Here is a 71580-nt window from a genome sequence, read left to right as displayed (position 1 = left end):
TACACTTTGATTGGCAGGGCGTTTCGCAAATACCAGCAGCTCCTCGTCTTTCGGTCATGTATACTGCTAGCGTTCCACTGTACGCTCTAGCTGGTACACTCCGCCCAGTTTGGCACTCCTGCCCATCCAATCAGAAAGCTTCATTTTGATTGGCAGTGCGTTTCGCAAATGCCAGCAGCCCCCTGTCTCATCTTTCCCGCATTCCACTGTAGTTTGTCCACTAGCTAAAGCCACGCGAATTTCCCCCAAAAAAAAAACTAGTTAAAAAAAGAGTAATTTATTAAACTTTGTACTAGTGAGAAAAGACAGCATGAGGAGGAAGGTGCTCACTTGTGATTGCGATTGGATTTGATGACGCTGTTGCAGTGTCTGCCTGTGTTATGTGCCTGTAGGGGGTCATGGATCTCAGGCTAGCCTACTGCGTGTCTCTTGGTGCCTGTGCAGCCACTGGAGTTGGAAGGACGCATTGCAAAGTAGCGGTTTGCTGTACTTTCTGTGGTCACAAGTGTAGCGACACACTACTATCCAATATGACTAATGATATTACTGTTACTAATGAATAAATAAATAAAACGTTATTTGCGTTCCCATGTTAAGACTATTATTGATTGTTGAACTGGTGGATCTGGAAGGCAAGTCTGCTGCATAACACTACTACAGTATTGTAGCGATTTCGGGGGGGGGGGGGGCAATCCGGGACCGCCACAGCCGGGACGCGAACTCATCTCTCCCACACCGCAAGCGACAACGTTATCCGGTTGACTAAAGGGTCCAACCGGTTAGTCAAGGACCAACGTGTCTACTTATCCATGCACGTTACAGTATTTTACAATATATTCCACTATGGGTTGTTTTCGCCAGTCTCTGAAAATGTTCCGAGCGCATGCAGAAATTCCAGCTGCTCTATGCACAGCTTATGTTATATGATTATGCTGCTGCTGTTATCTACTCATATATTTTTGAATGTGTGTGTGTGTGTGTGTGTGTGTGTGTGTTAGTTAGTGTAGATAGCGGGACCGAAAACTAAAGCATTTATGATCCTAATTCTTTTTGGAGGTGGTAGGTATTGTCTCAGAGAGTAAGGGAAAAATCCCAGAAAATTAAAATGATGCATAATTGTGCAAAATATGCGTTTTTCTAAAAAAGGCTAAAAACCACTTTTCTCGGCATTTCAGATGATTCTGAGCATCTTTGATTTTTTTCACCTATATAAAAAAAAATTCTGGGACTTAGAAATGTTTTGGCATTATGCAAAATAAATGCATTTTTACAAAAATGCACTTATGATCCAAATTTTTTTTTTGGAGATGGTAGGTATTGTTCCAGAGAGGACCAGAAAAATAGCAGAAAATTAAAATAATTATAATAATTATGCATAATTATGCAAAATATGCATTTTCTAAAAATGGCTTAAAAACCGCTTTTCTCGGCATTTCAGATGATTCCGAGCATTTGGGGGGAGGGAGTTGGAGTGGGGGGGGTTTAGGGGCAGGGGGAAGGCGGTTAGCTGGCAGGATGAAGAGGAGGGAGATTTAGACGGGTGGATCAGCAAACCGCTACATTGTAGCGGGGTTCTTCTAGTATTGCTATACACATACGGGCTGTGCCCACCTGACTTCTGTCTGCGCCCACCCACACTCAAGATTTCTGGTTACGCGCCTGCCCGACAGTGACTCATCACACGTTCTACTGTTTCTTCCTGCCCACAGTAGTCGCATCTGCCTGTGTTCTGTTTGCCTATTTTGAATAGTGTACCGTTTAAGTCCAGTGTGCTCAAATCTAAATCTGTTGTCTCCTCTCTGCTGTTCCTTCCTGCACTCCTCACTTCTCCCACTTTCCTCCGAACAATTCTTTCAGCTTCGCCATGACCTCCTTCACATGTGCCTGATTCAGCTTCTTCCAGCAACAGCGGCGATGCTGCTGGTAAGGAGGCGTCACCGTCCAAGCACCGATGCGCGAGCGTGTTTACTATGGTCACATGTCGCGACCTCTTCCGGTGCCGCAAGGCACACATGGCCGTAACGCGCCGAAGTTTTACGTCATCCACATGGATGTAGCAACAACAACTTCACATGGTCGGTGCCAGAAAGAACGTGGCGCTAGAGTGGGTTGGCCGGAGGGACGCTCTCGCCTGGGATTGGTTGCTTTCTCTGTCAGTCAACGAAGATGAGCGGTTAAGGTTTAGAGTGAGGGTGACGGTTGGCCAATAAGAGCACGACAACGCTTTCGTCACACGGAGCGGAGCGCCCCCCCCCGTCCCCCCCGTCCCTCCGACCAATCCAGACCAGCGCCAACCACGATAAGACGTCCAGCAATATGCTGGGATGGGGTGTGAAGAGTATATTAAATAGATCAGGATCCTTCGGGCGCGGCTTTTAATCCAAGAGACTCCAGAGAACTCGGAAGAACCGTGGTCGCTTCCCAGTTGTTGTTGTTGTTCCTTTTCCTGCTTGGAGCTTCCTGACTCGGCCACGCACTTGGAAGGGACCGGAGACAGTGAGTGTGTGTGTGTGGCTCTTTAAACGGGCATTTTAACGTGGGGTCTCTGTAATGCTGCGCATTTCCCGCTATTTACAGTTAGTCTGCGTTGAGGCGTTCAAAACGTGGTTGTTTACATCCGGGTCCTACCTGCTCTGGGTAGTGCTGTTAGTCCTGCGCTTGCACCAGGCAGTCATTGTTTATCGTCTTGCAGTGATCGATAATCGGACAGCGTTGTTGTATAGAGTAGTGATAACGGCAATCTAAAGTTAGATAAATGCATATATATATTAGAGGCGGTGTTACCGGGAAACTAGTTTCGGTGTGACGTCATCTACTCCTGTATTTTCACAGTGTGTGTGTGGTGTGTGTCTGTGTGAGAGTCTATAAACGGCCAAACTGAAGCACTTGGGGCCTTGATTCCTTTTGGAGGTTATTGGGGATGATCGGGGGCACCTATAAAAAAAAAAATCCCAGAAAATTAAAATTATGCATAATTATGCATAAGTATGCAAAATGTGCATTTTTCTAAAAATGGCTAAAAACCACTTTTCTCGGCATTTCACGTGATTCTGAGCATCTTTGATTTTTTTCACCTATATAAAAAACATTTCTGGGACTCAAATGTTTTGGCATTATGCAAAATATATGCATTTTTGCAAAAATGCACTTATGATCCTAATTTTTTGTGGAGGTGGTAGGTATTGTTCCAGAGAGGACCAGAAAAATAGCAGAACATTCAAATATAACTATGCATAATTATGCATAATTATGCAAAATATGCATTTTCTAAAAATGGCACCACTTTTCTCGGCATTTCAGATGATTCTGAGCATTTGGGGCGAGGGAGTTGGAGTGGGGGGGTTTAGGGGCAGGGGGAAGGCGGTTAGCTGGCAGGATGAAGAGGAGGGAGATTTAGACGGGTGGATCACCAAACCGCTACATTGTAGCGGGGTTCTTCTAGTACTTTATATTTCCAAGCCGCTCAATGTGACGAACCTCTGTTGAATTCTCTAATATGGTATTTTTGTCGCATAGGTAAGAAGATATTGTGATGTATATTGATATTCTGTTCATTCCCCTGTCATTATTGTGCTGATAATATTTTTTCATATCATCCAGCCACCAAGTTAGTCTGCGGAAAGTTATTTAAACTTCGGTTTAACTTTAGGCCTTTCCCATCTTGGGGTTTGTCCTCTTATGACCACAACCACGTGTGCAGGGAATGTGTGACGTCATCTACAGTGTGCTGTAGTGCCTGGGCGATATGGAAAATATTACCATGACAATCGTTTGGGGATTAAAACAGTCTAATGTCCTGTGTTTTTCCTCAACCTCCTCCCAGGCTGTTGTCAGGATGCGGGGCCGACAGAGGGGCACCCAACTGGGCCTGCTGCTCCTGGCCTCCCAGGTCTTCCAGGTGGGCCTGGACAACATTCCCCCCGTCACCCTGGCTGTGCTGGGGCTCAACATCTACCTCTACGTTTTCCCCGCCGCTCTACTGATGCAGGTACAACCCACCTGTAAAACACTGCTGCTACAACCACCGCTGTTACTGCTATTGCTACAGCATACTACCATACTACTAAAACTCATACTGGTACTTGCACTATTGCCACCACTGTTCATGCTTTTAATGGCACTTGTACAACCAGCCCAACCACCTATGCTCTTAGATACCACCAAGACTATTACTACAGCCACCAGTGGTACTATTACTGCAAATCTACAATGAATACTAATAATTTCGTGAAACTAATTCAAATACTTGTACTTACAACCGTCTCTTACCTGGTCTTACAAAGACATTTGATTTGATTTGATTTATCGCCCTACTATTGGTGCTGTATTTGCTGTTCTCTTAATTACCTCAGCCACAAATACAACCACTTCAGCTACTACAACCACCTCTACCGCGTCTTATTCTTCCACGGCAATGACTAGTATTGTCATAATAAGGACAATAATACATGTTATTTATGGGTGCCTTTCAAAGCACGCAAGGACACCTTGCAAAACACAGTTAAAAACAAGCAGCACCGAATCAGACATCAAGAATCCACCAAAGCAGCGGTATACAGTAATAAGATAATACAGCAGATGGGTATAAAATCATCAGCGGTGCAGAACTCAGTGTGGATGTAACCGTTAAAGTCGGGATCAGACCGAATACGCCAGTTTGAAAAGGAGCGTCTTGAGATGGGATTTGGAGATGGAAAGTGAGTCAATATTGTCTTATGGGAGGGGGTTCCAGAGGCGGGGGGCAGAACGACTGAGGGCTCCAGAGCCCATGGTAGTCAAGCAGGCAGATGGTGTAGAGAGTTGGAGGGCAGAAGGGGATCTGAGAGTACGGGGGGGTGTTTGGATATGAAGGAGTTCGGAAAGGTACGACGGTCAGGGTCCTCTTGGTTATCCCCAAGGGGCTAGGTTGTTAAGGGCCTTAAAGGTGAGAAGCAGAATCTCGAACTCGATACGGTGTTTACCAGGGAGCCGATGAAGCTGCCGAAGAGCGGAGGTGATATGGTCTGGTAATGATACGGGCGGCTGAATTCTGGACCAACTGAAGCTTGTGAAGACACTTGAGAGGAAGACCAAAGAGGATAGAATTACAGCAGTCGATACGGGACGCAACCGGGGTGCGAATGAGAATGGCGGTGCTGTTGGGTGTAAGTGATGGGTGAAAAGGATCAATATCGTGTAGGTGGAGGTATCCTACACCAACTAACATTGTTCATGTGTGCTTCAAAAGATAATGAGCTGTCCCAGATGACACCCAGACTCTTAACCTGATGGGAAGGAGGAAGTATAGAATTGTCAATATCAGGTTTAGCCAAATTGGATCTGGTACCTATGAGCCGAACCTCAGTTGTGTACCTATTGTCAACTTTTGCTAATACGTTAGCGACAACTAATCATAATTTCACCAGCTCTACGACACATCTCTTTGACGAAAACACAAAATGTGTCCTTTCTAGGCCTGTGTGAGTGTCCAGCAGGCGTACTGGCATGGTGACTGGCTCCGCCTCGTCCTCTCACCCGTGCATCATGTGGATGATTGGCACCTCTACTTCAACATGGCGTCCTTCCTGTGGAAAGGCATCCGACTGGAACAGCGGCTGGGCGGAGCCTGGTTCCTCTACCTGCTGTCCGTCTTCTCCCTGCTCACAGGATTGGTCTACCTGGCGATCGAGGCGGGGCTAACGGTGCTCACCGAGGACTCCTCCTACAGCATGCAGTGTGCTGTCGGTTTCTCAGGTGCAACACAAATCCAGCAAGAAATACTTTTATGCAGGGATGCACATTTACAGCTAACATGACAGACCAAGTTAGTTAGCTAGGCATTGATGATGTGGTTTGCAAAATTATTTGATAGCGAACCCCCCCCCCCTTTAAACAGCGTCTTGACAAGATGTAACCATGGTGCCGTATGTTTACACCGGATTTGCCACCCTTTAAAACCCATGACCACCAATTTTAATGCCCTTCGTCACTTGGATTGTGGCACAGGTCCTTTTACCATGTTGTGTAATATAATAACTATTTAGTTGGTTAGTGGTCAGCATATCCGGTGCACATGCTAATTATTCAGCCTTCTGGCCATCAGGAAACTGCCCCATGGGACAAGCCTTACTGTGACTGTTGTTAATCGTGCTGGGCGTCAGTGACGATCTTAAATGTTTAATTGTCCTCCGAAATCTGTTTCTTCTGAAGTCTGCCACGGGGGGGGGCGCTGTTTGGGCCGACGTTTAGTAATGCTGGTTTGTTTCTTAGGTGTACTGTTCGCCCTAAAGGTGCTCAATAACCACTACTACCCTGGGGGCGTGACCTACGTGATGGGCATTCCAGTGGCCAATCGCTATGCCAGCTGGGTGGAGCTAGTGCTCATCCACCTAACATCACCCGGGTGAGTTTAAGTTACCGATCGGAATTCTGCATGGCCGCCGCCGAGCGGGGCGCTGACATGGCGAGGGTCAAGGGTCTATTTACTGATGGGGTTTACTGGGTTTTCATTCGTGCGCTTTGTAAGGCGCCTTGGTGTAAGGCGTTCACTAGGTGGCGCATGTCGTACGTTCTGTTGACGTCTCCATGTTGCGTTCTTTAGGACCTCTCTGATTGGCCACCTGGCCGGTATCCTGGTTGGTCTGCTCTACACAGCAGGACCACTGAAGAGCATCATGAAGACATGTGCAGGTCTGGCCCCATCGCTCTCACCCGCTCGCTCTTTACTTCCTCTTAGTGTGTGTGTGTGTGTGTGTATATACGTATATATATATATATATATATATATATATATATATATATGTGGGTGTGCATGTGTGCGTATTTTCTTGTGAATGATAGCGCTACTTTTAACACTCAAGTCTGACCCACATGTGTGCATGTGTGTTAATATGTATTTTGTGCTCATGTGCTTAGGTTTGTGTAAATGTGAATATTGAGCTCAGTACATCCCGAATATATTATGTGTGTTTACAGTCGGCCATCTTTGTTTCTTAAATGTCAACAGGGCTTGTGGCTCCAAGCAGACATTTCTCCCAGCCGGACACACAATACTACTCCTCCTCAGGTACGGTAGTATAGTGCTGAGGAAAATGTGTCAGCCCTAAAGACAGGAACAAGCCAGCCTGAGAGCTGAAACGTGTGTGTGTGTGTGTGTGTGTAGGTTACAGCGGATCGAGATCCTCTGCCAGCCAGCCTTATACAACAGACTACACAGCAGGAATGACGGAGGAAGAGCAGTTTTAAATGGCCATGAGAAACAGCCTGAACGACAGGGGTGAGTCGTTGATGTTATCATTATAATCAGTATTATTTATTATTGCTGGTGTTAATATTGTCATTATAATCAATATTATTTATTATTGCTGGTGTTAATATGATCATTATAATCAGTATTATTTATTATTTCTGATGTTAATATTATCATTAGTATTATTTATTATTTCTGGTGTTAATATTATCATTATAATCAGTATTATTTGTTATTTCTGGTGTTAATATTATCATTATAATCAATATTATTTATTATTGCTGGTGTTAATATTATCATTATAATCAGTATTATTTATTATTTCTGATGTTAATATTATCATTATAATCAGTATTATTTATTATTTCGGATGTTAATGTTATCATTATAATCAGTATTATTTATTATTTCTGGTGTTAATATTATCATTATCAGTATTTATTATTTCCGATGTTAATATTATCATTATAATCAGTATTATTTATTATTGCTGGTGTTAATATTATCATTATAATCAGTATTTATTATTTCGGATGTTAATATTATCATTATAATCAGTATTATTTATTATTTCTGGTGTTAATATTATCATTATCAGTATTTATTATTTCTGATGTTAATATTATCATTATAATCAGTATTATTTATTATTTCTGATATTAATATTATCATTATAATCAGTATTATTTATTATTTCTGATGTTGAAATTATAGTATAATATTATACCGCCCGCCAGTGGAACAGAACAAATGCAGCTGTTTTTTATAAGCGACCCCTGCTGCAAATAGAAAGACATGAGGTTGAAAATTAGCAAATTCGCCCTTTAATAGCAGGCATGAAAGCCTCATTACAGAATATTTCCAGGTTCAAACGCATGAAGGGCCACGTGTCCTTCCAGAGTTCCCGTGAGCAAGATGCTAAATCCTCTGCTAGTCCATGTGGATCACAACCTTGTCTAAATAGAAACGCCTAATATCCGTGATGCTTCTGTTGCAGGAGGTTCCAGACAGCATGGATTCCCGCCTCCTTACGGTTTCCACCTCTCGGAGGAGGAGCTCCGCAGGAGGAGACGGATGCGGTTCGACCGCTGAATCCCCAGAAGGGTCAACGGGAGCGAAGGTGTTTTTCCTCAGTACAGATGGATGACGGGGCGGTTAACTCCCCTGGACCTCGCTGCCATGTTCATGTCTGCTCTTCACCGGGATTTCAGCCGCACCGTCTGCCTTTACTAAGCTGTTCCTCACCACAGTCTAACTGAGGAGTCTGGGAGGAACCAGGACTTGCTTTAGCTCAGCTGGCATCAGAAACCAGATACTGGAGGGGGGGGGGGTGCTCATCTTATTCCAGTTTGTTATTGTTATTTTATTGCGTGATTTGGCGCTCTGCAGAAACTGGTCTTTGTTGTGGCGAGCTTTGCTCTCGGTCAACACGTCTTCTATTGAAGATGCTGAAGAAGGGATGGTGAGCTCAGCAAAGTGACGTTCTCTGGGCTCCCACCATGTGGCAGTGTCCACACCATTACATCATCAGTGCCTTTGTTAAAAGAAGGGAAGAGCGAAAAGACGTCATAAAATGCAGGAGCTTCCTTCTGCGATCTGAAGTAATTCGCCAAAGGAGGCGTTGTGGGTTTCTGTTGGAGCTACGAGGTGCTGGGTTACTGGGTCGGTGTGGTTTCTGAGGACGGAACATTCCCTGTTTCAGAGGCCCGACTTCAAGTCCGGGTAGCGGAATAATTCCGGTAGAATATTCCCGACAGTTTGTTTTTACTGTAACCCTGAATGTGAACCTTTGACCCCAGGCAAGAACCCGCACGTCTTGTTGCTTCTCCCCAAATGACCCCGGGAAGGTCGACGAGTGGCCTTACACGGTTCAAGTAAAGCGGCGTGTCGGCCGGCTGGCCGCCACCTTGTACAGTTACAGTAAGAAAACATGCAAAAATCTTGGAAAAGTTTCAGTATAACTTTATGAAGCAGCTTCATAAGTTTTCCGTCAGTTGACAGGATGGTTTCTTCTTCTTCTCTCGTTTGGGAAGATATTACAAATACTGAAATATACGTTTTTTTTTCAGACAATAAAGCTCAAACATGTACAATCTGAGCAGGTTTTGAATTAACTGGGTCGATCCCCGACGGGCCGGAGCAGTGGCGTGGTTTCAGACGAGGAGGGTGGAGTTCCTGCAGGGGGTCGGGCACGTGATGCTGAAACGGCGTCACGGTTTCGTTGGGTTTTCCACGCAGACCAGGTTCACGCAGACGTTAATGGATTGGGTGCGGGTTTTTCCGTCCTGGGGAGGCCGCAGAGACGGGCGGCCATGTGAGGGTCTCGCCTCTGGCGGTTGAGGCTCATCATTTAGAAAGAAAGCTGCTTCATGTCGTCATTGCACAGGTTACACAACCCATCTCTTATATAACCACAACCACCCATGTGTCCAGTTCTTCTCTCCTATTGCCTTGCTCAGGGGCACAGGCAGGCGTATTAACCCTAACATTTAATATTACCACGTCAGCCATGAGAGCCCCAGTATGACCCCGGTATACCACATCGCATGACCCCTTTTTGGCGGTGCAGTGGAATCTGGTAGTTTGGGGTTGTCGTGCTGACAGCTTGGTGTAAAACAAAGACCCTGAGTTGTGTTTACAATATATTTTTGTATCGACATAATAAACATACACTGCTTTATAAATCCCTGTGTGTTGATCCATCCGTCCACGTTATTCAGTTTATTTATGCTTATTTATTTCGGTCAGTGTTACATTTTACAGTTGCACCGAAAGGGGGCACACGGCCTAATTTTATTTATTTTTTTCAAAATAATTTTATTGCTTTTCACACAGGAAGGCAAGTGCAGTTATACAGTAGAATTAAGAACGATTGTGTTAGCAGTGGAACAACAAAGACAACAGTGTTATAATTGTCCTGCTAGTGATACAAAAACCCATCCCTCAAAGCGAGCCCACCCAATTCTCGAACCCCCCTCCCCACGACACTGATGGGGGGGCGGGGTTATGTGTTTAGAAGTGTGCGTGCGCGTGCGTGTTACAGTTATAATGTAACGGTTTCATTTAGCAGACGCTTTTATCCGAAGTGACGTACATCCGAGAGTTAACACATGCAAGGATCTAGTCAGGACACAACCACGCAAGTAAGTGCCAAAAACAACTAGGTTCAAGTCCAGTAGTGCACTGTTTCTCAACCGGGGGGGGGGGGGGGTCCGCGGACCCCTAGTGGTCCGTGGTGTAATTGCAAGGGGTCCGTGAAAATAAAATATCTTTAAAAAAAAAAAGATCCTATGACATTTATAGAAATAGGATTATTTTACTCAGATGTGACTGAGACCTTTATCTACCTAAACTATAAAGGGTAACAGGACTTTTTTCTCTAATTACATCTGTTTCACAAGTGTAATTTATTGTTTTTTAATAAGAGATCTCGCTCCCGTTTGCATTGTTAAAAGTTACTGCATAAAAATTCTGTTTTGTTACATATATCTGAAAGTTACTGCATAAAAATTCTGTTTTGTTACATATATCTGAAAGTTACTACATAAGAATTCTGTTTTGTTAACTATATCTAAGTTACAACTGAAAGCTCTTATTTTTGCCCCAAAGAGTGAATAAATGCTATAATGCAATTTAAAATGCAGTTTCTACTGTTTCTATCAAATTGCAACCCCCCCTCCCTCAAGATCAGGTGGAGGGGTCCTCAGGGTAGATCAAAAATACGCAGGGGGTCCAGGACCCCAAAAAGGTTGAGAACCACTGCAGTAGGACATGGGTGTCAACATGACGGAGTTCAGCCGTTTTAGCTGCTGTTTTATAAGCGAGCATCCAGGTTTTGGATCCGATGCGCGCGGCTCCTGGGAGCCAGCGGAGGGATATGAACAGCGGAGTGACACGTGCCGGTTTGGGTTGGTTGAAGACCAGACGCGACACCGCGTCCTGGATCATTTGCAGAGGTTTGAAAGTGCACGCAGGGAGACCTGCCAGTAAGGGGTCGCAGTAGTCACTGCATCATATTACAAGAGCCTGTACCAGGAGTCGTGCTGCATGCTCACACAGGTAGGGTCTAACTCTCCTGGTGCGGTACAGGGCAAATCGGCACGACCGACCGATCGAGGCCACGTGAACCTTAAAGGTTAGCTGGTCACCAGTCATGACACCCAGGTTTCGGGCAGACTTGAGCTGGGTCGATCCGAGCTGGATATTGTTGGGTGGATGGACTGGCTGGCATGACGAGGAGCTCGGTCTTAGATGTCTTGACGCATGCGCAGTAACCCGGGTAAGAAAACCAAAGCAGGTTGAATCAGTTCATCTGGACACAACGTTTATTGACACATACGTTTCATCACTCATCTTGTTGTATTGCAGAGACTAGGGCACATACCCACATCCGGTGTGGGTTCCATTTCTGCTCGGGCACAATATCGACTCGGGGTCCTTCGACTACATATGACGTCACGGATTACGTTGCTAGCTAGCTTTATCGTTATTTACCTGTGTGGTTTTTTTTACAATCCACGTTGACATGGAGTTGGTCAGTAAAGGTGCGAGGCCCGAAGACCCGGCCTGCGTCTAAGGAGCGAGGCCGCAGGCTCAGGGGTCCTGTGTCTAACGCTAATCTACTGTTTCCCGCCGTTCCTAAACTGAACTAGCCCCTACCCAATCACAATGCGTGAAGTAGTGATGTCATCTGTAGTCGCAGGACCCCGAGCACATCCGGTAGGGTAGAGACTCGTTCCCATCGATGCAGAGAACGGAAATGGAGTAGAGAACGGTCAACTGAGCATGCGCGAAATGCCTCTACCGCGCCTCCACACGCCCCGCGTAGCATCCAGGCGCTAGGATTCTAGGAAGACCCGCCCCTACTCAGCGTCTGATTAGCTAACTTTAACCCTAACCCCGCCCTAACCCTAACCTACCCAAACAACGGAGGCAATGAGTACTTGCGCATGCTCAGTTGACCGTTCTCTGCATCGATGGGAACTAGCCTCTACCCATCCGGTAGGGCGAGTAGATCAAGTACTCACACCGGCCTCCCACCCTCAGACACGGCCAATAGTGTCTGTAGGGACGCCCGACTAAGCCGGAGGTAACACGGGGATTCGAACCGGCGATCGTCGTGTTGGTAGACAACGGAATAGACCGCCACGCTACCCGGACGTCCTATGGCGTCTATTTTTTTTAATTGGCATTATTTTAAAAGAATCCATTGACCCCCCCTCAATAGAAACAACCCAGGGACAACATGGCCCAGAGACGCCATCTTATCCAGACCCTTCGTCGAGCTAATGGCGGGTCTGGAGAAACTCGTCAAAAAGAATGGTTTGACGTAATTGGACCCCACCAAATCTAAGGCGCCATTTGATTGGCTGTGAGTACCTGCCTCCAGAAATGACACCTCTGATTTGCTTTCCTGTTCAGCTAGCCAAGCTAACAATAATAATGAACTTAGACTCACAGTTCTACCCTTAAAACAGACTGTGCTTATTTTTCTTGATGAAATTAAACGATTTGATGCAAACCCAGCAAACATCGAGTGCTTTGAATTGAGTTTTTGTGATTGTCATCTTCTTTGAGCCAAATTTTGAGACTTTTTCTATGCGATTCTTGTAAAGTTTTGCTAGCATGGAACGTATATAAGTCGTGGGCAGGACGGTACACAGCTGGGCGCTAACGACAGGCTCCGCCCTCCATCATCGGCAGTGGATTGTTATTGGTTTAAAATCTGACAACGGCCAACTGTGTTCCCGCCCTTTTGTAGTTGAGGTTTGCTGCGTGAGCTTACGTCACAGCTAACCGTTGACGCCCCCGAGTGGCTGCTGCGGTAAAGCTCACATCTTCGTGCTGTATCCAACGGTAACAACCTCCACCTCCGTATCCGCCCCCTCTTCCTCACCCCCGTGTCCTCCCTCCCATTCCCCCCTCCTCCACCCATACTCCTTTTCCTCTTTAACCTTTGTCCTCACGCGCACGTCCGGGTTGGTGACGTCATGATGGTCAAAAGCGGTGGCGTGGTTCTCGTAGCAGCCTTCCCCCGAGGTGACGGAGGAAGAGGAGGAGGAGGGAGGGGCGGGCTCTGTGCTGTCAGTCGGTGGTGCCACAGCGTTGAAGACGACGAAGCCGATGAGGATGACCACCAGCGCAACCAGGTACAGTCCAGAGAACTGGATCAAGAGGAGAGAGACAAATTCACTATCAAATGAAATGTTTATGTGCAAGTCAAGTCAACTGTATTTGTGTGCAAATGGCTTGTTTGACGATGCTTGAAAATGAGTGAATTTTCCAGCTTAGACTACATTTTACATTACAGGTGTAAATTGACCAAATCCTTGTTTTCTCCCCAATTGTATCTGGCCAATTACCCTATTGGGACGTCCGTGGATAAGTAGACACGTTGGTCCTTGACTGACCCGTTGGTCGACTGGTTAACGTTGTCGCTTGCGGAGTGGGAAATGTGGGTTCGCGTCCCGGCTGTGGCGGCGGTTCCCGGGCTGCCCCCCGAATTCATTACACTGTTTTTGAGTCGTCCCGGTCGCCGCTCCACCCCCTCTGCCGATCCGCGGAGGGCTGCAGACTACCACGTGCCTCCTCCCACACGTGTGCAGTCGCCAGCCGCTTCTTTTCACCAGACAGTGAGGAGTTTCGCCAGGGGGACGTAGCGCGCGGGAGGTTGACGCTATTGCCCCCAGTCGCGCCCCGACCGACCAGAGGAGGTGCTAGTGCAGCGACCAGGACACACACCCATATCCGGCCAGTTGTGTCTGTAGGAATGCCCGACCAAGCCAGAGGTAACACGGGGATTCGAACCAGCGATCCCCGTCTTTCTTTCTTTTTTTTAACATGGTAATCCGTAACCTCCATAAACGATTGCTCTGGTATGTCATTGATCTCCGTGATAGGCTGTCACGCAACTATTATGTTTTTATTGATGACGGTACGCCGTGCGAGTTGTGCACGTGACGTCGTGCGTTATTGTGAATGTGCGCGTGCGTGTCCTTTCAGGGCCGCGGTCTGTTCTTAGTGATGTCATATATATGCTTCACTGGCATGAATGTGAACAGTTGAGCATAAACAACAAGAATAAAAACATCATAACCAAGTGTCGAGGCTTGTGAAGTGACTGTACTAGTTAGTAGGTCTCGCACACAGCCTGTTCACAATATTTTTCTCAAAAAACAAGTAGGGGGACAAATCAGTCTCCTATTCCAACTCAAGTGTTTGCCAAATATTCAGCCTGTCGAGGCAGTTCCCAGTTCTGTTATTCATCTTAAAGTAAATGTGATCATTGTTGTGACTTCTCTTTATGTACACTATTGTAGTGTTACTATTCGTGGGTTACTAACTTAATCACTATTATATATATAAGTACACGGAGACGAGGATGCGGCACAAGTCTGATCTTTACTGACGGAGACATCACACACTACTAGGCTCGACCAGTGTATTACAGAACCCAGTAGTGGTGACAGTCCAACACAATCGAGCACCGAGTGCTCGATCCAATACACCACAATCATCTGTTTGGCCTCTAGATACGGTCACCAGTTTCTGGAAAATGTTAGCCCACTGATTTATCTCCACCACCTGGCACGAGTCCCACGTGTTTGTTTTGTGTGTGAAAGCATGCATATTCTAAACTCGCTAAACTATCCAAGACTTGTTGAGATGCCTGTTTTCTTATCCTACCAGTTGGCAGGAGCCAAGAGAACGCCGACTCCCCTTCAACCGTGACACGTGACATGAAGTCACCAACTCGTCTTGCGAAGACCTGTCACTTCAAAACTCTCGGGGAAGACGAGGAACCTTGCGAGGAAGACGGGCAGAAGCGGTGAGTGTGTGTTTGCGTGTGCGTTAATGTGTCTGTGACACGTGGTGAACTTTGTGACACCGTTAAAGGCCGAGCAATGAATTCCGATGTGAGCTTATCGTGGTACATGTTCAGTACCGCTGGTTTATTCTCTGTTCCTGCTGGGAGACTTTGACTGCACACGTGTGTGTGTGTGTGACAGCATGTGTATTTATGCTCCTATAAGTGAGTGTGTGTCTGTATGTGCACATAGGTGCATGCACAGTCACTTTTTTGCTCTTGTGTGTTTGTTCTTGTGTGTGCGTGTGTCAACCTGTGTATCTGCTTGTATTTTTCATTGACTGCATACGTGTTTGTGTTGGTGTGTGTGTGTCTCAACTGTATGTGTGTGTGTGTGTGTGTGTGTGTGTGTGTGTGTTGTCGGCATGCATGTGTGCATTTGTGTGTATGTGCATGCATGTATATTCTTGTATATCTGCTTGCACATACACACGTGTGCATGTATGTGCATGTATGCAGGTTTTGTGTGTGTGTGGGTGCAGGTGTAAGTGTGCATTTCTTTGTATATGTGTGCTTGCATGTGTTCTTGTGTAAGTCCTTGCGTGCATGCAGCTGTGTATGTGTGCATGCTTGCATGCAGATGTGTGCCTCTATGTGCATGCATGCAGGATTCTGCATGTGCATGCAGGTTGGTGTGTGTGTGTGTGTGTGTGTGTGTGTGTGTGTGTGTGCGTCCATGCCTCCACTCACATTGTATTGGAAGAGGAAGAGACCGCCGAAGAGGCTGAAAAGGTCAGCAGTGAGCAGGGACAGGTTGACGGAGGTGGCGCTGGTCAGCTTCACCACGATGGGCATACAGCTGTACAGACAGTACATACACAACGCATAGCCAGAGAACAGAAGACCTGAGGAGACACACAGAGAGAGAGAGAGAGAGAGAGAGAGAGAGAGAGAGAGAGAGAGAGAGAGAGAGAGAGAGAGAGAGAGAGAGAGAGAGAGGAAACAAACAAACAACAACATTAACTGAATACCAAATAGAAACGACCCAACAATGGAGAAAAGAAAATAAGATTAAAAAGATTTGTTGTCTGACATGTCGTCGACTGTGCAGCCATTAGGAATTATGGACAGGGGAACAAAATTTTCCAAATTGGTCCCCTCATCCACACCCACTCCAACACCCACCCACCCTTAGCTCTACTACCAACACGAGCAAGTTCAAATACGCTCCTGGCCATTAGCCTTGTAGTGATGGAGTCTAACGCCCATCCATTACCCAAACCGCTTATCCTGCTCTCAGGGTCGCGGGGATGCTGGAGCCTATCCCAGCAGTCACTGGGCGGCAAGCGAGGAGACACTCTGGACAGGACAGGCCGCCAGGCCATCACAGGGCCCACACACACACATTCACACCTAGGGACAATTTAGTCCAGCTGATTCACCTGATCCACATGTCTTTGGACTGTGGGAGGAAACCGGAGCCCCCGGAGGAGACCCACACAGACACGGGGAGAACATGCAAACTCCTCACAGAGGACGACCCGGGACGACCCCCCTAGGGTTGGACTACCCCGGGGTTCGAACCCAGGACCGTCTTGCTGTGAGGCGACTGCGCTAACCACTGTGCCACTCTGGAGTCTAACTACCATTTCCAAATCCTCTGTTTATAGACCCATCTAGGCCACGCCCTGTTTTGCATACATATACTCAGTATGCCTATAAAGCACAGAAGGTCAGGTCAGTTATTTCAAAACAGAGAAAAGTTCTTTCAAATTACACTGTGACAGTTACAGTCCTGCGTTTATCTTAAAACAAAATGGCGGGGGAAAATGCCCTCCAATGAATGAGTGATTACAGAAAAGTAAAATCAAATAAATTATTGCAAAGCATTAAATCATAAGATCAAATCATGAGTAAACAAATTCACTCTTCAATCTTGAGGGCTACATTAATCCAAGCATTGGTCAAATTGTGTACACAACTGAAATACGGTATAGTGTATGTCTGCCAACTGAAATGACCATAACAACAACAATAATAATAATAATAATAATAATAATCATGTAAACGGAGGCTTACCCGCATGTATAGCTTATTGTATTGTAAACATCTCTGCAGCTATGTCCTCTGACGTGCTGCGATGTGCTGCCCACTAGTGTTTAGGAGGTCCAACTGCAAGTGGCCTGACTTCTCTTGCAGCCAAGTCTCTGGTAGTGTCCCTGGAGACCAGTTTACTCTCGATGGAGTGGATGGCAAGTCCGTTGAGCCTTTTCTGGCTCATCGTGGAGCGCATGTAGTTTTCGCATTTTCTTTTTCTCTCTTTACCATGGCTTTTCTTTTTTCTAACCCCCCCCCCTTTTTTTTGGGGTGACCGGCATTTTGGCTAGTTTAGTCAGGCTGCAGTTCCCTTTACATTAGTGGCACGTGTGTTCCGCGCATCTGATTGGCCAGTGTTTCGACCGCGCCACTTTCACAAAAACAGCAGGGGGCCGGGGTATCCGATGACAAGCTGACATGTGTTCTGACAATAAATGGGTTTATCATGTAACGGCCACGTTGTGTAGACTCGCCAGCCCTTGGCTAACGGGTCGGACCCCTTATTCGGCTGGTTAACGCAGGTTCGCGTCCCGGCTGCGGCGGTTCCCGGCTGCCCCCTGAATTCGCTGTATTGGTGCCGGAAGTGGGCTGGTGAGGCCTCTGGCTGATATAGCCAGCTAGCTAGCTAGCATTTTACCTTCAGCTGCACTCACCGGAGAATCGCTCCAGCTTTGTAGAAGAAGAAAAAAATATATAATGTACCAACAAAAAGGCTTCTGGCGATTATCACTCGCTAATAACCAAAACCAACCCTTCCGGCAGCTTCTCACAATTTCCACTCAGAATAAGCGGTTTGGATAATGGATGGAAAACAGGAGGAGACTGATCTGATCTAGCTAGCCACGATAGAATGACTCAGCTAAAACTCCAGAGGCAGCGCCATCTAGAGGAATTGAGAATTACAACACTTTTGGCTCTGTACCTTTTAGATGGGTTACATCATGTAAATACATATTAACTGTATTGTCAGTGATATAAGTAAATTGTTGTACTTGATCCCATTTCTGGTCAGTAGTAGACCTTTGCATGGACCCGCCTTGGGCCAGGGTCATCTGTACCTTCTGACCCCCCCCCCCCCCCGAAGGTGGAACTTTAATGTGTGTGTCTGTGTGTATGCGTGAGCTCAAACTCCACTTAAGGCACTCTGTGTTGTGTACCAACCGATTTGCCAGCTCCACTTTATGGCGGCCACTTCCTGTCGTTCCAGGATGACCCTGTGTAAGGAAACATATAATAATGTGATAATATTTGAGTCGTGCTGAAAAAACTCAACGTTATGACATTAACACCTGGTGCCGCACGGCAAAAAGGGTGTCGGTCCAAAGCACCCTGTGCATGTTCTACCCACGTTTGTTGTATATTTCAAGCCCATTCTCGTCCTATGGCGTCACATACTGACCATTGACAAAATGTCAATGCATTACGCGACCACGACCCCGCTTAAGCTGCTAATATTTGTGCACAAAAGGGAGCTCTCAGAAATTTATCCAAATTTGTGGACCGCTCTCGGAATTTGTCTTAGACTTCCGGTGACCGTCGCTGAAGGAGAGAGGAGCTTTTCAAAACTGGAGCTCATCAAATCCTGCCTGAGGTCCACCATGCCGCAGGCACGCCTTAGTGGCCTTGGTGTCATCAGTGTTAACCGTGCAATTGCTGGGAAGATGTGTGATGATGTGACTGATGAATGCATCAAGGAAGGGACACTCTCAGAAATTGAGGTACAGAAGAGGTACACGTCTGTGCTCATAGATACATTACAGCAACAGAGGTACAACAATACTGTACTTTGAAGGATCAGATATGTATCTTTCCGTTAGCTGAAAGGTAACAAAAGTACTTGAAAGACAATGAAGTACAATTACATGGGTACATTATTGTACTTCAGAAAGGTACTGCCCTAGCGACAGGCATTTGTACCCACTTAGGTACACACTGGTACTTGTTTTTCTTAGTGTGTAAGAAAGGTCAGGGTTTAGATGGCAGTTGTGCAGTTTGTGTGTTTCTTGTTTGAAGTGCAATAGTCAGGTGCTCTTCTTTATGTGTGTTATTCTGTGCAATTTAGTTTTACTTGTTAGCAATCCACTACAAGAAAATGGTGGATTGCTCCCTCCGGGTTGGGGATGAGTTGTTGCCTCAAGTGAAGGAGTTCAAGTAGTATCTTGGGGTCTTGTTCACGAGTGAGGGGAGGATGGAGCGGGAGACTGACAGGCGGGTTGGTGCAGCATCAGCAGTAATGCGGACGTTGTACCGGACCGTTGTGGTGAGGAGGGAGCTGAGCCGGAAGGCAAAGCTCTCAATTTACCAGTCAGTCTTCGTTCCAACCCTCACCTATGGTCATGAGCTTTGGGTAGTGACCGAAAGGGTGAGATCATGGATACAAGCGGCTGAAGTGAGTTTCCTCCACAGGGTGTCTGGGCTCAGCCTTAGAGATAGGGTGAGGAGCTTGGACATCCGGAGGGAGCTCGGAGTAGAGCCGCTGCTCCTTCGCATTGAAAGGAGCCAGTTGAGGTGGTTCGGGAATCTGATCAGGATGCCTCCTGGGTGCCTTCCTTTGGAGGTTTACCGGGCACGGCCAACTGGGAGGAGACCCCGGGGTAGACCCAGAACTCGCTGGAGGGACTACATGTCCAGTCTGGCCTGGGAACACCTTGGGGTCCCCCAGGAGGAGCTGGAGGGCTTGCTGGGGAGAGGGACGTCTGGAGTGCCCTACTTAGCTTGCTGCCACCGCGACTCGACCCCGGAGAAGCGGCTGATGATGAGATGAGATGATGACAGTATAATTACATGATGAATGAATGAATGAATGAATGAATATTTAATGCATTAATTGCATTAAATTTACAATAGGCAACAGACGAAAGAAAATCATGCACTTACCATAAGACATCTTCATCACAAAACAAGTTACCAAAAAATTGTTCTCAGGCTAACAGGAAGTGGAAGTAAGGTCAAAAGGTCAATGCATGCTGCGCCGATTGGCCAAATCAGATCACATGTCCTGGCTTTGTTTTTTTTTTTGTCTTAAAATAATCCGGTTGTTTTATTAATTTTATCAATGACCCCAGAGAAGTGGCTGATGATGAGATGAGTTTTATTTGTGTTTTTTGTCAGAAATTGGATTAGAGTAATAATTCAATCACCTTTTTTATTTGTATTTATATACTGCAATTTGTTTTTACTTCTTGTTAAGTCTTATTTTTGTATATCTACTCATATACGTATTTTCGTAATGTGTGTGTGGTGTTAGTGTGTGTGTGTGTGTTAGTTAGTGTAGATAGCGGGACCAAAAACTAAAGCACTTATGATCCTAATGCTTTTTGGAGGTGGTAGGTATTGTCTCAGAGAGTAAGGGAAAAATCCCAGAAAATTAAAATTATGCATAATTATGCATAAATATGCAAAATATGCAGTTTTCTAAAAATGGCTAAAAACCACTTTTCTCGGCATTTCAGGTGATTCTGAGCATTTTTGATTTTTTCACCTAAATTTTTTTCTGGGACCCCCCGCCCCCCTAACCTGGAAAATGTGACCCTCCCCCCCCCTTTAATGTTACTGTGTATGCAATGTCATGTATGTGAAATATGCTTGGTTGGAACAACTGTTGGCCTCAAAGGGGCAGTTAGGGCACAGTTAGTGACAGGTAGCAAGCAATTAAAATGCTCTGCTGTGATTGGCTCTGGACATGTCAGGTGATATGTTATGTGGCCTGCTATTGGTTGCTGGGAACATCATGTGATGTTTACACTGCACAGTGGAGGGTGTTTTGGGCTCAGTGTTCCATGTACATTTTGTTAGCACACGTTTAATAGCTTTTGTAAAGTTTTTGAATATTGTGTTCCGGGTGGTGAGTACATAGTACTTTAAAGAGTTGTTTTACAAATATTGTCATTGAGTGCATTAACTTTTGATAAGTTTAATAAACTTTTGGTTGAATGCCAAGGGCCCCACCAGTTCGGGGTTTCCACCCCCCACTTGAAGTGGGGTACCGCTACATTGTAGCGGGTTTCTACTAGTATTTTTATATTTACATAGTTTTAAATATTCTGATTATTTATTTGTGTTGTTCCAAATGTCTGAATAAAAATTACAGGTAGTGCAGAATGGGGCTTTTTTGGGGGGGGGGGGTCACCCAGGGCGCCATACATGCTAGAACTGCCACTGCACGGAAGTCACCCTTCCGCATCTGTATGCGGCGGGTTAACCATTATCTAACCTTGACCTTCAACTGAACTACTACCCAGCATTAACCCTGATCGTAACCACTATGTAACCTGTCTGTAATTAATCATGAAAAGTAAGGGCCCCATTTCACAATGGAGTCTATGGGACACCTGCCACATAGCTATACAGACGCCAAAGGGTCCCTTCTGTGACAGTGGAGAGACGCTTTATCATTCATATCAGTCGCATCAATTTATGAGACGGTCAAATGACCTATCCACTTTCCGCCTCATGTCTAATAGGATAAAATCTGGACGTGGGTTGGGTAAAGAGAATGACATGAAATTAAATATATGAAGAATATGATGTCTACATGACGGAAGGTGCAGGTGTGGGAGTCACTGAAAGAGCGTTTAGGGATTCTGTTAACTCCCTATTGGGACTCCTGATGAATGCAAATACTTTTAAGCAGGTTTGCATACACAACTTATCATTATAGTCATACTATACTCACATAATAGAGCTGCCAACCCTCATGTAAACACCCAACACACACACACACACACCAAGCTTACATCTGTATGGTGCTGATGAGCGTGCCGAATAGGCCGAGCATCCCGAGAAACTCCACCCTGCTGAGGTTCTTCACCGTGTATTCCTGACCCACGTTAGATACGGCGTACAGCGTGGCACTGACCAGAACCAAGCCATCACCTAGCAGGATGTTAGAGGCTGAGAGAAGAGAGGGAAAGAGGGGATGAGAGAGGATGGATGGAGGAGGAGAAGAGAGGAAGAGGGAGAATATAGAGAAGACAGAGGACACATTACGGGCGTCGAAGTTAAATGAATAAGTGATTGACCGCCTAATGAATATGGGGGACAGATTGATTGAGTGATTGATTGATTGGCCGAATGAAGGAAAATCCCTTTAACTAAGTTCTTACTTGATCCCTGGTCTCGTCCGGCCAGCACGTCAGCCCCCACCATGGCCCCGACTCCCAGCAGACAGACGCAGACGGACACGTAGTGGACCAGTCGGTACCGTGTCTTTAAAACCCACCAGGACAGCACCATAAGAATAGGGATGACAAAACAGTCCAGCAGCTGGGGAAAGAATCAGAACCAGAACTTTTCTTTTCGTCACCAAATAAATGTGCTTAAAGGAAAACGCCAGTATTTTTAACCCTGTTCCCTCTTTACCTGTCGATATGAGTTGAACAGAGTGATGTGAAGCAGAATCTTTTAAATTGATTCAATAGAAGTGCTATATAAATGTAATTATTATCATTATTATTATTTGTATTAGTATTATTATATTGAGCAAGCTAGCATCAGCTGAATGCTGCGCTCTGAGTTGTGACGTAATCCTTCACCAGGTAACAGCCACTAAAAAAAGTTGTTTTATTTTTTTGCACCAACAGACTCATAACAGTATGATAGGAGTGTGAGAGCATTAGCCACAACAACAGTTATTGAATTATATCAGTTCATTTCTAACCCGTCACAGAAACCTCGGCCTGTAATCTGGGGAGGAGCGAGTTGCTGCAGGAAAACAGCTGTGGAAGTGTGAGAGAGGTGGAGAGGAGTGCTAAAAAGAAAATGTAAAAAGTCACTATCACATCACTATCGGTAAAGACTCTACTGGGATTGTCTTTTGCTTATTAAAAAGTGTTTTCAGACACTTCATAACGCATTATGAGTCTGTTAGTGCCAAAAAACAGTTTTCAGTTGAGGTTATTTGGTGAAGGATTACGCTGCAGTTTGGTGTGCAATGGTTGGCTGATTCTAGCTTGCTCAATACGGAATAAATTTAAAAGATTACGCTACCCACCCTTTGGTTTGACTCCTAACAATAAGAGAATAGGGCTTAGGTTAAAATACCCAAGTTTTCTTTTAACTTTAAATACAATTGCATGTGCATGTGCATGTGCACGTGCACGTGCATGTGCGGCAGTCTTTCTGGGAGTACTTTAAGGTCTGAGAGGATCAGAGCCAGAAAGAGGAATGACATTGACTGTGTTTTTAGAGGTCTGTTGATCAGGATAAGAGGAAGACAGCCTAAGAACAAGAATCGTCGCATTGCTATGCTGATGACACAGCTGTATTTGCCTGTAAAACCAAGAGTTATCAGAAGCTTTGACACCTTTTAATATTGCCGGTATGAAACATTTTTTAGAGTTTCATTTTGAACACAATAATGTAATCTGAAGTCGTTTCGTTTTATCCAACATAAGAAAAAAAAAGTAAAATTTGAGAAAATCTTGGCAAACAATTACAAATAATGGGGATTAATTTTGATGTGAAAAACAAGCACAGATTTAGTGTTATTTTGGACCTTAGATTAAATTAAGGCCAGTACACTCAAATGTAAGAGAAAATATGATGGAAAACATGTTTACGCCATATTATCATTTTTACATCAAGGGAATACATTTGTAAGCATTTGTGCATGCGCACTCACATGCATGCACACACACACACACACACACCTACCTGTATGCTAGTAAGGTTGGTGTATTGGTATGCTTTAACGACAGTGTAGTTGGCCTCCACGTCCACCAGCCCCAACAGAAGGTACTTCCACCACCTGCTCTTAAGAATCTGCAAAATATTGCCATCCCCTACATTTTAAAGGGGGACACCCATAACTTCAGTATTCAAATCTGTGTTATCACAATATGCACTGGTGAATATTTCACATCTGTCAGGACTGAAAACTAAAAAAAAAAAATTTACAGTCCAACCCAAGAATAATCTGTGAATTTCGCAAATGCTGAATTTCAAACAAATATCATGACTAAATAATCCCATGGGCTTTTGCATATTGAAAGATTTTTAACTACATTTGTTTGAATGCAGTGATAGACAGATTGACGGACGAGATCAGGCAGGAGTCACCATGGACTATTATGTTCACGGATGACATTGGGATCTGTAGCGAGAGAAAGGAGCAGGTTGAGGAGAGCCTGGAGAGGTGGAGGTATGCACTGGAGAGAAGAGGAATGAAAGTCAGAAAGAGCAAGATGGAATACATATGCGTGAATGAGAGGGAGGACAGCGGAATGGTGAGGATGCAAGGAGTAGAGGTGATGAAGGTGGATGAGTTTAAAAAACTTGGGGTCCCAATGTTCCCCATGGCTCTGTATTGGGTCCCCTCCTATTTATCGTTTACCTATTAACTCTTGGCCACATTTTCAGAAAATTTGGCATTCAATTTCACTGCTACGCAGATGACACCCAGCTCTATCGAGCCACCAAGCCTTCCTCTACTCTTGCGCTCACTTCCCTTTCTGGCTGCTTACTAGAAATTAAATCTTGGTTCTCATACCACTTCCTCAAACTTAATAGTGATAAAACCGAGGTCCTCCTAGTAGATACTAAATCTACTTTGGCTAAACCTGATAGTTTTTTTTTCTGACTATTGACAATTCTATAGTTTCTCCTTCACCTCAGATCTTGGACAGCACATTATCTTTTGAACCTCACATCACAATGTTACTCGGTCTGCATACTTCCACCTACGCAATATTAATCATCTTTGCTCATCACTTACACCTAACAGCACCGCCATACTCATTCACACCCTGGTTACATCCTGTATTGACTACTGCAATTCTATCCTCTTTGGTCTTTTCCTCAAGTGTCTTCATAAATTTTAATTGGTCCAGAATTCAGCAGCCCATATCATTACCAGAACTCCTTCCATAGATCATTATCACTCCTGTTCTTCAGCAACTCCATTGGCTCCCTGTTAAATGCCATATTGACTTCCAAGATCCTGCTTCTCACCTTTGAGGCCCTTAATAACCTAGCTCCTTCGTATCCTTCCTTACTCCTTCATATCCACACACCCTCCCACACTCTTAAATCCTCTTCTGCTCTCCAACTCACTACACCATCGGTCCGCTTGACTACCATGGCGTCGAAAGCCTTCAGTCATTCTGCCCCATCTATGGAACTCTCTCCCACAAGACATTCACAACATTGACTCTTTTGTGCAGATGATGATTTTATACTTATCTGTTGTATTAACTTTTTATTGTCTACCCTGCTTTGTTTTGATTTTATGCTATCTGATACAGTGCTGCTTGTTTCTGTGTTCTGTAAGGCGTCCTTGAGTGCTCTGAAAGGCGCCCACAAATAAAACGTATTATTATTATTATTGCACATATTGCATGTGCTATCACTATCATACTATAGTTTGGAGGCCAAAATTGGTTAAGGACAGTTTCTTGTGGGCCCCAACATGATTTGAAATGAAACAGTCAATCTTTTTTTTTCATTTAACTTAAAAGTAGCCTATTCAAAATAAAGTTTCTCATATATTAATATAAATGTTGAATACTATACTTTTGTCACATTTACAATATATCAGTTTTCATATTACATACACTACCGTTCAAAAGTTTGGGATCACCCAAACAATTTCGTGTTTTCCATGAAAAGTCACACTTATTCACCACCATATGTTGTGAAATGAATAGAAAATAGAGTCAAGACATTGACAAGGTTAGAAATAATGATTTGTATTTGAAATAAGATTTTTTTTACATCAAACTTTGCTTTCGTCAAAGAATCCTCCATTTGCAGCAATTACAGCATTGCAGACCTTTGGCATTCTAGCTGTTAATTTGTTGAGGTAATCTGGAGAAATTGCACCCCACGCTTCCAGAAGCAGCTCCCACAAGTTGGATTGGTTGGATGGGCACTTCTTTGAGCAGATTGAGTTTCTGGAGCATCACATTTGTGGGGTCAATTAAACGCTCAAAATGGCCAGAAAAAGAGAACTGTCATCTGAAACTCGACAGTCTATTCTTGTTCTTAGAAATGAAGGCTATTCCATGCGAGAAATTGCTAAGAAATTGAAGATTTCCTACACCGGTGTGTACTACTCCCTTCAGAGGACAGCACAAACAGGCTCTAACAGGTACTATTTAATGAAGATGCCAGTTGGGGACCTGTGAGGCGTCTGTTTCTCAAACTAGAGACTCTAATGTACTTATCTTCTTGCTCAGTTGTGCAACGCGGCCGCCCACTTCTTTTCTACTCTGGTTAGAGCCTGTTTGTGCTGTCCTCTGAAGGGAGTAGTACACACCGGTGTAGGAAATCTTCAATTTCTTAGCAATTTCTCGCATGGAATAGCCTTCATTTCTAAGAACAAGAATAGACTGTCGAGTTTCAGATGAAAGTTCTCTTTTTCTGGCCATTTTGAGCGTTTAATTGACCCCACAAATGTGATGCTCCAGAAACTCAATCTGCTCAAAGAAGTGCCCATCCAACCAATCCAACTTGTGGGAGCTGCTTCTGGAAGCGTGGGGTGCAATTTCTCCAGATTACCTCAACAAATGAACAGCTAGAATGCCAAAGGTCTGCAATGCTGTAATTGCTGCAAATGGAGGATTCTTTGACGAAAGCAAAGTTTGATGTAAAAAAAATCTTATTTCAAATACAAATCATTATTTCTAACCTTGTCAATGTCTTGACTCTATTTTCTATTCATTTCACAACATATGGTGGTGAATAAGTGTGACTTTTCATGGAAAACACAAAATTGTTTGGGTGATCCCAAACTTTTGAACGGTAGTGTACTTTTGCTAGTGCTGCCGTAAATCCTTACAAATATTTGTACAAAACTAGAAGTCTTGGATCAACCATCATTTTTAATTACTCCAAATACTCCAAATCATTACAATTGCTCCAAAAGTGGCAGTCCTTTTTTTTTATTTGTGTTTTATTTCCATCTGTGAGCGGTGTCTTCACCTGTTCTGCAGACCAGTAAGGTGGTGTAGGTCACACACAGCAGGGTGTAGTTCATGAAGCTCTGAAACATGGGCGTGTTAACATGGAAGTCGGTGGCCAGGTACTGGGAGGTGATGGCTGTCCCACAGATGAGTCCGGCCAGGCCCTGACCCATGGCCACTGTCTTGGCCAACTGCCTGGTGGACCAGAGAGCAAACAGATGAGGTATATTTATACGTCATAGTGTCTGATGCCTCTACGTGACCGATATAAACAAAAGAGACCATCAGCAGGGAGATCAGATGTTGCTGGATGATGTTTTCAAATGTTCGTCTCCGGGTCAGATTCCCCTTGAAATCTGACAAAGCAGTTTCCAGCACGCAGATGGGATACGTAGCCACAGTTAGAGACACATTACCTCATGGCTGTATAGCTTAACAGTTTTTCCCCCCTCAAAACTACACTACATCTCTCACTCTTCTCTTCAAGGCAAGTACACTAGCTACCAGAGGATGAATTCGTGGCTGGTGTGACAGAGGAAGATGCAGAAGACAGGAAGAGATGGAAACGGATGATCTGCTGTGGCGCCCCCTAACGGGAGCAGCCAAAAGTAGTAGTAGTAGTAGTAGTAGTAGATTTATCATTTTTAATGTGTGAATACTATAATTTATAATTTGAGAAATAAATGAATACACTAATATCGGCGCAGCACACATTGACCTTTTGACTTTACTTCCGATTCCTGTTAACCCGAGAGGAAGTTTTTGGTAACTTGTTTTCTTATGAAGGTGTCTTTTGGTAAGTGTATGGTTTTCTTTCTTCCCTAGCCTAGTGTAAAGTCAGTGCATTTGGTGGTTGAGACACAAATCCGGACTCCTCATAGTTCCCTCTACACGATGCTCATTGGGTCTATGGAAGCAGAATGCTGGTGATTCAGTAGTCGAGGTGTCGGTAACTGGCGGCAGGAGTTTGTGGTCTCAGAATCTGAGGCTGAAATGTGCACAAACCTGTACCTGCTGCTTGCTGCTTGTGTGCTAGCTTTGTCCGTGGCATAATTGTGTGAAATTTTAAATTCAGAGGTGTGTTCACTAGGCAGGCTTATGAATCTAATACCTCACCTTGTGTTTAATAGCACAGAATGACACTGTCAGTGTGGCGGGCGGGTGTGTGTGCACGTGTCTCGGGGGTGTTGCAGTAGAAATGAAACTGGGACCGGCACATTAATGGGAAACCCTAAATTTCCCAGCACCCTCACTGAAGAGTCAAGAAACCCCATAGCACCAGCAAAAAAAAAAAAAATCTCTGGCGCCACCACTGTATTATTCTACTGTACTCTTTTCCAGTGGTTCCCAATCAGGTCCTCAGATACCACCAGTACTGCTGCTTTTCTATTCTGCTCATCATCTGCTGTTCCGGGTGTAAAACGTCCCTATTGGAAAGTGAAATAACTGGAAAAACAGGTGAACGTGATGAGCAGAAAACCAGCAGTCATGATGGTACCTGAGGACCTGATTGAGAACCGCCGGTTTATTCTCTCCTGACGCAACCCAACCCAACATATGTACGTTAAATTTTCTTATTCAAAAAACTGGCCGAAAGCAGAAGGAACATTTATATAAGAGTTATTTTAAGAACAGTATTTCAACATAATTATTCCATCCATCCAAACCATGTGCCCTGCTCTCAGGGATGCTGGAGCCTATCCCAGCAGTCATCACGGGGCAGGCGGGGAGACACCCTGGGCAGGCCGCCAGGCCATCACAGGGCCGACAGACACACACACACACATTCACACCTAGGGACAATTTAGTGTGGCCGAGTCACCTGACCTACATGTCTTTGGACTGTGGGAGGAAACCCACGCAGACACGGGGAGAACATGCAAACTCCACACAGAGGACGACCTGGGACGACCCCCAAGGTTGGACTACCCCGGGGCTCGAACCCAGGACCTTCTTGCTGTGAGGCGACCGCGCTAACCACTGTGCCACCGTGCTGCCAACACAACGATTATACTATAATGTTTTAATATTACACTATAATGACACTTAAGTAATAATCACTGTATTTTGATAGGAAATTAATAAGTAATTAAGTCAGCTTTATTCATAAGGAACATGTTAACACAACCAATGCTGACCAACGTGCTGCAAAGACTAATGAAAGAAATCAAGTAAGAAGATTATAAATATTTAAAATAAAATAAAATAAAAAAGCAACTTCCTGAGGTTAAAGTGATAGGATTACGCTGACGAGTCTGACCGGCCGGTTCCCTGCTTTGAATTCTGAGCAGGTAATGAGTCACAAGTTACCCTCGTTAAAGGTGGCTTTTCTGTTTTACTTCTGAACGTGCAGGTTTGTGTGTTGCCCCGACCAAAGGGCCTCCTCACTGTTTGTGGGCCCCAACCCTGTGTGTGTAGCGTGTCAGACTATAGGCACCGTGCAGGGATTTAAACTTGAAACTGAACTCTGCACATGCACTTTGTCAGGAAAACAGATTGTATATACAGTCGTTTTGCTGCAAAAGGTGGGGGGGGGCGGGAGCACAACTTAAACGTACTCAGAAACTGTAGATGATTTATTTCAAGTTTTCAATCAATAAGAAATTGTATTGATAAATAACTCGAAATAATTTCTTTTGAAATATTGATATCTCCGGAAGCGCGCCCTCGTGCTTTGTTATTCCCGCGCTCCGAAGAGACTTCTGAGGATCTGCACACTTCCGGATCCCACCGCTGCCACCAATGTAACCGGTTATTTTCTTGCCCGGTGCGGGATTCGATAGGGGGTGTACTGCACCACAAGGCGACGTCACTAACCGCTCGGCTAAAGGGTCAGACCCGTTGGCTTGGGGCTAACGTGTCTTATTAGTAGTTTACAATAGTGTAGCATTATCAGGATTTGGTAACCTAGCAACGAATGGAGGTGGGCTTTTTGGGGGTGGTCTTTGAGCGGGAATGGAGAGGAAGTGGGTTCACTGGTGTCAAAAGTGGGATCCATGACTGGTAATCCACGCCGGGAGAGAGAAGCTTTCGAACCGACCGGAGCTAGCTATGGAGGCGCGACACCCAGGGTACCACGGGAGATCCGGGAGGAGGAGAGCGAAGACGATGAGCCGGTAGTGAAGCTAAGCAGCAGACAGACTGAGAGACTGGATAAACTCCTGGAGGAAACAGAGCGCTTCCTAGCCGACCTGGGAGATGGAGCAGACAGGTGCGACTGCGAGACCCCCCTGTAATGATCTGTGCCCTCTGGCTATGTTAACTTATAACATTAATAAAGCAAGGACGACTTCTCTCGTGCTGGGTGTTTATTGACCGACCGGATTCCGACTGACGTTGTTACGTACATCACGTGACTTTGTTGTGGCGCTACGGAAAGCCGTAAGGGACATTAGCAAATCAAATGTTACTAGCAAATATTACATCTCCCTTTTTCTGAAAAGTGCTGCTTTCTCTGCAGAGATACAGACCACGTTGAGCACGTTTATAAGCGAATACAATCTTAATAAGAAAGAATATGAAAGTGGAACTCTTATATAACTGGACTGCAACAAAGTAGTGTAAAACATTTCCCTCACTGTCTAAATGTGACACCGTAATAACATTTCATCTTTTTTTTTTTTTCATTTCATTACTGGTAACTGCAAACAGCAGGTAGGTACACAAGGTAAGTGAACGCTGTAAATACTTCTTTTCAAAACATAGCAGGTATAGTACAGGTTGGTGTAAAATTCTCTTTTTTTAACATTCATAAGTCAATGATTTGTCTTGGTTTGATCGTGCGACCTGACCTCGTGGTGTAACCAGGCTGTGTGTCTGGTTGTCGCTGATTGTTCGTGTCTGGAGGTTCAGCATGCTCTTGCTGATGGGCTTGTGTGTTGTTGTTAGCGCTGGTAACAGTCTGCTGTGAAGTGTGTGTGTGCGTAGTGTGAGTGTTCACTCTGCTTTGTCGCAGGTGTTGACGGTTGCGTTGGTAGATCTGACCTTCTTTGGTTTGGATGTGGTAGCTCCTGTCTGTGTTCGCTGGTCTTTCCACAGTTGCAGGTCTCCAGGATCCATCCTCCTGCCGGAAGCGGATTGGTGTGCCTGCGGGCAGGTGGGGCAGAGGTTTGGCTGTTCGGTTGTAGTATGCCTGCTGGCGCTGTTGACATACCTCTCTCCTTTTGTGAACATCCTCCTGACTGGCGATCTGTGGCTGCAGGTGTTTTGCTGTTGATGGGAGAATGGACCGCAGCCTCCGACTCATCAGTAGCTGTGCCGGTGATTTCAGGTTGTCCACCGGTGTGTTGCGATACTCCAGCAAGCTCATGTAGGGGTCTTTGTTCTCAGCTTTGGCTTTGTCCAGGATGCGTTTGGCCGTCTGGACAGTCTTCTCGGAGAGGCCGTTGCTCTGTGGGTAGTGGGGGCTTGTGGTGGTGTGTGAGAAACCCCATGTCTGTGAGAAGTTGCGGAACTCACCAGAGCTGTAGCACGGACCGTTGTCGCTGATGATAGTCTCGGGGATTCCGTGTCGAGCCATTGCTGCTTTCAGCTTCATGATGACGGCAGATGAGGTGCAGCTGTAAAGTCTTTCTAGCTCGAAGAATCTGGAGTAGTAGTCCACAGTGACTATGAAGTCCTGTGAGTTCCATGTGAATAGGTCTGTGCCTATCACTTGCCACGGCCGCTCGGGTATGGCGTGTGACATCATTGGTTCCTTTGTATTTGCGCTGCGCCGTTCTTGGCATATGCTGCAGTCTGCTACCGCATCCTCGATCTGTTTCCCCATGCCAGGCCAGAACAGTAAGTCTCTTGCTCGGCATTTGCTTTTTTCCACGCCAAGGTGGCTGGCATGGATGCGCTGTATCATGTCCTTGCGAAGCTTTTGGGGGACAATGATTCTCTCACCTTTGAACAGGATACCGTCCATTTCTGAGATTTCTGCTCTGTGGTTCCAGTATTCCTGGATGCTGGGCGGGCACTTTTTCTTTGTGTCTGGCCAGCCAGTGAGTGTGGCTCGTCTGAGTGCGGTGAGCTGTGGATCTTGCGCTGTTTCCTGCTTGATTTCTGTGAGTCTTGTGTCGCTCACAGGGATGTTGCTGAGGACTGTGTGCACTTGGGCCTCCATCCCTTCCTGTAGGTCACTGTCGTGGTGTTCTATTGACTTGCGTGACAGTGTGTCGGCCACCGGTATGTCCTTACCGGGGCGGTGGATGATTTGGATGTCGTATTTTTGGAGCGCCAGGATCATCCGTTGCAGCCGGGGTGGTGCTGCTGCCAGTGGCTTTTTTAGTATTGCCTCCAGAGGCTTGTGGTCTGACTCCACAATCACTTTTCGTCCATACATGTACTCGTGGAACCTCTTGCAGCCGAAGACCACAGCGTAGAGCTCCTTCTCTATCTGTGCGTAGTTTTCTTCAGTGCTGTTGAGTGACTTGGACGCATAGGCAATTGGTTTGCCATCTTGGAGCATGACAGCCCCAAGGCCACTTTTGGATGCATCCACTTGGAGTCGCAGCTCTTTCTGCGGGTCGAAATATGAGAGTACTGGACCTGGGTGCTGTGTAATGAGATTCTTCATCTCTTGGAACGCCTTGTCGTGGACTGCATCCCACACAAACTCACTGTCCTGTTTCAGAAGCTGTCTGAGGGGTGAGTTTATCTGTGAGAGGTGTGGAGCAAATCTGGCGAGGTAGTTGATCATGCCGAGGACTGTCTCCAGCTCTGCTTTGTTCTGTGGGGGTTGCATGTCCTTGACCGCCTTCACCTTGTGTGGGTCTGGTTTGATGCCTTCGTGTGAGAGCGTGTGGCCGAAGTAGCTTACCTCGGACACGCATATGTGACACTTGTCGGGGTTGAGCCTCACCCCTCGCTCCCTTGTGCGCTTCAGCATCGCTCTGAGACGCTGGTCATGTTCCTCTTTAGTCTTGCCGAACACTAGTATATCGTCCACTATGGCCGTCACACCGTCCAATCCTTCATATGTTTCATCCACGCGTCTCTGGAACTCGTCTTGAGCGGACACGATTCCGAATGGCAGTCTGAGGAAACGATACCTGCCAAACCCTGTGTTAAATGTCGTCAACATTGAGGATTCAGTGCTCAGTTTGATGGCCCAATAGCCTGACCGCGCGTCTAACACGCTAAAGTACTCAGCTCCAGCAAGCTTTGTGGTGGCGTCCTCCAGCGTGGGGAGGGGGTAGTGAGGTCGTTGTATCACTTTGTTAAGAGCTCTGGGGTCTAAACACACTCTAAGTTTGCCTGTCTTTGGCTTCTCAACAATGACGAGTGCGTTCACCCATTCTGTGGGTTCTGTTACCTTACAGATTATGCCGCCTTTCTCCATGCTGTCAAGCTCGTCCCTCAGTTTGCTGCGTAGGGCGATGGGGATTCTGCGTGGCGGGCAGACGACCGGCGTTGCATCTGGTGTGACGCGGAAGGTGCACTCGCCTGGGAACTCTCCTATTCCTTGGAAAACATCTGCATACTCATCCATTATGCTCTGTGATGTGACATTGTTTTCCTCGCTCACAGCCATCACTATTTTTACCAAGTTTAGGTCACGGCATGTTTTCATTGCCATGACTGGTGGGGCGTTTGTGTCAATGACGTAAAAGTCCAGCATAATTGCATTGTCTCTGTACTTACATTTGAGTTTGCATGTGCCTTTCACGCTCAGCGCGCCTCCTCCATATTCAGTGAGTCTGTGTATTGCTGGTTTCAGTGTCACATTTTTGAACAGCGCCTGGAACAGGTTGGTGGGAATAGTATTGGCCTGTGCCCCAGTGTCTAGTTTAAACTTTACCTTCTGTGGAGGTGTGCCAATTCCAACCTCTACGTAAGCCTGCTCGTTGCTTTTTCCGTTGTTCTCTATTGAGATGCAGTCTATGTACAGCTCTGTCTGTTCTCCCACAGCGGTGCTCTCCACTGTAATGTTGTCGAAGTACAGTTCTTCCTGTTCTCTGTCAGTGGTGCACTCTTCTGGGTTCTCTCCGACGGCATGTACTGTGCCGCGGTAGTACTTTGTCTGTCCCTGGGAGCTAGACTTGCATACTTTAGCAAAATGATTGAGCTTCTTGCATTTAATGCATTGTTTACCCTTAGCTGGGCAAGTGGCTTTAGCGCCGTGTAGCCCTCCACAATAGCTACACGCCCTGGCGGCGGTGCTAACGTCCCTTTGTCTGAAGTTAGCGTTAGCTGCTTTGGGTGCGTTCGGTTTGTAAGTCTTTCTGCCTATTGCGTGCACCGTTTCATGTGTGCTGCCCTGGCCCATAAACGTTAGCTGTTGCTTTGCTAGCTCGTGTGAGCGGGCTACATCTATGGCCTTTTCTAGCGTTAGCTCAGCTCCCTGGCTAAGTAGCTTTTCTCTCACTCTGGGTGAGTTGGTGGCAAACACGATGCGGTCCCTGACCATCTCGTCGGCATTTGGGTAGCCACAGTCTTTGACTAGGAGCTTTAGCTCAGTTACAAATCGTTCGAAGGATTCACTCTCTCCCTGCATCTTTTCATGAAATTTATATCTGGCATAAATCGGGTTTGCTTTGGGGGTGATGTACTCAGTGTACTTATCGTAGTACGTTTCTAGCTTCTTGGCTTGTTCTCCGCTGAGTGTCCAAGTGTTGTGCACATCGCGCCCTTTTTCCCCTATCCAGAGCAGGAGGTAGCTGCATTTCTCCTCTTCATTCTTCCCGCGCAGGGGGCCCGTGAACATTAGCTCCGTTGTTTGTCGAAATCGTCTCCATGCTTCAGGTAAGTTCGCCGATTCCCAGTCCATCCGTGGAGCTGGAACGCCGTACGAATCCATATTGGGTATTTAAACTCCGCTACTCTGACACCATGTAATGATCTGTGCCCTCTGGCTATGTTAACTTATAACATTAATAAAGCAAGGACGACTTCTCTCGTGCTGGGTGTTTATTGACCGACCGGATTCCGACTGACGTTGTTACGTACATCACGTGACTTTGTTGTGGCGCTACGGAAAGCCGTAAGGGACATTAGCAAATCAAATGTTACTAGCAAATATTACACCCCCCACCCGTCAGAGCACTCCTGCTGCCGCAGCCGCTGAGCAGCCAGCCCGTCCTGGAACGGGGGGGGGGGGGCACAGAGAAAACGTTTGCCATCGCAAACAGCCCCCTACCTACGACGGTAAGTCCATTTGGGAGATCTTCAGAACGCAGTTCGAGATCGTAAGTGAACTCAATAGATGGCGCTATGAAGATAAAGGGTCTTATTTGGCTGTACGTTTAGCAGGGGATGCTACGTCAGTGTTAGCTAGCTTACCGACACGGAAGCGATGCGATTACGTCATGCTATGTGAAGCACTAGCCCTCCGCTATGGAGGAGGAAGAAGAAAACCAAACTGCGATCCAGTTCAAACACAGAGCGAGAGAGCGAGTCCCTGCCGGAATATGCAGGTGAGGTAGAGAGGCTGTTCCGTCTAGCATACCCCGGAGCGAACTATGAACTGCAGCAACGAATGGTGACTGAGCAATTCATTGATGGGCTAAACGACAGTGAAATGAGAGTTCAGGTTAAACTCAGACGCCCTGTGACAATGAGAGAGGCACTCACTCACAACAGTTGTGGAGGTGGAAACTGTGTACTGGGCTAAACGGGGAAACGCTAGCTCTGTCAATCGCTCCAGCTGTGGTATGGCTCACTCGCCTCAGATGAACGTTGCGCGAGTCCCAACCGGACGTGACGTCATACCCTGGCGTCCGAGTAAAGACGCCATTTTGGGAACGTCAAATCGTCCAAAAATGCATGAGAGAGTTACAGTAAGGGAAATTGACATAGAAAACAGCCAGTGTTACCCAATCAGTCAGCCAAGCTCATTCTGTGGCTCCTATGAGAATACCAGTGAACAGTCAGTGGGGGCAAATTTCACACAGAACCAGAAAATGACGACACTCCCTCAATACAACCCCACACCAGTGATGCAGAGAAACTGAGCCACAGCTGCCCAATACTGTGATGACGGGCCACAGTTACTGCTCCCAGGGAGGGGAGTAGCCACACCCCCAACCATGCATGCCGAAGAGGAGGACTTCTATGCCATGATCCGCGCTGTGGGAAACGTCCTAGCTACAAGGGGTGGGGGGCCCAGGATGAGCAGATAGCGACTTTTTTGCTGGGTGTGTGGGAGCACTGAACATCTGGCAAGGAACTGTGATTAGAGGTAGGGACCTAGGTCTCAGGAACGGGCAGACTTTGTGACAAAGGACCAGGGGGAATACTAAGGGTCAAGCACAGGGAGCAGTGCTTGGTCCAAACTGAAATAGTGGAGACCCCACAGAAGAACATCTAAGACAATACCACTAACCTCAAGCTAGAATCAGTCTGCCTAACACTCTATGGGGGCAGACAAAAAACACAAATGGAGAACATATGCGCTGAAGATCACAATATAAGAGAAGAGAGCGGAGACAATGACCAAGGAATAAGCACGGTGAAAAAGAATACAATTACAGAAACGGAGAGCCCGGGTCTCCTAGGCACTAACCACATCTACATAGACTGCCAGGTGAATGACATAGTCTTTAGAGGGCTGATTGACACAGGAGCTTCTGTCACTGTTGTTAGGGGAAGTGTGCTGGACAAAGGGGGCGGGACATGGCGCAGCCAGGTGAAGCCCAGTCAGAGAGTGTTACGCACGGCCACTGGAGAGGTCGCTGACAGCCAGGGGAAGATCACTTTGAAAATCCAGATAGGAGATGCGGAGGTAAAACAGGAGGCCTGGGTAGCCCTCATCCAGGATGATCTGATACTGGGGCTGGACTTCCTTCGGGCCACAAAAAGTCATCTGGATCTAGAAGCTGACCTGCTCATGCTGGGTCCGGGGGGACAGACTTTCCAAATCGCTGTGATTGGTCAGGCACCCCAGATAGGAATGCTGGATCCCCCAGTGGAGGACACCGAACCCCCATTCCAGAGGTCCTAGAGGCAATGTGTACACGTGCTGGGGAGCATCTTACGACGTCGCAGGGAGAAATGGTGCAACAGTTAGTGGTGGAGTTCAAGGGTGTTTTCTCCACAGGCCCCGATGACATTGGCTGCACTTCAGTCGTGCAGCACCACATCAACACAGGGAAAGCTCACCTCATCCGCCAAGCCCCCTATCGTCTGCCCATCCACAGAAAAGCAGCGGCGGAAAAGGAGCTGCAGAGGATGAGAGAGGCTGGCCTTGTCATCCCATTCAAGAGCCCATGGGCATCGCCGGCTATCCTTGTCCCAAAGAAAGATGGATCGACACGGTTCTGCATTGACCTTCGCAGACTCAATGAGGTCACCATAAAGGATGCACACCCCTTTCCCCGCGTAGATGATGCCCTGGACAACCTGGCAGGGTCATGTTGGTTCTCTACGCTTGACCTGAGAAGCGGGTACTGGCAGGTACAGTTGGACAAAAAATCAAGGGAGAAAACAGCCTTCTCATTGGGACAGGGGCTCTGAGAATTTACAGTAATGGCCTTCGGTCTCTGTAATGCCCCGACAACCTTTGAGAGGCTTATGGAGATGATACTCGAGGGCCTGCCTAAGTCTGCCTGCCTGGTCTACTTGGATGATTTGCTGATCCATGCCTCCGCCTTTGAACAGGAACTTGCAAACTTGAGAGACGTTCTGGGAAGACTGCGGCAGGCAAACCTAAAACTCCACCCCCAGAAGTGTCAGCTTTTCCAACGCCAAACACTGTTCCTGGGTCACATTGTCAGTGGTGCTGGAATAGCCACCAACCCAGAGAAAGTCAAGGCTGTGGCAGAGTGGCCTCAGCCAGAGAATGTCCCCCAGCTAAAGAGCTTTTTGGGCTTGGCAAACTATTACAGACGTTTTGTAAGGAGTTACGCAGACATTGCCTGTCCCTTACACCAGGCAGAGACGGTGAAACCGTCCCAGTGGACAGAAGAGTGCAGTCGCGCATTCGTGGCTCTGAAGGAGGCCCTGGTCACCTCCCCAGTTCTAGCCTACCCCGTACCAGACTGTCCCTTCATACTGGATACAGATGCCAGCAACAAAGGGGTGGGGACAGTATTCTCATAGGTGACAGGGGGAGAGGAGCGGGTGGTGGCATTCTACAGCCAAACCCTTAGCCAGCCAGAGCGAAATTAGTGCGTGACGAAACGTGAGCTGTTAGCAGTGGTGAGGGCTATGGAGCATTCTATCAATATCAGACTGTGAGAAATTAATCCACGCTTTTATAGCAAGTAGACTAGACTACTGCAATGGACTATTCACCGGCCTCCCAAAATCAGTTGTGCACCAACTACAGTTAATTCAAAATGTGGCAGCACGTGTTCTCACCAGAACTAAAAAGTATGAGCACACTACACCTGTTCTTAGATCTCTGCATTGGCTCCCCGTTAAAACTAGAATTGATTTTAAAATTCTGTTAATTGTATACAAAGCGCTAAATGGCCTTGCGCCACACTATATAAAAGATATGTTAATTCCCTATAAACCAGCAAGAACTCTCAGGTCCAATGGCAGTGGTCTTTTAACCATCCCTCGTGCTAGGTCTGGAGCAGGGGAAGCTGCATTTTCTATTTACGCCTCAAGTAGATGGAACGCCCTGCCTGAGGACCTGACAGAGGCCCCCACACTGGACACATTTAAAACCAGGTTAAAACCCCTACTTTTTAAAACAGCCTACAGCTAAATTCATAGTGTGTGTGTGTGTGTTATATATTTGGGTATTTTTATATATTCTGCTCTGTTGTTACTTTTAATTAATCAGTGTTTATGGCACCTTTATTTATTTATTTTGCTAACTCAGTTTCAAACTTGTTTGTACTTTTCTAAAATTGGCCTGTACTTTTATTTATTTATTTTTGTGAGGGGGGGGGGAGATTTTATTGATTTCATTGTTTTATTGTGTGAAGCACTTTGTGTTACATTTGTTTGTATGAAAAGTGCTATACAAATAAAATCTGATTGATTGATTGATGTATAAGGACACAGCATCTTCCCCTTTCGAACAAAGAATACTTCTAGTACCTTAGATTAGAACTGACAGTATTACACTTTGAATAATGTATGTAACCCAATAACATCATTCACTTTTCACATTTTCTTTTCCCTCCCCACATTAGTCAGCAGTATTTCTTTCCACTTTCCCATGACAAAGTCTTTGGTCCAGCTAGGTGCATTTCTAATCCTGGTAAACCTGAGCTGGTTATCAGAGTTAGGGAGGGGAGGATTTGCACACTCTAGAAAAATGCCCCATCTTACCACATGTTTTACATTTGGAGTCCTTTGCAGGGCAGGGTTTATCGTTGGCTAGGTGGTCAGCTGAACCACAACTATAGCATGTGTGGGTTGCATCCGTTTTCTGAACGGTCTTGTATTTTGGCTTGCGCGCCTTCTTTTGCACTTGAACGGCGGCGACGTGCTTTGTGTCACCATCAGCAATGACTCCTGCATCCGCTATAGCTGCTTCAGTACGCCTAGCTACTTCCAAAGCTCTATCCAAGTGCCAGGTCCTCCTCCATTAACAGTCTCTCGCGTATACAAGGATTCGTCTTCTCTACGACCTGATCACGCAGCATTTCACTTTCCGTACTGCCAAACTTACGTCTCTTCACGAGCTCGCGCAGCGCTGCCACGTAGTGATCCGTTGACTCACCCACAGCTTGAGCTCGTTGCCTAAAGCGGTACCTCTCGGCGACGACGTTCAGTTTCGGGGGTGAAATGCGCCTCCAAAGCCTGCACAGATCCATCAGCCGTGAGCGGCAAGGTGCTGTAGATTCTTTGTCCCTCTGTTCCTAAGCAGTGAACAAGCAAGGCTCCCTGTCTCTCGACAGGGAAGTCACTTCCCCCGATAGCAAGCAGGTAATAGCCGAACAACAACAACTGCGGATTTCGGTTCACCTGGGCACTCCAGGAGGTTGCAAGGAGAGCAAAGCCATCTCTTCATCACCATTACTCTCATCGCCACTGTGTTGTGTGGTTGGTCCAGTATCCGACATCCACACACGAAGCGTGTACTAGGCACTCTCTTTTCATAGACACGTTTTACTTCTTCTCCTTCTACACGTGCGTAACTCACAGCACCTGGGACATACTGTAGCGAATTCGGGGGACAGCGCAGCCACAGAAACTGCCGCGGCCGGGAAGCGAACCCGTATCGCCCGCACCGCAGGAGACGTCGCTAACCGCTAGACTAAAGGGTCACACCGGCGAGCCAGCGGCCAGCGTGTCGTCTTATCCATGCACGTTACAATATTAACCATAGTAGTGCCACCTAGCGGTCTCCAACGTAAATAGCATCAACAGAACACAACGCATCGCTATGTGTGTATACGGACACAACATGGGTGTAATAAAAAAGGGCAATAAAACTCACCGGTTGACCTGACATCGTGTCTCCGGGCCTCATTATGGATCGAAACGCTTCAATAGTAAACATTTCTCACTCGATAAAGAAAACTTGATTCCAGACCACCTTTCTTTTTTTAAGAGTCGATGTCTTGAAACAAGTGCACGCGAGAACATGTTACTAACAATATCTAGAAATCAACACTGTGAGCCATGAGATGAGGGAGGATTCCTTGATAAGCTTGCCTGTCTTACGGTGCTGCGTGTGTGGGCTGGAAACCTCCAGTGTGTCAGTGACTCACCAGGTGAAAACCCCCCTAAGGTTGAATTTCCCGAGTCTCCCAGTGAAACCGGTCCGTTCGTTCCCCTCACCAGTATTCCCAGTGACCTCCTCGCTCCGTTTACCAGCCATGACGGCTCGCGGGGAACAGAGGGACCTTCTGAGCGACCCGACTCCTGAAGGCGTTTAACCTCAATGATTAACAGCCACCAAACCCGGGGGGGGGTCAAAGTTCACCTTTGGTCTTAAATGGACGGTGGGTGTCTGTATGCGGATGCCATCCGTATTACAGACATCCCGGCCAATTGCGGCGGCAGATAAGATAAGCGAAGAGGGATGATGAAAGAAGGCGTTTAAGTTCTCATCATGGACCTGATGGAGATCAACAGTAAAACTGACTTGCTGGAGATATGAGATAAGATAAGCCATATTACTACAGCCGCGGTGCTGAGGGGAAGCGTGCTTTACCTATTTAGGGGGGAAAAATAACAACTTGCTGAACTTGCTACACTTTTTGCTGCTACTCCCACTAAATAAATGACGTCAGACAGTGGTTCTCAACCTTTTTGGGGTGCCGGACCCCCTGCGTATTTTTGATCTACCCTGAGGACCCCTCCCACCTGATCTTGGGGGAGTGGGGTTGCAATTTGATAGAAACAGTAGAAACTGCATTTTAAATTGCATTATAGCATTTATTCACTCTTTGGGGCAAAAATAAGAGCTTTCAGTTGTAACTTAGATATAGTTAACAACACAGAATTCTTATGCAGTAACTTTCAGATATATGTAACAAAACAGAATATGTATTCAGTAACTTTCAGATATATGTAACAAAACAGAATATGTATTCAGTAACTTTCAGATATATGTAACAAAACAGAATATGTATTCAGTAACTTTCAGGTATATGTAACAAAACAGAATATGTATTCAGTAACTTTCAGATATATGTAACAAAACAGAATATGTATTCAGTAACTTTCAGATATATGTAACAAAACAGAATATGTATTCAGTAACTTTCAGATATATGTAACAAAACAGAATTTTTATGCAGTAACTTTTAACAATGCAAACGGGAGCGAGATATCTTATTAAAATACAACAAATTACACTTGTGAAACAGATGTAATTAGAGAAAAAAGTCCTGTTACCCTTTATAGTTTAGGTAGATAAAGGTCTCAGTCACATTTGAGTAAAATAATCCTATTTCTATAAATGTCATAGGATCTTTTTTTTAAAGATATTTTATTTTCACGGACCCCTTGCCATTACACCACGGACCACTAGGGGTCCGCGGACCCCCGGTTGAGAAACACTGAGATAAAAGACACTGTCCAAGAGGAACTGGTTGCAGGGATGTGGTGGCGCACATGAGGATTGCGGAGTTCAACATCCAGTTTATGAAGAGCCTTGCAAGTCTGCACACGAAGGACTTGTTTTCTTGTTTTAGTGCATATAGATCATTTCATCCAATGACGTGAAGGCCAGTTGTTTGACGCCCAGTAGTGTCGCCACGCCCTTTCTGGGTCCGCAGTGGTCCTTACTAGACTGGTTATCCCTTGCTGTTGTCTCGAAGAAGATCTTCCACCAAGCCACGTGCAGTTCAAGCCGTTGACCTTATTCAAGTTCGTCCGCCTTGAGGCTGCACCCACCGACCTGCCGCCGTCAGCGTCACCGTTGCCCTGGCAGGGGGAGCCAGTGGGGTACTGTCCTTGCTCAAGGGAGCCCCGGGGTGCAGTTCAATGTCATGCCCAGGTGGGAGTAAATTAACAAAGGCAGCGATTTGGGGGACTACACCGTCGAGGCGCAAGAGAGGCCGACCAATAAGGCAGTATGGTGATGACGTCAGAGAATGGCTTAGTCTGAAAGTATCGGAGGCAGCAAGATCTGCTCAGGACAGGGCAGAGAGAACCGGGGGAGACTTGTTTGGCAAGCATGTCATCCTGATGGAGCCGGCGACCCTCGCTAACGAGGAGACCTTGAAGAAGAAGAAGAAGAAGAAGAAGAAGAAGAAGAAGAAGAAGAGGTGCATAGTATAGAAAGGACACGAACGAGCTCTGGAACAAGACATATAAGAATATTAATTATTTTCTATCAAGAATGAATCAAGAATGCACCTTCTGCCCGGAACTCACAGAAGCACCGGAAACTGCCGGATGTGACCCCCCCCCCCGCTGGGGGACTTTAAGAAACTCACCCATTTACTGGTGATGGACTCCGCTAGCACGTGCACACTTTAGCCTTTAATACTGTTTTATTGACTCGTTTGTTTATGTCTGTTTATTCCTGTCCCTTGTATTTTGTGCAGCCTAAACGTGCTGCTGCTGTCTTGGATCAGGACTCTTGAAAATGAGACTCCTTGTCTCAGGGAGACCTTCCTGGTTAAACAAAGGCTAAATGAATAAAATGAGAATAAAATGTGGTGGCTGCTCGGTACGCAGTAAATCCCCATGGCGGTGTATCTGACTTGTTGGCTGTCGTCACAATCACACGTGTTGTTTCCTCTCTCAAACGCAGCCGAGTGACGTGTCTCTCTTTTTTTTGTTGCTAAATTTGATTGGCAGGATGCTCAGTTTTCACCACTCCGGGGTGATAACGACACGTTCTCAGCACATAAAATGCAAAAACTAGTCGAGTGCAGAGCCCCACCAGGATGGCCTGTATCCAGTGGCGCCCCCAAGGGGGGGCCAGGGGTGGCCACGGCCACCCTGATACTATCCCTGCCCCCCCCGCTGGCCCCCCCCAGCCACGAGTCGCATATGCAGAATATGCTTCTGATTATGCAGAATATGCTTCTATCTGAAATTTTACATTAGGTGCTGTTCATTTAAATCAATAATGTATATTTTTCTTAACTCTCATACTGACAGTTTTCCACTAGGCTATACAGTATACTAACAACAGCATCACAGAATTCCCGAAATTCAGTCATGGCTTTTGGTTATGGTGTGCCACCCCAAGATTTTCAGTGGCCCCATTTGCCCCCCCCCCCGATGAAAATTTTCTGGGGGCGCCACTGCCTGTATCATACAGTCATAACTGTGCACAAAAACGTTATTAGGCTGACAGGCCCAGGAGTATGTGAGATTAGCAGTGGATACACACACACACACACACACACACACACACACACACACACACACACACACACACAAACCAGTGTTTTTCCTGTACTTATAAGAGTTTTGCACTGCACCCGAGTCAGCTGAACAGGAAATATGGAAAATGAAAGTTTTTGATATACAGTGCTCAAGCTAAAAAATAAAATAAAATAAAAACTCTACCCAATAAAGATGCTTTGCCTGCCAGTCTGTGGATGTGCAGCCTCCTGGCCGGACCCTCGCACGAATGCGACCATAATATGCACGTGCACCTTCCAGAAAGAAAAGATTTGCTACGTGACCATTTTGGTCCAACCCTAATAACCCTGTCTCTATTTGCGTCATAGAATAAAGCTGGGGAAACTCTTTACGCTCACGCATGTGCCACTCATATCTACAATTAACTCAAATTGGGCAGAAAAGTTTATTTTTTAAAAATGTATTTATTTTTGATAACGCCCTCTTAATAGACAGAGCTGTGCTTGTTCGGGCTGACCTGAGGTAGTCTAATGTTATGGAATGAGTATCTCAATAAAACTGGGGTCGAAAATGCCTAAGGGCCTCTCTCGGGTTGTTTTCCGTCTACTTTTCTACTTTTCATGTTCATCTAGTTTTCAGAGTGTGGCGTGATTGTTGTTCCCGATGCTGCACGCCTGCTTACTGGTAAAGGTTAAGCAGAGGGTTCAGCAGGGCAGTGAAGAAGTCCGCACAGATTTAGAGAGAGGTGTGATGTCCAAATCATGCGGATGGGTTTCGCCGATCTCTCCGTTACTTCATACTGTGGTACAGTGTAATGCCTGACTTGACTGGGTTATATACGTCTGTTGAATTGAATGAACTATTGTAGTACTTGCACCTGTGACATAGAATTTCCTCTCTGAGAGCATCTATCTATCTATCTATCTATCTATCTATCTATCTATCTATCTATCTATCTATCTATCTATCTATCTATCTATCTATCTATCTGTTATAATGGGATTCGCTGACATGACCTCCTCCCCTGCCGGCAGGGCGCAGCGGGAAGCGCCCACCTCTCGCGAGACTACGCGAGGTGACAAGTTGAGGAAACATGGCGACGTCTAATCTGCTAAAGGTAAGAGGCGCCCAGCGGTGTCGCCTTTCGCGCAGCGGCGCACTCCCGCGGCACCGCTTCGCCGTCTCTTGTGTGCCGCACGCCGGCCGGCCGAGCGCGGGTTCACCCGGAGTGGCCACGGCAGCTGTTCGGCAGCGCGTCCGAGGCAGGGCCGCGAAATGTTTAGTGTGGTCTCGCCTAGCTAACGTTAGCCGACCCGCGGAGCGTCATACGGCGGCTAGCGGAGCCGGCGGAAGACGCTCCGCGCGCTGACGAGATGACCCTAAAAATCAGCTGTGCTGCTCCCGCACCTCGCTTTGACACACACACGCACACACACACACACACACACACACACACACACACACACACACACACACACACACACACACACACACACACACTGACTTCAACGCAACGCTAGTCGCCCTTGCTTCGTATTTCAGCGTGGATGAGATTTGAAGTGTTTATCGGGTTTCAGCTGTCAGGACCTGTCCAGGACCACCATGGTGTATTTTCATGTGATTGCCCTGAAATGAGCAGCAGCGCCTCTCGGTGTCTCTGTATTGCCTTCCTCCAATCGTTGACTTTCTGCCTGTCTCCCTTTGTCCTGCTTTTCCTTCTCGCTTTCTCTTTTTCTGACTCTCTCTCTCTCTCTCTCTCTCTCTCTCTCTCTCTCTCTCTCTCTCTCTCTCTCTCTCTCTCTCAGAACAAGGGGTCCCTGCAGTTTGAGGACAAGTGGGACCTGATGAGACCCATTGTCCTCAAGCTGCTCAGACAGGAGGCCGTCACCAAGCAACAGTGGTTCGACTTGTTCTCGTAAGAGCTCTCCTTCACGCTGGCCTCGCTTTCTCTCTTATCGCCGTACGATGACGTCACAGCCCCCCCCCCCACATGAGCCACGGCTGCTCTGTTACCCGCTCGGACCACGTAAAGCCCTGCTGTTGTCCAGCTTTCTCATCAGCTGTGCTTATTACTGTGTTGTTAAGGCTGGGTTTATGCTTTTCCACTCGTGAGCATAAATCCTTGAGAAAACGGGTAAAAGAAACTGAAATTGATATTAGGAAATGGTCCATTACCTTGCTTTCTGGGGTGGATGCTCATTCTGGAGCGTGTCACGGGCATCGTTTCATCGTACCCTACTGGGAAATGTATTTGAAAATACTTGGCAGATAGCCATGCTCAGGACGGGTTAAGATCATCTCGTGGCTTCGTTGGGGTGGTGTGGTCAGTGCAAGAGTAGCAAGAGGGTCCTGAATTTTGACTCTGGCCCTTTTCTGTGGAGTTTGCATGTCCCCTCTGTTTATTTGGGCTTCCTCGAACCGTCCCAAAACATGCCAGCCAGAAGGCGCGAACTGGAGCTGTCCAGGGTGTGTAGCAGAGTTGTGCATTAGAAACGTATGTTGGTTAGCCGATCACTTGCTATGATTTTTCCCCCCCTTTAAATTTACTTTCTTCTGGCTGCAATTCCTTTTTAATCCAAGTTTTGATTCATGGGTATCAGGGGCAAGATATTAGTTTTGGACATGAAGAACATCTACTCATTCTCTCTGGTAACACCCAATACCCCACTTAAGGGCACAGTCAGAGCAGAACATGAATCTTTCCAATATCTGTGTCAAACTCACAGAACATTGAATGCTCTCCGTTATGTGTTTGCTTATAAATATACGGATTCACTGGTTACACTGGTTTACTGGTTAGACACATTCGTCACTGGTTGTTGCCCCGGACAAGCTGCCATTTTTGTATGTTTGGCTGTCCAAGAAACCAGTAGTGCCTCAACTGTACAATATAAGGAAAACTTGTTCCTAGTGCTGTAGTGTACCTGGTCAAGGGCACTTGTTTCTTTGATTTCGCATGGCCACATTTTTATTCGGTCAGTTTAGAGGTTTGTGTGTTAACTTTGAAAACTTACTTTGTGGTCATTGTTTTGTCAAAGTGACAAAAAGCCCCCTTCCTCCATAACTCGGGATGTGGTACCATCCTCCCGATGAATTAATTGAGAGCTCAACTGAGAATTATCCACTCGGTAACGTCCACATTAAAGGTGTGAGACTAAGCCGTGTGTTTGTCAGGGGATGGGGGAGTTCATTTGAAATCTTTAAAAAAAAACAACCTTTGTTTCAGCAGTGCTTTAACGATTACCGGAGTATCACCAGTGAGATAGATGTCGTTGTTTGGTCCTAGTGCGACTCGGCTTTAGAATGAACACGCAGGCCATCTTGACACCATGCTCTATGTAGGACTGCACTGTGCTTGGTTATGTGTTGCGTGTTTCATCGTATTATTCATGTATCCTTTTCTGTTTTTCTAACACCTCTCTAATTGTAGTATAGATTGTTTTGTGTCACCGATGTTTACACTGCAAAGGAGTTTACCACTGTGGTATCAGTAGTACTAATACTGCACATATTATGATGGCGGCGCAAATTCACGCTTGCAACGGCCTCACCCAGTACCGGTGTGGGAAGATGGCGGCGCAAATTCACGTCTGCAGCGGCCTCACACAGTACCATCCATGCAGTGTCTTTGTCCACGTCTGCGTCTAAGTTTGTGTATTCGTTTGATGGCTGGGAGAGCTGGTGCTGGATCGGCTGGGAGAGCTTGGTCTGATGCATCCTGTGGGCCCAGGGCCCTGCCCAGAGCCGTGCCCAAAGAGGAAACACCGAGGGCGGTCTGACAGGAAGTGGGACAGGCTAAGCTAACTGCTAGCCCATGCAGACAGGCAGTTCCGATAACACCGAGGGTGGTCTGGCGGCGGCCTCACCTAGCATTGACTGTGTTTTTAGTGTCGTTGTGTGGAGTGCGGGGAGGTGTGTTGAAGGTGTCTGGCTGGGAGAGCTGGCGGTAGATCGGCTGGGGGAGCTTGGTCTGCTGTGTCCTGTGGGCCCAAGGACCACGGCCCTGCCTGGGGCTGTGCCCGAAGAGGAAACACCAAGGGCGGTCTGACAGGACGCAGAAGCGGGGCAGGCTAAGCTAACTACTAGCCCATGCAGACCGGCAGTTCCGACAGTCATCCTGGCTGGCGTTCGCTCTCCTGGACAGAGATTTCTGTTGTTTAGTTTAGATATATATGTGTGAGTTTGGATATATGAGTTCTTGTAGTTCTTCTAGTTTTAGGATGTGTGTTTTTGTCTTTGTGTTGCACTGCTGTGGGCTGGGGAAGCGACAAAGTGTTTCTGAGTCTGACATACGTCACGTGAATTACGCTTAGCATTAAGAGTACTACTGTTAGTTCTACCACTAATACAACAATGACTAATAAAACCACAACTATGACTAGTCATTCTATAAAAAGTAACACTACTCAGCGCATGGAGTGCCATCCTTACATCCCGCTCCAGCAGCCCATATGTGGATCAGCTGGTCCTGTATTTGTGCTTTATATAACTCTCACACAATGGAAGGAACCTGTACGTAAACCTTGTTGTGACGTGGGTTCGACTCCTGCGCGGGTGGAGGAATCCCAGTTTGTTTCCATAGTACAACAATGGAGGTTGAAATGGCTCGGTGGAGAACGCTAGTCTGTAGTGTGCTGCGTGCTTTGCATCCATCTTGGACACAACACACGCCGTTTGAATAGGACTCCACTATTAGTCATGGATTAATTGCGATTTTGATATTGGTTTCCACCATCGATTGCTTGTGGCCGGGGGAAGTTAGTCTCACTGGGTTTAACTCTACACGGCTACTGTCTCCCGCTACGCTACCCGGACGCCCCTTAGTCCGTCTTTTAAAGGACATCGCAGTGCAGCGTTTCAGCCAGTCTCCACCCAGTCTGCGGTCTGTCCAGGGTGTCTCCCCGCCTGCCGCCCAATGACTGCTGGGATAGGCTCCAGCACCCCCGCGACCCCGATTGGGATAAGCGGCTTGGATAATAGATGGATGCATGATTTTTTTGGGTTGGGGTGGAGAAGTGGGAGAAGAAGCTCTGTCTCCAAAACCAGAGACGTGGAAATGCAGTCTTTGAAATCTTTTTTCAGTTTCCATCCTCTGATGTCAGAATGCGTTAATATCTCTGTTACTACGTCACCACTCGGGGCGGCGATGAAGAGTTTACCCGGTGTCCCCTCGGGGGTGAATAAAGTATTCTGATTCTGATTCGACGAAAGAGAGCGGCGTGGCTATTTTCTTATGTAAACTCTCATTGAACGCAGTTTGGCGAAGTTGTCCAGGCCATTTTTGAACTCAAGTCTTGTATTGATAGATGTCATCAGGTGGGAGTTGTGTAGACATGCTACTGCTCAAAAAAAAAAACACATTTAGATTTAATTACACTTGAATAATGACACAACACACTGCCTCTGGTTAACATCATGTCACATCATGATATTTCAGAAACATCACGTGTGATTCTTCACTGATGACATCTGAAGTTCTTCATGAACTGATGCCCTTCTGTTTCTTATCTGCCCTCCAGAGATGTCCATGCTGTGTGCCTATGGGATGATAAAGGTCCTGCCAAAATCCACCAGGCTCTCAAAGAGGACATCTTAGACTTCATCAAACAAGCTCAGGCCGTACGTGTGCTTGTGTGTCTGTGTGAGTGTGTGCTGTCCAGCTCCGTGTGTGTTTGTGTGGGTGGGTGAGCCAGAGATTGTGGATTGATAACTAAGTTGCAAAGAATTTAAAATTGATCGTCATGCCTCTCACGATGTTTACATGGCTGCTTTCCTGCAGCCACTTTATTAAGTGATCGAAAAACAATCAATAACAATTGAAGGAACTAAGCAACAAAGGTGCATGGGTTGGCTTTACCGTTTGACCTGTCCCACTTCCTCCTCCCTGGTCACCATGGCAGCGGGTGCTGAGCCACCAAGACGACACGGCGCTGCTGAAGGCATACATCGTGGAGTGGAGGAAGTTCTTCACCCAGTGTGACATCCTGCCCAAACCCTTCTGCCAGCTGGAAATCACGCTGATGGGCAAGCAGGGCAGCAACAAGAAGACCAACATGGAGGACAGCATCGTCCGCAAGGTGAGAAAGAGAGAGGGAGGAGGAGGAGGAGGAGGAGAAATGGAATGATTTTAAATACGACAAGGGGAAGCAGAAAAGTGCAAGGGAGGTGCTGAAGGGGACTGGAGATTAAGAGGGAATGTCTAGAGATGAGGGGAAAGAGCGAAGGACGTGAGTCTGGCTGTGTCCAAATACACTACTACAAAGAACTACGTACTAATAGAAAGTTCTACGTACTGTTGAGTACTGATGATCCATTAAAAGACGTGTAGTATGCATCGTAAATCTCGTTTACTATTCTCAGTCATCCAGTGAAAATGACGGCTAGTGGAACTGGCTCGCAGAACCTGTGTCATGATCACCATGCAAAATTACCATTTCCTTTTTTTTTGTGTGTGGATTTTTCCCCCCTTTTTTTCCCCAATTGTACTTGGCCAATTACCCCACTCTTCCGAGCCGTCCCGGTCGCTGCTCCACCCCCTCTGCCGATCCAGGGAGGGCTGCAGACTACCACATGTCTCCTCCGATACATGTGGAGTCGCCAGCCGCTTCTTTTCACCTGACAGTGAGGAGTTTCACCAGGGGGACGTAGCGCGTGGGAGGATCACACTATTCCCCCCCAGTCCCCCCCCGAACAGGCACCCCGACCGACCAGAGGAGGCGCTAGTGCAGCGACACATACCCACAATCCGGCTTCCCACCTGCAGACACGGCCAACTGTGTATGTAGGGACGCCCGACCAAGCCGGAGGTAACACGGGGATTCGAACCGGCGATCCCCGTGTTGGTAGGCAACGGAATAGACCGCTGCGCTACCCGGATGCCCCATCTTAGATTTTCCACTGAAAATAGTATACATCCTGCATTTTAAGTAGACTACATTTTTCCATACTATGAATACTGTAATGTAGTGTGCTAAAAATGAACGCCATCTAGTATTACGACGGCCATAGTGTGGTTATTCAGACACAACCAATGAAGTAGAGACAATATGTGGACACAATATATAGATCTGGTGATGTGAGACTAGATGTGTTGTGGGATTGGGGTTGTGGGAATCTGGTGATATAACTCAAATGTTATCATTCCCTGGTCTTAAAGGCTGCATTACAGTAAAGTGAGACAACTTTCTGAACTTATCCCACTGTTTTAGTGACATGAACCATGAGTGTCTCTACCTGCTTGGTCATCATATCCACGTTACTAATGATCACTTATCATCATTTACTGCTGTGTAAATGTCTTATGAAAGCACCAGTTGTCATCCACCAAATGTTTCATTGTCGATTGTGAGGTATTCAGTCTTTTTAACGATGGATTTGATTTGGAACGGATGTGTTATTTCCATCATTGAAGCCTCTTTGTAAAGAATGTAAAATTCTGTTAAACATACTTGACACACTTTTTAATTTTTGATGTCCTTCTCTCACGTTGTATCTCCCTCTCCGTCTTCCCCGTCTTTGTTCCGTCTCTCTTCCTCTCCTCTCTCTGTCCGTCTCTCGCTGACCTGTCTGTGTCTTTGTCCTCTGCCGTGTTTTTCTCTTTCCTCTTCTTATCTTCTCTGTTTCAACCACTCTCTCTCTCGTTCTCTAGCTGATGTTGGACACATGGAATGAGTCCATCTTCTCCAACATCAAGAGTCGTCTTCAAGACAGCGCCATGAAGCTGGTTCACGCCGAGAGGCTGGGAGAGGCCTTCGACTCCCAGCTGGTCATCGGAGTACGAGAATCTTACGGTGAGATAGAGGGAGAGAGAAGTGCCTATAATGACCTCCACATAGAACATGATCCTCACCTTGTGGTGGTCTCACACATGCACCCACAACCCTTTCTCTCTCTCTCGCTCTCTCTCTCTCTCTCTCGCTCTCTCTCTCTCTGTAGTCAACCTGTGCTCCAACCTGGAGGACAAGCTACAGATCTACAGGGATAACTTTGAGAAGGCCTACCTGGACTCAACAGAGAGGTTCTATAGAACCCAGGCCCCGTCCTACCTCCAACAGAATGGAGTCCAGAACTACATGAAATATGTACACACTATAATTATAACAGTGTTCGTGTTGTCCAGCAGTGAAGGACAGATATTATCATCAATGATAAAAACATCTCTAGATGTACAGCATTTCCAAAATGAACATAATTGGGGCATCTGGGTGGCATAGCAGTCTATTCCATTGCCTACCAACACGACGATCGCTGGTTCGAATCCCCGTGTTGCCTCCGGCTTGGTCGTGTGTCCCTACAGACACAATTGGCCGTGTCTGCGGGTGGGAAGCCGGATGTGGGTATGTGTCCTGGTCGCTACACCAGCGCCTCCTCTGGTCGGTCGGGGCACCTGTTCGGGGGGGGGAGGGAGAACTGGGGGGAATAGCGTGACCCTCCCACGCACTACGCCCCCCTGGTGAAACTCCTCACTGTCGGGTGAAAAGAAGCGGCTGGCGACTCCACGTGTATCGGAGGAGGCACGTGGTAGTCTGCAGCCCTCCCCGGGTCGGCAGAGGGGGTGGAGCAACGACCGGGATGGCTTGGAAGAGTGAGGTAATTGGCTGGGTACAACTGGGGAAAAAATGGGGGGGAATGAACACAATTACTATACCACATGTCTCCAAATTATTTGTGTAATTTTCAAACATTTATCAGTGTTAATATCTGTGTTTGAGTGCATACAAATGTGTGCACGCCGCATGTGTTGGTGTGTGTGTGTGATGGGTTGCAATGTTGGTTTATTCAACGTGTGTGCGCGTGAGTGCACAAATGCATGTGTTTAGATTGGGGCATACACATCCATGCATGTGATTCTTTCCGTCAGATCATTAAGTGATGTGTGTTTTTGTACACGTGAGTATTTGGGTGTGTGTGTGTGTGTGTGTGTAGTTTGTGTGTCTCTGTGGTGTTCAGTGTTAAGGTGTTAAGGTAAATATTTGATTGTCTGATTGACGATCTGATTTGCCGCCTGTGTCCTGTGGTTCCCTGTAGGCAGATGCCAAGCTGAGAGAGGAGGAGAAGAGAGCACTTCGATACCTAGAGACCCGTCGTGAATGTAACTCGGTTCAAGCTGTGAGTACTTCCTGGATTACTTCATCTGTTGGGTTTTTGTACCTGGAAGTGTTTAACTTCTAAATGTATGTCCGATGCTCTCCCTGGGGTTTCTCCAAATGTTTCTTAAGTTTTGTTTTCCTCGTTCAAATCGGGGGTCTATAGATAGAGGGTGTGTGTCCTCCATTGTCATTTACTGTGTCTGCCCGTTTCTCACTGTGTGAATGAGGCGCCGTCTGCGGCCGGAGCTTCAATAAACGGTCTTGACTTTTAGCGAGTGGTAACGGTTTCAAATAAAACACGACACCAAAGCAAGGAAGGGACACAATAACAACGTTACGGTGTCAGTACAGTAAATTGAATCATTTTTGACATGACCGAAAAATTTGTCAAACCAAGACTTGATCTGGACCCCTCTCTATAAAAAGAACCACAGTGTGGTTTCCTTGTATTCCCTGTATTTAGCCAGCATCTTATGGACATGTAAATCAATCAGTCAATCAATCAATCAATCTAGTTGCATCTTTGTGACAAAATATTAGAACTCTCATTTTTCAAAGAAACTCATTATTTCCCAGGTGTTAAACCTTATTTTGGACGACTATGTTGTTGGGTTAGGTTGATGTGACAGAGTGGTGCCAAATGTGAATTCGGGGGGGCAGCCGGGAACCATTGTTATGCCGATGACACCCGGCTGATCTTGTCCTTCCCTCCCTCTGGCACACAAGTAGAGACACGCATTGCTGCGTGCTTGACTGACATCTTGGAGTGGATGCCAACACACCATCTGAAGCTCAGTCTGGGCAAGACAGAGCTGATGTTCCTCCCGGGGAAAGGTTGGCTGCACCGAGACCTGGCATCACCATTGACAACACCGTGGTGACACCAACTCGGACTGCGAGGAATCTGGGTGTGATCCTGGACAACCAACTGTCATTTGCTGCAAACGGTTGCTCGCTCCTGCAGATTTCTCCTCTATAACATCAGGTGTATTCGCCCATTCCTCACTGACGAGACGACACAGGTGCTCATCCAGGCTCTGGTCATCTCCCGGCTGGACTATGGCAACTCCCTCCTTGCTGGCGCCCCGGCGTCGGCCATCAGACCTCTGGAGCTTGTTCAGAAAGCTGCAGCTCGTCTGGTGTTCAACCGCCCTAAGTTCTCCCACACAACTCCCCTTCTCATGTCCCTACACTGGCTCCCAGTAGCTGCTTGCATCCAGTTTAAGACTCTGGTGCTAGCCTACAGGGCAGTGAAAGGAACAGCTCCTTCCTATCTCCAGGCCATGATCAAGCCCTATACCCCCGCCCGACCACTTCGCTCTGCTGCCTCGGGACGCCTGGTTGCCCCGTCGCTCAGAGGCCCCTGCTGCTGATCGACCCGGTCATGGCTCTGTTCTGTCCTGGCCCCACAGTGGTGGAATGAACTCCCCACTGATGTCAGGACAGCAGAGTCGCTGCCCATCTTTCGACACAGGTTGAAAACTCACCCCTTCAAGAACTACTACCCTGTTACTTGTTCTTAACACTTACTGTACTCACTCATTTAAAAAAAAATCTCTTTCTTGTGCTTTTACTTTAGCACTGGTTTTGCTCTTAGATGCTTGTTTAGATGTACATATGACCGCTGATGACTAGTAGTTCCCCTGATTTCCTACGTTAAATGATGCACTTATTGTAAGTCGCTTTGGATAAAAGCGTCTGCTATCCAATGTAATGTAATGTGATGAACCACTGCAGCCGGGACGTGATCCCGGTTCCCCCACACCACGGGCAACTACATTAACCAGTCAAGTAAAGGGTCTGACCTGTTAGCCAACCGGCTAGTGAGTCAGACCCTTTAGTCGACTGGTTAATGTAGTCGCCCGTGGTGCAGGAGACTCGGGTTCGCATTCCAGCTGCGGCAGTTCCCGGCTGCCCCCCTGAACTCGCTATATCGGTGTCAGAAGTGGGATGGTGAGGCTGTGAGGCCATCGGAAGCGCATGCGCCCAGAGGCGTGAGGGAGGTGATATGCTGAAGCGCAGGGACGCGCTTCCCGAAGGGGGGGGTAGTGTAACGATCATGAATGAGTCGACGTGCTAGCCAGTTGGCTAACGGATCGGACCCTTTAGTCGACTGGTTAACGTAGTCGCCCATGGCGCGGGAGACCCGGGTTCGCGTCCCGGCTGCGGCGGTTCCTGGCTGCCCCCCGAATTCGCCGGATAATTTCTGGTGTCTGCCTGTGTTTCCTCACAGCTCATGGAATGTTGTGTGAATGCTCTGGTGACCTCGTTTAAGGAGACAATCCTCGCAGAATGCCCAGGGATGATCAAGCGCAATGAGACGGAGAGTAAGTACCTGTCTAGACATTACCAGCTGTTTTTAATGGTATGGTAAAGCTCAACACTTACCATCATTATCGGAGAATGCTGTGAGGTTCAGTGGTAAACAAAATGAAAAAAAGAGAGGTAAATCTGGGGATTCAAACAGCCAACCTTTTGGTCGAAAGCCTTTTCCTTAGCTAGGTTATACACCAGTACCAGTACTACTGCTACTACTACTACTACTACTACTACTACTATTTTCGGCTGCTCCCGTTAGGGGTCGCCACAGCGGATCATCCGTTTCCATCTCTTCCTGTCCTTTGTATCTTCCTCTCTCACACCAGCCACCTGCATGTCCTCCCTCACCACATCCATAAACCTCCTCTTTGGCCTTCCTCTTCTCCTCTCCCCTGGCAGCTCCATATTCAGCATCCTTCTCCCAATATACCCAGCTTCTCTCTTCCACACATGTCCAAACCATCTCAATCTTGTCTCTCTTGCTTTGTCTCCAAACCGTCCAACTTGAGCTGTCCCTCTAATATACTCATTCCTGCATGTCCTCCCTCACCACATCCATAAACCTCCTCTTTGGCCTTCCTCTTCTCCTCTCCCCTGGCAGCTCCATATACACTACAGCAGTATCAATTGTGCACAATAGCTGAAAGTACTTGTCAACTTGCGGTTTAAAAGATCTTACTTGACCTCTCTGCCTTACTTTGTGTGTGTGTGTGTGTGTGATTTGCCTCCCCTGGGTGCAGAGCTGCACCTGATGTTTTCTCTGATGGACAAAGTTCCCAGCGGGATCGAGCCCATGCTGAAAGACCTAGAAGAGCACATTATCAATGCTGGGCTTGCAGACATGGTGGCCGCCGCGGAGACCATCACCACGGTACGTACACACAGGAGCGAGCATACTCACACACACGCACACACATTATGCCGGTCATTCACTTCCCGTTAAGGGTATAGTCCACAATATGACAGACACATCTGTGTGTGTGTGTGCGTGTGTGTGTTTGTGCTTCTGCGTTCAGGATTCAGAGAAGTACGTGGAGCAGCTGCTGACCTTGTTTAACCGCTTCAGTAAGCTGGTGAAGGAGGCCTTCCAGGACGACCCCCGCTTCCTGACCGCCAGAGACAAGGTTTGTGTTCCGCCCACTGCAGCAATGTTTCTGTCAGTGGGGCTTTACGGGATTTTTGAGAAGTAGGAATTAGAAAAAAAAGCTGAATGTAAGGGGAGGAAGCATTTTCAGTGTACGACGGAGAGCGTTTAGAGCTTCTCAGCACAGCGGTGTGTGATGTATTTGCTTTCACCTTGTCATTTCTCTCCTCCTCCCCTGCCCATAGGCATACAAGGCCGTTGTCAACGACGCCACAATATTTAAACTGGAGCTGCCTTTGAAACAAAAAGGGTGAGAAATTTTTGGGGTTTTTTTGTTTTTGTTTTTTTACGTGGTGAAATATTCCAGTCCAAAGGTGTTTGTTTATTATCTGACGTGACCTCTGAGAGGATCAAGTGCAGAATGTTGGATTTTAATTTGAACTGTCCATCCATCTGTCTGTCCTCCTCTCCATGTGTTTGTCAACCTGTCTGTCTCTTCTTCTCTTTCTGTTCTTCTGTCTGGCTTTTGGTCTGCCTGTGTGTTTGTCAATGCTGCGTCCACTGTGTGTGTTAATGTATGTGTGTGTGTGTGTATGTTCAGAGTGGGTCTGAAGACCCAGCCTGAGTCCAAGTGTCCTGAGCTCCTGGCGAACTACTGTGACATGCTCCTGAGGAAAACCCCCCTCAGCAAGAAACTCACTTCTGAGGAAATAGAGCTTAAACTTAAACAAGTGGTGAGTCAGTGGGACTTCGCCCACCAGACAGGGCTTGACTCTTACTTCTCTCTAACTTGTGTAATCTTTGAGTGCCTTATTGAGTGATTATATATCTGTTACTGCTTATCTCCAATGTTGAATCTGCAAATGTTGTATGTCTGTCCATCCTGGAAGGGGCGGCACGGTGGCCCAGTGATTAGCACTGTTGCCTCACAGCAAGAGGGTCCTGGGTTCAAATCCCAGGCCATCCCAGGTCCTTTCTGCGTGGACTTTGCATGCTCTCCCCATGTCTGCGTGGGTTTCTGCCGAGTGCTCTGGTTTCCTCCCACCATCAAAGACATGTTAAGGTTAATACTCTGCCCCTGACCAAAGCAATGGAAAGAAGAGCTGGAGTTGGTCCCCAGGCGCTGCACTGCAGCTGCCCACTGCTCCTATACCATAGGATGGGTAAAATGCAGAGGATGAATTTCGTTATATGCTTGCTTACAATGACAAATAAAGTGTATTTCTTCTTATGTCTTAGAAGAGGGATCCCTCCTCTGGTTCTAGTCCTGAGGTTACTCCCATCTTCTTTTCCTGGCAAGTTTTTTTTTGCAGAGTTTTTCCTCATCTAAGTCTAGTGTCTAAAGATAGGTGTCTGTTGTAAAGCCCTCAAGGACTAATGATTTCAGGCTATGCAACACACACACACACACACATTTATATGTATATATATACTATATCAATCCATCCATCCATCCATCCATCCATTATCTTAACCGCTTATCCTGCTCACAGGGTCGCGGGGATGCTGGAGGCTATTCCAGCAGTCATTGGGCGGCAGGCGGGGAGACACCCTGGACAGGCTGCCCGGCCATCACAGGGCCAACACACACACACACACACCCATTCATTCCTAGAGACAATTTTAGTACGGCCAGTTCACCTGACCTACATTTCTTTGGACTGTGGGAGGAAACCGGAGCCCCCGGAGGAAACCCGCGCAGACACGGGGAGAACATGCAGATTCCACACAGAGGACGACCCGGGATGACCCACCAAGGTTGGACTACCCTGGGGATCGAACCCAGTACCTTCTTGCTGTGAGGCGACCACGCTAACCACTGCACCACTTTTTTTTTAACTCTCTTAAGATAGATGTAGGAAAAAAACTAATTCATAGCAGTATAAGCCTGTTTCGTGCGTCATAACTTGGCAGCTGATGAGTACACAGGCAAATGGAAACCATGAGGAGGCAGCAAGGAGATCAGCTACAGCCAAATACCTCCAGAGAGTGAGGCAGGTCCTGAGGATCCAGCTCAATGGGAAAAATAAGATCCAAGCCATCAACACATATGCCCTACCAGTCATCATACCCAGCTGGAATAATAAGCTGGCAAAAGGAGAAGGTAAAGGCCACATCAGGACATGGAAAATCCTCACAATGCATGGAAGGTTCCACAAGAAGTCCAGCAGCCTGAGACGGTACAATATGCGAAAAGATGGGGGCCAAGGGTTAGAGTGTCAGAGCAACTATCCAGGATGAAACAAGGAACATCCATGAGTACATCAGAAAGAGGGCCCCTAGGATGAACTGCTAAGTGAGTACCTCGCTCACTCAGCAGAAGACAGATAGTGGGGAGGAAGAAGAGGAGGAGGTATGGAAGACTAAGCCCCTCCATGGGCTGTACCATCGACAGAAGACGTGGCTGATATCAAGAAATCCTACCAGTGGCTTGAAAAGGCTGGACTGAAGGACAGAGGCTCTGATCATAGCAGCATAAGAATAGACACTCAGCACCAGATCAACTGAGGCAGGGGTCTACCACACCAGACAAAATCCAAGATGCAGGTTGTTCAAAGACGCCCCTGAGACAGTCCAGCACTTTGTAGCAGGGTGTTAAATGCTAGCTGGGAAAGCATACACTGAAAGGCATAACCAGGTTGGCTGGGATAGTGTACAGGAACATCTTTACTGAATACAGACTTGGAGTCCCCAAGTCCAAATGGGAGCCATCACCAAAGGACGTTGAGAATGGCTGAGCTAAGATCCTGTGGAACATCAAGTTCCAGACTGACAAGCAGGTGCTGGCTAACCAACCAGACATTGTGGTGGTCGACAAGGAACAGAAGACCGCAGTAGTGATCAATGTAGCAATCCCAAGGGACGACAACATCAGGAAGAAAGAGCATGAGAAGCTGGAGAAATACCAAGGGCTGAAGGAAGAACTAGAGTGGATGTGGAAGGTGAAATCCACAGTAGTCCCAATGGTAACAGGGGCACTAGGGGCTGTGATCCCCAAACTGGGAGAGTGGCTCAAGCAGATTCCAGGAACAACATCTGAGGTCTCAGTCCAGAAGAGTGCAGTCCTTGGAACAGCTAAGATACTGCACAGAACCCTCAAACTCAACTCCCAGGCCTCTGGTAGAGGACTCGAGCTTGAGGGAGACACACATCACCCGAAAAAGGGTGAGAGGGTGATATGCAAGCAGATATGGTGGTGTGTATAATAGTATATACACTGATCAGCCAAAACACTAAACCGCCTGCCTAATATTGTGTAGGTCCGCCTCATGCCACCAAAACAGCTCTGACCTGTCCAGACATGGACTCCACAAGACCTCTGAAGGTGTCCTCTGATATCTGGCACCAAAAATTAGCAGCAGATCCTTTAAGTCCTGTAAGTTGCGAGGTGGGGCCTCCATGGATCGGACTTGTTTTCCCAGCACATCCCATAGATGCTTGATTGGATTGAGAGCTGGGGAAATTGGAGGCCAAGGCAACACCTTGAACCCTTTGTCATGTTCATCAAACTATTCCTGAACAACTTTTGCAGTGTGGCAGAATACATTATCCTGCTGAAAGAAGTCACTGCCATTAGGGAATACTGTTGCCATAAAGGGGTGTACTTGTTCTCCAAGAGTATCTGGTAGGTGTTATGTATCAAAGTAACATTCACATGAATGCTAGGACCCAAGGTTTCCCAGCAGAACATTGGCCAGAGCATCACACTGCCTCCACTAGCTTACCTTCTTCCCATAGTACATCCTGATGCCATCACTTTCCCAGGTGAACGATGCATATGCACCCAGCCGTCCACAGGATGTAAAAGAAAACGTGATTCTTCAGACCAGGCCACCTTCTTCCATTGTCCAGTTCTGATGCTCATGTGCCCATTGTAGGCACTTTTGGTGGTGGACAGGGGTCATCATGGGCATTGACTTGTCTGCGGCCATGCAGTCCTATGTGCAGCAAGCTGTGATGCGCTGTGTGTTCTGACACCTGTCTATCTTAGCCAGCGTTAACGTTTTAAGCAATTTGAGCTACGGTAGCTCTTCAGTGGGATTGGACCAGATGGGCTAGCCTTCGCTCCCCACGTGCATCAGTAAGCCTTGGGTGCCCGTGACCTGGTTGCTGGTTCACTGGTTGTCCTTCCTTGGACAACTTTTGGTAGATATTAACCACTGCATACAAGGAACACCCTACAAGACCTGTCGTTTTGGAGATGCTCTGACCCAGTCGTCTAGCCATCACAATTTGGCTCTTGTCAAAGTTGCTCAAATCCTTAGGCTTGCTCATTTTTCCTGCTTCCAACACATCAACTTCAAGAACTGACTGTTCACCTGCTGCCAAATATATCCCATCCCTTGACAGGTGCCATTGTAATGAGATAATCAATCTTCTTCACTTACCAGTCAGTGGTTTTAATGTTTTGGCCGATCGATGTATATATCGCACACAGGAACAAATCTCTTTTTGCTAGCCACAGGGTTTTGCTTATTTAGATCCAGATGCAGTATTTGCCAGATGGAGAGGTTAAGGTTGATTAAGGCCCCCTGAGTCTCAGGCCTTGGCTGGTTTTTGGGATGCTCCTATATTTCTCTGTAGTTTACACCATGTTTCTTGTAAACCTCCTGTGGTCACTTTTCTTTTTCTTTATTCTCTTTCTCTGTGTGTCTGACTCCCCCTCACCCATTTTCTATGTCTGTCTGTCTCTCTTTCTGTCTCTGCCTTTTTCAGCTCTTGGTATTAAAGTATGTCCAGAATAAAGACGTGTTCATGCGTTACCACAAGGCTCACCTGACCAGGCGTCTGATCCTGGACATCTCAGCAGACAGTGAGATAGAGGAGAACATGGTGGAGTGGCTCAGGGTGAGAGAGAGACACCCACACGTACATACACACACACACACACACACACACACACACTGCAGCATACACACTCGGACGATTACACACTTACCCATCCATGGCAACACAGATACAAAGGAACAAATTCACAAAACATTGTCACTCCATGTGAAGTCACTCAGTGTTTTCTCGTCTACTCTTACTTCACTCCCTCCTCCTCTGTCCTCTCCCTCCGTCCTGTTCCTCTGTTTCCTATGTGCCCCCCTGCTTTTACAGGAAGTGGGCATGCCGGCTGACTATGTCAACAAGCTAGCGAGGATGTTTCAGGATATCAAAGTCTCAGAGGATCTTAACCAGGTCTTCAAAGAGATGCACAAACACAACAAGCTGGCACTGCCAGGTAGGAGATGCACACACAAATACACACACGCACACACAAATATACGCACAGCATGTGTGCACGCATTTAGAGAGCACAGCTACTTTTTTTATTTCAACTTTAATCTGAGAGTTTCTAGACAGATACAGCAGATGGAAGTAATTCAGAAATGTGACAGTCCAACATCCTGAGTCTGGGTAACAGACAGGGGGCGCCGAGTGCAGAGAGAGGGAAGTGTCTTCACAGGGCCCCCCAAGAAGCAAGGGGCCCTTATCAAAGGCTTAACACACATGTACTTAAGTAGATGCATCACATTTTGGGGGTTTCAACGTCACATCTTGTCAGGGGGCCCAGAATTCTTAGCAGTGTCCGAACCCCCACCCAATCGCTTGCCGCAGTAAAAGACTGTGCCTGCTCTCCCCTGCAGCGGACAGTGTGAACATTAAGATCCTGAATGCGGGGGCGTGGTCACGGAGCAGCGAGAAAGTCTTTGTCTCCCTGCCGACCGAACTGGAGGACCTGATCCCTGAGGTGGAGGATTTCTACAAGAGGAACCACAGCGGACGCAAACTCCATTGGCACCACCTCATGTCCAATGGCATTGTGAGTGAACACACACACACACACACACACACACACACACACCACCTTCTGTGTGATCTGGCTCTTAAGCTTGTTGAGGTGGGAGGTGTTCCACAGGGGTCCATACGAGGGAATATATTATCGCTTCAATGCCAATGGTTTGCACATGGGCTAAATGAGAAAAGATGTGCGTCAGCATGTATAACAATCAGTAATTAATGGCGGTGTAAAAGATTTGGTGTATCCCCTAGTCATCCGAAGTTGCCTGCTGGTGTCAAATTATAACATGACCTCAAGTCAAATACAGCCTCACACCAGCAGGAACTTTGTGAACTGGTTGGCTGGAGTTGATCAGTTCAACCTGTCTCTGGGCGGTCACTTCCCAGTGTGATCTCAGAAGGTGCTTGAAATGGCTTAATGGCTCGCTAATTGTGCACCTAGTGGCATAATATGGGGCTTTTAACAGAATTAACAAGCATCACACTTGTGTAAAAATGGTACAACCATCTAATATTTTGTACTCCTATCCCCTCAGATCACCTTTAAGAACGAGGTTGGCCAATATGACCTTGAGGTGACGACCTTCCAGCTGGCGGTGCTGTTTGCGTGGAACCAGAGGCCTAGAGAAAGGATCAGCTTCGAGAACCTCAAACTTGCCACAGAACTACCAGATGCAGAGCTACGGCGCACACTCTGGGTCAGAACACACACACACACACACACACACACACACACACACAGGGTAAAACAGCACGTAGACATATACAGTCCTTAGACAGGGTTCCCGCCGGGTCTTAAAAAGTCTTAAATTTGATCTAAAATGTGTCTTTTGGTCTTAAATATGGTTTTGATAGGTCTTAGAAATATAACTTCTCTGACAGGTGTTTGAGGGATGTGTCCGGGCTGCAGTGTAGGTACTACAGTAAATAGTCAGTTCCGCTGCAATAATCCGTATTGAAAGAAAACAACATGGAACCAATAGTCATTACTTTGCAGCTCCCCGGTCAGTTTATCGGAGAACACCGAACTGGTGTTTTGTGTTTGTGTCCTGTAGCGGGTGTCATGCTGTCAGTCCGAGCCAGGAGATAAATGAATGCTAAAGTCTTTAACTTCTGTCTGTTACCTTTCTAACCTCATGAGGAAGTGCAAATTCCACTACCAGTGGTTGGAGAAAAGCACATTTAGTGCTTGGTTGAAACCGTTGGAGGGGAAAGTTTCTGAAGCCCACTGACGCAAGAAAACTATTAAACTCGGGACATTTAGGGTAAAGGCTTTAGAATGGCAGACTCCATTCATACCCCCACACCTGTACTGTTGTTGTTTTTTTACTGCGTGTTCATTGGAAGAACTGTTCTGATGGAACGTGATGTTGTTCTTGTTGAATGTTAATGAATTTACTTTGTAAGTCATTCTAGGACTTTTTTATTTTTTCATGGGAATTTTCCTTCATTCTCTTTTGCTGGGAAATATGTCTTAAATTTTATTCAAAGCGGTCTTAAAAGCTCTTAAATTTAATGTTGAAACCTGCAGGAACCCTGTTAGTTGAGACAAAAGATAGATGGTTAAACACACTCTAGATAAGAGTGTGTTTAACAGATGGAATCTTGGAGAGGATACAGACAGACACCAATGGAAAGACCAACACTGAGTGAGGGGTAATCAGCTGTTGCTTTGGGTCAGAATAGTAAAAGATAAACCAACTGATTCTCAAGGTTAGAGAATAGAGAGACACAATTACTGGACGAGACATTCTGAAAAAATCGGAGGAAAACTGCGTTCCAGCCTGCTGCTTGCTGCTTGATATAGTGAGGGTTTTTCGACCGCGTAGTGGGATGGCCCGGCAGGTGCGGTTCCCTGCCCAGGCACAGTGTTGAGTGGGCAATTTTTGGGCCACCTTTTCTAGGCCATTCCCCAAATGGGGTGAGCAGTGCGGTCCCTAAATAGGGCTGCTCAGACGCACAGGGGTCTGCCAGAAACCGCTGCCACTCAGTCCCAGCTGCTAGCGACTGTTGCCCTGTGCCGCTGGCGTGCAGAGTTCCAGCTAAGAGCTCCCAGCTCATTCGGACCTGCTCCCATCATTGGATACTCCATCGCCGCCAGACTTTGTGAGGTGGGGGACTCAGGTAGCAGGAGAAGATACCTGCGCAGAGATGGTTTTTAAAGTGGCATGGGGGGTGCGCTTACCCCAACGCCACTGACTTGATTGTAGAGGAGATGGTTATGATGGCAAGGGGGACCCCTAGACTACCGGCACCTCCACATAACTGCAGGAGGCTGCCGGAAATCCAGTTTTCGAAAAAAGCCTCAAAGCGTGCCGCCACAACTTGCTTTTCTGTTGGGGTGTGCTCCCTTAGCCTTTTGTCTTCCCGGACTCACCCACAAAGCAGCGGGCAGTGGTTGATAGGTGCCAGGGCATATCCGCCAGGGTGGGCCTGCGCACTGTATCTCTGGGGCCCACTGCTCCTCCGAGATCCCCTGCCGAGTTAGCCTGGGGCCACAAGACCCCAGTTAGCATGTGTGGCTGCAGGGAGGCCTGGCAGGAGTCTTGGTGAAGGAGAGGCTATGTACTGGCGAGGGAAGGCTTACATGCTAGGATGCTCCCCTGTTTGCCACAAGGGCTAGCCAGCGGCAGCGAGCTAAAGGCAGGAGGGTTGCAAGCAGGTTAGAAGAACACATGCACCTTCCCTCCAACTACGCACTTTCTTCTTTCCAGTCCTTATCTTGCAATCCTCAGTAAATTCAGATTCAGCTTCAGAGCAACTTTATTATTATTACTTTATTATTATGCCACGAGGGGGAATTCGTTTGGTCCTGTGCTCCACACATAAAGACACAAAGAGACACCATGAAGTCCACAAGAAAAACAACGGAACACACAGTAAAACCACAACATGATCATAATAAAGCACATCTGATCATATTGAGGCAGAATAAAACAATAAAGTCTAATAAGAACAGTCAATCCATCCGTCCATCCATCTGTCCATCCATCCATGCATCCATCCATCCATCCATCCATTATCCAAACCGCTTATCCTGCTCTCAGGGTTGCGGGATGCTGGAGACTATCCCAGCAGGGGAGACACCCAGCACAGGCTGCCAGGCCATCACAGGGCCAACACACACACACACACACACACACACACACACACACACATACACACACATTCACACCTAGGGACAATTCAGTATGGCCGATTTAGTACAGCCCTCCCCGGATCAGCAGAGGGGGTGGAGCAGTGACCGGGACGGCTCAGTAGAGTGGGGTAATTGATTGGATACAAATGGGGAGAAAAAAAGTGGGGGGGGGGGGGGGCGACCAGTAACATGTCCTCGGCACCTCAGGAGGTTCGATATGCAAATTGGTATGAGTTTAGCATGGGTGAGACACAGAGGAGAACTGACATAAGGGCTGTGGGACAGAGGTTGTTCCTATCTCTTGATCTGTTGTTTTTGGGTCCAGGTATATGACCCAGCGAGTCTGGACTTATCCCACTTTTCAGTCACAGCTGGAACAGTTGCTGAAGTAGTGACGCGAGCTGTTGTGCGGTGTCAGTAGTAAGCCAATAAGACTTACTACTGACACCGTCCGGTCCGCTTGCTGTCCCTGGGCGGACACGTTCTGAAGCATTGTTTGATATCTTCAACAGAAATCAGTATATGGACAGCTGGTGTACCGTCTGAACTGTCCAGTGCCGCTTTCTTTTGTGACAAAAAAATCACATGCCTTCCTGCTGTAATTTCTCTAGAGTAATTTTCCACTTTGTCTTCTTGGGCAGCCTTCCACTCCCTGATCTTGATTTTAAGTCGCTTCTGTGTACGTTTCCTTTCGTCTTTGCTACCCCTGAGGAGCCCCTGTAGTTCCCGGGTCAGCCATGCTTTATTGTTTGGGAAGATGTTTTCCGTGTTTTTAGGGATAACGGGCTCCTCACAGAGACGGCTGTAAGCCGTGACAGTGTCTCCTGCCTCCTCCTGGTCGGCGGTGCTGCCCAGTCAGTGGACTCACAGCAGTCCTGGAGGGCCTCGGTGGCATCAGGAGTCCAGCTTTTAATTTTCCCCTTTTTTGCCTTGTCCCACTGCAACCGTGGGACAGACTGGGACCAGCTGCTCCATCTTGTGATCCGACTCCCCGAGATGTGATGGCGTCTTGGAGGAGTATGCCCCTGGGATGTTAGCGTAGCAGAGGTCCAGGCAGGCATCATTTTGGGTAGGACATGTGACATATTGGTGGTAAGATGGTAGGGTTCCAGACAGACTGCGTGAATTAAAATCTCCCATCATGAGCTTTACTGCGTCAGGTGATTCAGTCCCAGCCTGGGATGCCGGGTCATGGATCCTGTTGGCTGCTATACTTGTATCAGCAGGTGAGGCTATGTAGACAAGGAACAGCAGGACCTGATTTATTTCCCATGGCAGGTAATATGTAATATGGCCGTTTTTTAAGAGCTCAACTTCCTTAGTGCAAATCATGTGCTTTGTTGTAAGTTGGGTTGGATTACAGTATACTTCCCATGAATGAACATCAGCTGTCAATAAAGCTACTGGAGGAAAGGACATACCATTTACTGCTTCGTCATGCACATCACATGCACAATGTCCAATGGGGAAGGGAGAGGTCCAACATTTAACAATTCAAAAACACGTGATCGCTAACGGTCCAATGGGGGGGGGGGTTGTTATTTGTGTATTGTCATGATTTATTTATAATTACAAAATAGGTGCTTATATCTATGTCTGCAGCTGCTGGCAAATTCATTCCTGCTCTTCAATGTGGACATTTCTGGTTTGCAAATGATAAAATATTTTTCAGTTAGACATAGATTGCACATTTTACTACTGAACCAGTAGTAAAATGTGCAATCTATGTGTGTGTGTGTGTGTGTGTGTGTGTGTGTGCGCGCGTGTGCTCCACAGAATCAAAGAAGAAAGGGTGAAATAGATAAATAACCCTCACAAGGAAGGACAGGATCGGGATGAGATAGAAAGCAGGATTACATAATAAAGAAAGTAAAATAAATGAAGACAAATCTTAATCAACATTTAGATAAAAAGGAAAGTGAAATAGACGAAAGTCATAGAAAGGATGCCAACCAAGAACACTGTAAACGTACAAAAAAAAAGCCAGTTAAAAACAGATGATACTGACTGATAAAGACAGACGATACTGACTGAGAAAGACAGACGATACTGATACTGACTGATAAAGACAGATGATACTGACTGAGAAAGATAGACGATACTGACTGATGAAGACAGATGATACTGACTGAGAAAAACAGATGATACTGACTGATAAAGACAGACAGTACTGACTGATAAAGACAGATGATACTGACTGATGAAGACAGATGATACTGACTGATGAAGACAGACAATACTGACTGATAAAGACAGATGATACTGACTTATAAAGACCGATGACACTGACTGATGAAGACAGATGATACTGACTGATAAAGACAGATGATACTGACTGATAAAAACAGACTATACAGACTGATGAAGACAGGTGATACTGACTGATAAAGACAGGTATTCTGATTCTGATGATACTGACTGATAAAGACAGATGAAGCTGACTGATAAAGACGGATGATACTGACTGATAAAAGACAGATGACACTGACTGATGAAGACAGATGATACTGACTGGTAAAGACAGAGGAAACTGACTGATGAAGATAGATGATACTGACTGATAAAGACAGATGATACTGACTGATGAAACAAATGATACTGACTCTGCTTGCCTGATCTGTTCAGATGCTGTGTTAGATGTTCTCATCCCTCTGTTGCGTTACGCTGTGTTGTGTTGTGTACTTGCAGTCGCTGGTCGCCTTCCCTAAGCTGAAGAGGCAGGTGCTCTCCTATGAGCCTCCGGTCAGCTCTCCCAAAGACTTCACCGACAGCACCCTCTTCTACGTCAACCAGGAGTTCTCGCTCATGTACGTTTCACAACACATCCGGAATATTCTGTTGCTTCCAGTTAAAAAGAAAGGAAAGACAAGTCAGTGAATTGTTCACAACACTAATTTAAGATAGCTATGTTCTGGATATTTCATTTTTGGTAGTATGTTTCTAAGCCACCTAAACCAGGAAGTTCTCTTTCCTACATTTTCCCAGCAGTCCCATGTTCCCATGGACTCTGAGTGGTTCAGGCATGGCTTTTATCTGTATATTTTATGCATTCATTTATTTTTTTACAGTTCTTTTCTGGCCAGTTTGAAAGTTTCACCCCTCCATGACCCTGCCTTACGCTAGGCTAATCTGTGAATGATCCCTACGTATGATACGAGTGTAAAGCTAACGCTAGGCTAATCTGTGAATGATCCCTACATATGATACGAGTGTAAAGCTAACGCTAGGCTAATCTGTGAATGATCCCTACGTTTGATACGAGTGTAGACTACATATGATACGAGTGTAAAGCTAACGCTAGGCTAATCTGTGAATGATCCCTATGTATAATATGAGTGTAAAGCTAACACTAGGCTAATCTGTGAACGATCCCTACGTACTATAGATGGCCATTTGTTAGCAGCTTGCTTTACTGACTGAATGCTTCAGAATTTGAAAAATGGAGGTATTTAACACAACAAAACATCCAAATGTTGTTAGCTAATGTTGAATACAGACATTATCTTTGACTGTAGCAGTCGATGAAAAACACCTTCGTTTTTCCTGCAGAGGAAAACCCAATGGATGCCCTTTCTGATGTAGGACATCAGCAAGTCATGTGCAGCAATCATGGTGTATGGAAAAGAGAAACTGCTATCGTCTTTTTTGTTTTTTGGCATTGCATTGTCCTTGATTTTAACAACATTTAAATCTGAAATGAGATGGAAAGTGGAATTGTGTAAAAATCCTGCAAAATTATAGAAATTAGTACTGCAATGTGCTCTGCTCCTGCCTGGGAAAGGGGGTATTGGCTGCTAGGTGTAGGTTTGATTTTTAGCCTATAAAACAGTAAATCTGTTGCATTAAGCACTCAGGATGGGAAACGATTGTAATTTTAAAGCAGAAAACCCTTTGACATTAGGTTTTGGTTTTTTTTTTTTTTTGGTCCAAGTTGAATATTGATTCATAATTATGTGTTTGTTTTGTTTTGTCTTTTCAGCAAAAACTCCAAAGTCCAGAAGCGGGGAAAGATTAATCTGATTGGTCGCCTGCAGCTGACCACCGAGCGGATGAGAGAGGAGGAGAATGAAGGAATTGTTCAGCTCAGGATTCTGAGAACTCAGGTGTGGAAGCAGCAACATGACCTCAAACACTTCTCAGCAAACAATGAGGAGCTTCTTTTTTTTTTCCTTCACTGTGCAAACCTAAAGCTTATAAACCAACAAAAAATACATGTAGTTGTGATGCAGGGCCCACTGGTTTTGGCCTTTTATGCATTTTCTTTGACCATGGTAATAAAAGGTAGGCCTGGGGGGGGGCGCCCTAGTGGCTCACCTGGTAGAGCGTGTGCCACCCACATAAGGCTGAGTCTTTACTGCAGTGGCCTGGGTTCGAATCCGGCGCGGGCCCTTTGCGGCATGTCTTCCCTTCTCTCTCCCCTGTCTTTCCTGTCTCCTCAACTATCACTGTCCAATAAAGGCAGAAAAAACAAAAAAGTAGGCCTGTTGTAGCTCTGGCCAGTGAGGCTGGGAAGTCAGGGTAGGCAGCCCAATGAAGCTCAGAGTCCCTCCCCTTCTTCATTGTGATTGGTCAGCTCAGAGAACGAGATGCATGTCACCAGTACACCTCTACTAAGTGGTTATATTTAACGTAGAAATGACAGAGGTGATTTGAAATATTGAGAATAATAATTTAGAGTAACAGCTTATCCCTTTCTGCAGACTGACATAAATCTTTGAGGAGCTAGTTTGTTTTTCATATAGGTGGTAGTCATGAAGCCAGGGCTGTGCTGTGCATGAGCTCATGGGGAGATGAAGAGCGCTGCAGCATCTCTCTCCCGTGTAAAAGACTTTTCACTCCTGGTTTTACTGCGGTGTTTCCAGTGGTCACCGTGTTGTTAATGAACTGGCTGTTGTTTGGTGAAAAAAACAAAAACGTGAATTAATGGTTAAGTACCTCTCTTTATTCTGCCTCCTTCCTGTTCTCCCTCTATCCACCTTTCTTCTTGTACTCTATTCTCTCTCTCCCTCTCCTTGTCTACCCCACTGACCCCCATCTCTCTCTCACTCCTGCTTTCTCTCTCTCTCTATCTCCCTCTCTCACTCTTGCTCTCTCTCTCACTCTCGCTCTCTCTCTCTTGCTCTTGCTCTCTCTCTCTCTCAGGAGGCCATCATCCAGATCATGAAGATGAGGAAGAGGATCAGTAACGCCCAGCTGCAGACGGAGCTGGTGGAGATCCTGAAGAACATGTTCCTGCCCCAAAAGAAGATGATCAAGGAGCAGATCGAGTGGCTCATCGAGCACAAGTACATTAAGCGGGACGAAGCTGACATAAACACCTTCATCTACATGGCTTAGGAGTTGGGGAGGAAGGCAGCGGCGGCGGAGGGGGGAACGCACTCCCCCAAACAGCTCTTGTTTGTTTGAAAACACCCAGCCCATGACGGACGCTTCAAACACCGAGAGAAGGGTGGGGGGGGTGGGGGTTTGAGGGTTCAGCTTGATGACGATTCAGGAGGAGGAGGAGTTGACGTTGGACGGGGAGGAAGGGGAGGGGTTTTGACATGCAGGAGATTACGCATGTGGAAGTGTGAGGAGGATGAGGATTCTCCGCCAAAGGAAGGGGTGTTTATCATTTGAGTGTGAGACAACCTGCCGGTAGGGGGGGAGGGGTGAGGAGTGGGTTGTTGTGGTGGTGGAACGGGGTTGGGGGGTCTGCTACGTCAGCAGGCCTGTTGACCTACCAGACCCGGCTGTTGTCTCCGGCGCCCCCGAGTGTTAACAGCGGGAGAGGGGCAGCGGCCTGCGCCCGTCTGCCTATCGGCTGTGGACAAGTTACGTAGAGGTAATGAAATAACTTCCTGCCTTACTTTACTTTGCAATGGACTACGCGAGAGGAACCCGGAGGTGGGGAGAGGGTTCGGTGGACTACGTGAGAGGAACCTGGAGGTGGGGAGAGGGTTCGGTGGACTACGCGAGAGGAACCTGGAGGTGGGGAGAGGGTTCGGTGGACTAGTGGAATCGGCTGATATCAATCATTTTGCTTTCACTCACCGTCACAGCTGCCATTATGCATCCCTCCCATCGAGCGTTCGTTTTTATTCAACAGGGGTTTGCAACAAGGCAGAGGAGTGAGAGCTCCCCATGAGGAGGAGGAGGAGGAGGAGGAGCTGACACCGAGAGACTCGTTGATACCAGGAATATTTTTGCCAAATGTGTGTTTGTGTGTTTTTGCGTGCATGGAGCATAGCTGGAATTTTAAGTGTGTTGGTGTGCGTGCGTGTGTGTGTGTATGTGTGTGTGTGTGTGTGTGTGTGTGTGTGTGTACTTTCAACAGAATGCTGCTCTCTGAAACGTTTGCGTTCATCAGAGGATTTGTCACAATTTCTTACTGGTTGCGTCTGAGAGGTCAGACCATGGTTGGAAATTACAACCAGCCATCAATCAAATACTGTTGTTATTGTGGTTTGTTGTTTATTTGTTTCGGGTT

At 46.7% G+C, this 71580-nt stretch overlaps 3 protein-coding genes across 4 annotated transcripts; 2 read left to right on the top strand and 1 right to left on the bottom strand.

Moving 5' to 3' along the window:
* The first annotated feature begins 2293 nt into the window (after positions 1-2293).
* rhbdd1 (rhomboid domain containing 1) lies at positions 2294-9937 on the top strand. Of its 2 annotated transcripts, XR_008810522.1 has the most exons (9): positions 2294-2496; positions 3824-3988; positions 5454-5733; positions 6250-6382; positions 6581-6669; positions 6986-7045; positions 7142-7255; positions 8226-9148; positions 9298-9937. XR_008810522.1 is itself a non-coding variant. In XM_056283622.1 (8 exons), exons 2-7 carry the CDS (start codon positions 3836-3838, stop codon positions 7222-7224), a joined length of 798 nt encoding a protein of 265 aa, XP_056139597.1. In that variant the 5' UTR covers positions 2294-2496; positions 3824-3835; the 3' UTR covers positions 7225-7255; positions 8226-9937. The 2 variants fall into 2 exon arrangements, 1 of the variants encoding a protein (XP_056139597.1); XM_056283622.1 differs by having other exon boundaries at positions 8226-9937.
* Positions 9938-13059: 3122 nt separating this feature from the next.
* LOC130115300 (solute carrier family 35 member F2-like) lies at positions 13060-27240 on the bottom strand (the record flags this gene model as incomplete). The annotated part of the gene is made up of 7 exons (XM_056282907.1): positions 13060-13392; positions 15786-15940; positions 18294-18346; positions 21869-22025; positions 22238-22397; positions 23787-23914; positions 27054-27240. Coding segments are annotated over 7 exons (1173 nt in total), but the record flags the coding sequence as incomplete, so codon positions are not given.
* Positions 27241-44786: 17546 nt separating this feature from the next.
* LOC130115739 (cullin-5-like) lies at positions 44787-70448 on the top strand. The gene is made up of 19 exons (XM_056283545.1): positions 44787-44810; positions 45499-45608; positions 49213-49312; positions 49594-49770; positions 51342-51483; positions 51629-51774; positions 52721-52801; positions 55016-55109; positions 55842-55972; positions 56118-56225; positions 56431-56495; positions 56787-56919; positions 60902-61033; positions 61289-61412; positions 61819-61994; positions 62509-62670; positions 67800-67918; positions 69091-69214; positions 70254-70448. Exons 1-19 carry the CDS (start codon positions 44787-44789, stop codon positions 70446-70448), a joined length of 2343 nt encoding a protein of 780 aa, XP_056139520.1.
* Positions 70449-71580: the final 1132 nt, after the last annotated feature.

Source organism: Lampris incognitus, chromosome 7 (genome assembly GCF_029633865.1).
Source record: "Lampris incognitus isolate fLamInc1 chromosome 7, fLamInc1.hap2, whole genome shotgun sequence".
Classification (NCBI taxonomy): domain Eukaryota; kingdom Metazoa; phylum Chordata; class Actinopteri; order Lampriformes; family Lampridae; genus Lampris; species Lampris incognitus.
The sequence above is the reverse complement of the archived record's forward strand: the minus strand, read 5'-3'. Positions and strand labels throughout refer to the sequence as shown.

What these genes read in the sequence shown, in the direction of transcription:
- LOC130115739 (XM_056283545.1), top strand. Translation starts at nt 44,787, where the DNA reads ATGGCGACGTCTAATCTGCTAAAG. An exon ending in TCATCAAACAAGCTCAGGCC is followed by an intron (nt 49,313 to 49,593) that starts GTACGTGTGCTT and finishes TCACCATGGCAG; the next exon opens with CGGGTGCTGAGCCACCAAGA. An exon ending in AATGTAACTCGGTTCAAGCT is followed by an intron (nt 52,802 to 55,015) that starts GTGAGTACTTCC and finishes GTTTCCTCACAG; the next exon opens with CTCATGGAATGTTGTGTGAA.
- rhbdd1 (XM_056283622.1), top strand. Translation starts at nt 3,836, where the DNA reads ATGCGGGGCCGACAGAGGGGCACCCAACTGGGCCTGCTGCTCCTGGCC. An exon ending in ATCCACCTAACATCACCCGG is followed by an intron (nt 6,383 to 6,580) that starts GTGAGTTTAAGT and finishes TGCGTTCTTTAG; the next exon opens with GACCTCTCTGATTGGCCACC. An exon ending in ACAATACTACTCCTCCTCAG is followed by an intron (nt 7,046 to 7,141) that starts GTACGGTAGTAT and finishes GTGTGTGTGTAG; the next exon opens with GTTACAGCGGATCGAGATCC.